The sequence below is a fragment of the Grampus griseus genome (genome assembly GCF_964374135.1).
Source record: "Grampus griseus genome assembly, chromosome: 3".
NCBI classification, from domain to species: Eukaryota; Metazoa; Chordata; class Mammalia; order Artiodactyla; family Delphinidae; genus Grampus; species Grampus griseus.
Window position 1 is genome coordinate 149,818,840 of NC_139019.1, and position 72,089 is coordinate 149,890,928.

Below are 72,089 nucleotides of genomic sequence, written 5' to 3' on the forward strand. Positions count from 1 at the left end.
AAATTTCTTCTATATAAAAGAATCATAGCGAAGGAATGATAGCATTAGAAGTTCACGAATTTGCAGTCCCTAATGAAATAGCATATCCATGTCAGTGTTTCTCAACTTACTTTTCATTATCACCTCTCTAAGGAGTCTTCTTAGACTTTTTTTCTCCCTAATCACACCCTACTCCCATGAAATTTTAATACCACAAATATACTGTATACCTACCTATGTAGTATATGTTCTCCTATGCTTTATGCATAGGAAAAAACAAGATTTTTTCTAACCCCAAACCTCATATTTTGCATCATCACCCCACTAAGAATGCGTGGTCTAGACAATAATCATCGATGGTATGATGGTGAACTTTACTGCAGTGAGATCCACCGACACCATCTGAACTTGCTAATCATTCTTAAAAGCGTTGAACAGTAGACATGACACAAAGCAATAGGAAATAAACAGCACTACCAATGAGTAACACTTGCAAACAAAAAGAAAAGAATAAATTTGATTCTAACCAAGCCTTTAACTCTAACTGGTTTAGAGGAAATACAAAGATAGACAAGCATGTTAAATACAGCAGGCGGAAACAGTTAAACCTAGAATATGCAAAGTTTTACAGGAGAAATGACCCAGTTTCTTCAATAAATGGAAAATATGAAAAAGAAAAGAGGGAAAAGGAACTCTTGTAGATAAAGAAATTTAGGAGACATGTCAACCAAATGCAGTATGTGGGTCTTATTGAACACAATTTAGACATTAGATGATATTAAGGAATTGTTACTAATTTTGTTGAGTGTCATAATGCATTGTGGTTATGATTTTTAAAGGTCTTCATCTCTTAGAAAGTAATACTATTGTATTTATGGGTGGAATCATATGATGTCTTGAATTTGACTTAAACTATTTCAGCCCTCCCATCCCCCTGCCAAAAAAAAAGAAAGCTTGGGATATAAATTGAGGAAACATGGAACTTCCCTGGTGGTCCAGTGGTTAAGAGTCTACCTGCCAATGCAGGGGACACAGGTTCAAGCCCTGGTCCGGGAAGATCCCACATGCCTCAGAGCAACTAAGCCCGTGTGCCACAACTACTGAGCCTGTGCTCTAGAGCCCACACACCACAACTACTGAAGCCCGCACGCCACAACTACTGAAGCCCGCATGCCACAACTACTGAAGTCTATGCACCTAGAGCCCGTGCTCCGCAACAAGAGAAGCCACCGCAGTGAGAAGCCCGCGCACCGCAACAAGGAGTGGCCTCTGCTCATGGCAACTAGAGAAAGCCCACATGCAGCAACGAAGACCCAACGCACCCAAAACTAACTAAATAAATAATAAAAATAAATTATAAAAAAATATTAAAAAAAAAAGAAATTGAGGAAACAAGAAAAGCAGATGTTAAAAATTGTCAATTTGTGTGATGATACAGGGAGGTGCCCTTATATTATTCTCATCTCTACTTCTTAGTATGTTAGAAAGCTTTCATAATAAAAAGGTCTTTTTTTAAGTTGTTATTTGCTTAACTGAGACATTCAAAACTAAATATAAAATAAAGAGGACAGCTAACTGATACTTCATGGGAATTAGAGGCCAGTGCTTTCAAATATTCTCATTTTTCAAAAAGCTTGAAATTGGGTTTTTATGGAAACTCTCCCAATTTTTAAGTGTTAGCAGCAAATTCTGCATTTTTAAAGATCCCTGAACAGCCTCATTGTGGATCCAGTGTAACTTGTGAGCCCTTCATCTGGGACTTAGGGAAAAAAACCAAACCTCATTGCTCTGATTAAAAGTAGTCCTTTCCACACTGGGAATAACTTGTCTGCTTTTAGTTTTAAACCTCATGGTTATTTTTGAAATGTCACTTTATTTTCCAAAGGCCAACTGAAACAATTGATCTTAAAAATGCATTTCCAGGTCTCATTTTCCCACTGTGCCTGAAAGCACTACCGCTGCTCAGTCCTCCCTGTCCCAATTTCCCTGTGACACTGCCGCTGTCCCCTGGGCCTCCTTGGCTCTCCTCCACCCCCATCACCACCCCGTCACTTTTTTTTTAATTGAAGTATAGTTAATTTACAATGTTATGTTAGTTTCATGTGTACAGCAAAGTAATTCAGTTATACATATATGTTTTTCATATTCTTTTCCATTATAGGTTATTACAAGGTATTGAATATAGTTCCCTGTGCTATACAGTAGGACCTTGTTGTTTATTTATTTTATATATAGTAGTGTGTATCTGTTAATCCCAAACTCCTGCTTTGTCCCTCCCTCCCCGCCACCACTTTCCTCTTTAAAACTCTAAGTTTGTTTTCTATGTCTCTGAGTCTATTTCTGTTTTGTAAATAAGTTCATTTGTATCATTTTGATTAGATTCTACGTATAAGTGATATCATATATTTGTCTTTCTCTGTTGGACTTACTTCACTCAGTATGGTAATCTCTGGATCCATCCATGTTGCTGCAAATGGCAGTATTTCATTCTTTTTTATGGCTGAGTAATATTCCATTGAATATATACCACATCTTCTTTCTCCATTCATCTGTTGATGGGCACTTAGCTTGCTTGGCTATGAACACTGGGGTGCATATATCTTTTCAAATTAGAGTTTTCTCTAAATATATGCCCAGGAGTGGGATTGCTGGATTATATGGTAGCTCTATTTTTAGTTTTTTAAGGAACCTCCATAGTGTTCTCCATAATGCTGCTCCAATTTACATTCCCACCAATGGTGCAAGAGGGTTCCCTTTTCTCCACACCGTCTCCAGGATTTATTATTTGTAGACTTTTTGTTGATGGTCATTCTGACCAGTGTGAGGTAGTACCTCATTGTAGTTTTGATTGGCATTTCTCTAATAATTAGTGATGTTGAACATCTTTTCATGTGCCTGTTGGCCATCTGTGTGTCTTCTTTGGAGAAATGTCTATTTAGGTCTTTGACTCATCTTTTGATTGGGTTGTTTTGTTTTGTGAGATTGAGCTATATGAGCTATTTGTATATTTTGGAAATTACAAATGCAAAACGATGGATTCTTGTTGGTTGCATCATTTGCAAATATTTTCTCCCAGTCCATACGTTGTCTTTCCATTTTGTTTATGGTTTCCTTTGCTGTGCAAGAGTTTACATGTTTGATTAGGTCTCATTTGTTTACTTTTGCTTTTATTTCTTTTGCCTTTCCTCATCCCCCTTTTAATGCTCTTTCCTCCCTCCTCTTTGTCCCCCCAGTCCACACAAGATGGGGCTCCAATTTCGTCTTGCACACTCCCATGGGCAGGCCCTGTGATTTGCGTTACCCTCATCATTCCCATGACTCCTAAGTCCCCCTCTCCAGCCCACCCTCCTGATAATCTTCCAAGACGCCTCAGTGACATCTCAACCACACAGTGTTCCGACCAGGCGCACCGTCTTTCTTTCCCTGCTACTCCCCTCTCCTGCAGTCGCTGTGAACAGCGCTGCCATGCTCAGAAACCATAACCTGGGATATCAAATACCTGTATGATTTCAAATGTGGGTCTATGTTTTTTTCATTTAGTCATTTAACAAACACTTATTGAATGCCTACCATGTGCCAGGCACTGTCTGGGCACTGAAGACATGAGAACAAGACTTTGCTCTGATGCAGCTGACAATATAAAGACAACTCCATGATATATTAGCAGGGCAAGGTGATAGAGAGTGACTTTGAGCAGGTGACTTTGGAGCAGACCCCTGGACGAAGTGGGGAGTCAGCCGTGTGGATATTTGGGGAAGAGGATTCCAGGCAGAGGAAACAGCACGTACAAAGGCCCCGAGGCAGCAGTGAACCGAAAGCAGGCCAGGAAGGCTGGAACTGAGTGAGTGAGAGGGGATGGTGAGAGAAGGGATTAGAGAAGTGTCAAGGAGCTGGACGCTGCAGGATCTTAGCAGTCATGGGAAAGGCTCTGGGTTTAGTTCTAGTGCAGTTGGAGGCCATTGGAGCGCCTTGGGCAAAGGGATGACATTATCTCAATGGACATTTATGTCATATCTCTCTGGTTTCTGGTTGGAGAATAAACTGTAGAAGGACAAGAAACAAGGAGATCAGTGAACTAGCATTTCCATGAGACCCTATTCTCAGAGATTCCTTGCTCTCACCTGGACTGTTTATTGCACTCTAAAAATGTCTGTGGTTATTATCACTGGGAAGTGAATGCCAGTGTATTCCGAAGGCCCTGGATGACCCGTTTAGAACTGGGTACCTGCACCAAACTTCAGAGCTCCTGATTGTGTGTTGTCCATGATGGCCCCCAGGGGTACCACTTTAGTTGTCACAAGCTAAGAAGGTGAGAAGCTGAGTTCTGCCTGGATCGGGGCCCTTGCCTGGATCTCTCTTCCCTGAGTCATTCTGGCATCTAGATCCTTCTCTTACTTTGGGTCTTAGCCTAAGTATGAGCGTTCAGAGGCTTCTCCTCTGACACCCTATATATGTCGAGCCCGCCTGTTATTCTCTGCCACCATGGCCTGTCCATTTTCATGGCACTTATCACATGTCACATTCATGCATGTGCTTGCATTCTATTGATAGATCATGACCTGTCTTGCCCTACTAGACTGGAGAACCAGGTCTACCATATTGCAAGCATGAGAAGAAAAGAGATTCTCAGAGAGGCCGCCTGGAAGTCCTGACAAACAGAGCTGGGGCATCCAGCCTGGAACTGTCAACCTCCAGATTTCCTGTCAGATGAGGACATTAAAAAAACCCCAATGTTTAGCCACTTTTGTTAGGTATTTTGTTCACACAGCCAAAAGCATCTCAGTGGATACACCTCATTTTACAGAGGAGGAAACTGAGTCTCTGCTGAATGATGTCGCCAAAGAACCATCTCTGCCTTCCCCCTTGCTATTCTTTCCACTGACGTGCCTACTTCTCCCTGACACTATATCCTCCAGGCAAGGACAGACTTGTCCTTGAAGGCCCCCTCCCAAGCCCTCTCTTCTAAGAACCTTTGCTCCCCCCAACCATTGGTATCTCCCCCACCTGGAGGATTGTTTGTGATGGCCCAGCAGCACCAGCAGTGCAGACATTCCTTCTAGAGAGAGAGGACTTCAACATTTGCATTTTTAAAAGCCATAATTATTTTTCCATGCTGCAATTAGTGATAATTATTTTATTTTCTGCTGAGTCTATGCCAAAAAAGCAGCTCATTCCCCCAGAGTCCTCAAAGGTAGCCCTGTGCCCTGGGGACTCTCCAGGCCTGCAGGGGAGGAAGGGCCTTTTCTGTGCTCACTTAGAGATCACATCCTGAGGGTGCTGAGGTAGCTCTGGACCCAGGTATAGCTAACTGGCTGTGACCCTGGGCAAGTCACCTCGCTCTAAGCTTTGGATGCTTCCTCAGCAAAGTGAGGCTGTTGGACTCAGCAGATCTTCCCGTCCCAGCCTCTGGGGACATCATTCTGAGTCTGTGAGGCATCAAGGAACTGTCCATTGAATTCTGAGCTCATTTCTCTAGTCAACTGTGCTCTCTCCCCAGGAACTGAGGGAGACATGGAGAGCCCAGGACTAGATGGAATTTCATGGATAGGTTATTGTGGGGAAAACTTCATCTGTGCAGCATTTTCCCCTCTTGTTTTTCATCAAGTCCTCTCAAGGACCCTGGGACATGGGGAAAGAATAGTCTTTTCAACAGATTTTGCTGGGACAACTAGATATCCACATGGAAAGGAATGAAGTTGGACCCCTACATCACCCCATATAGAAAAATTAACTCAAAATGGACCAAAGACCTACATATAAGTGATAGAACTATAGAACTCTTATATTTACATAGGGGTAAATATTTGTGATCTTGTACTAGCCAGAGATGTCTTAGGCATGACACCAAAGGCACAGACAATGACAATAACAAAAATAGATAAATTGGACTTTATCAAAATTATAAACTTTTGTGCTTCAAAGAACACTATCAAGAAAGTGAAAAGACAACCCACAGAGTAGGATAAACTATTTGCAGATCTTATATCTGATAAAGGACTTATATCTAGAATATATAAAGAACACTTACAACTCAGTAATAAAAATATGAATAACCCAATTAAAAAATGGGCAAAGAACTTAAGTAGACATTCGTTCAAAGAAGATATACAAGTGGCCAATAAGCACATGAAAGGATGCTCAACATCATTAGTTATCACAGAAATGTAAGTCAAAATCACAATGAGATACCACTTCACAACCACTAGGTTGGCTAGAATAAAAAAGATGGACAGTAAGTGTTGGCTCATGAGGAGGCGGAAGCTTGGAACTCTCATAGCACTGTTGATAAAAACGTAAAATGGTGCAGCTGCTTTGGCAAACAATCTGGCAGTTCCTCCAAAAGTTAAATATAGAGTCACCACATGACCCAGAAATTCCACTCCTAGGAATATACTCAGGAGAATTGAAAACATATGTCCACACAAAAACTTGAACATACATGTTCATAGGAATAACTCATGCATAGTAGCTAAGAAGTGGAAACAATCCAAAAGTCCATCAGCTGATTGATGGATAAACAAAATGTGGTATATCCATACAATGGGACATTATTTGGCAATAAGAAGAAATGAAGTTCTGATTTATGGTACAATATGGGTGAATTAAAAACTTTATGGTAAGTGAAAGAAGCCAGACACAAAAGACCGTTCACTATATGATTTCATTTGTATGAAATGTCCAGACTAGACTGATTGCTAGAGATTACTCACTTCCAGGTGGTGGGGGAAGGAGGAAATGGGGAATGACCGTTAATGGGAATGGGACACCTTTTGGGGATGATGAAATGTTCTGGAATTAGACAGTGGTGATGGTTGCACAACCTTGTGAATCTACTAAAAACCACTGAACTGTACACTCATAAAGGGTAAATTTTATGGGATGCAAATTATATCTTAATTTTAAAAAAAGAACCCTGGGAGATACAGGGTTCTCTCTCTGCCCTGGCCTGTCTATACTTCCTCTGCCCACACTCTAATGCCAGCTCCACCCTGAATTGAAGTTGTGGCCCTGGGACTAGCCCTCTCTTGCCCCACTGGGCACCCAGAGTGCTACTTTTAAAGTGCAAATAACGTCTTGTCCCTGCCCTAGGTAAAGCGCTCTCATTGCATTGGAATCAAATCTAGTCTTCCTGTGGCCTACAGGGCCCTGCGTGATTTTTCCCCTGCCTGCCTTGACCTCACCCTCACTCCTCTTCCCCCTCATCACCATGCTCTGGACACACTGGCCTTCTCTGTGCTCCTCAAGCCCCAGGCTTGTTCCTATTTTGAGGCCTTTAGCTGGCTATTCTCTCTGTCAAGATTCCTGTTCCCACAGATCTCTGCATGAATCTAGCACGGTACCTGGCATGTAGTAAGATCTCAATTGTATGTGTTGAATGAATAAACAAATTGTCGTGCATCTGCCGCTTACCAGGGGTGTGCCCTTGTTGTCAAGGTGCCTGACTGTCCCAAGCCTCTGTTTCTTAATCTGTAGAATGGGACCTCATAGGACCAGTTATGGGAACTCAGTGAGATGATGCACAGAAAACCCAAAGTGTAACTTCTTTACTTACGGGGTCAAATGCCCAAGTAGGAGGGACGTCTTTTGTGGTTTGAGGGGAATATGTGAATACTGGACCCCAGAGTAAATTTTGCATCTAGGTCCCCATCATCAAAGGCAACCCCATGAAGGGGCCAGGCCGCTTATGGACTTGGGGTTACATCACAACTCACAACCCATGGAGAGAGGGGTCCAAGGTGGGAAACACGTCTGATTCATCTCTGTGTCCCGGTGGTACCACTGAGAGACAGACCCAGATTCCGCCTCCTCAGGACCATGACCCCAATGGCCACCCAAAAATGGATCCTCCTGCAGAAGTGGTTACGACCTATGAAGTGGGTCCTTGAAACATACCCAACACCTTGCTGTGAGCTTTCTTGCCTGGAACAGGCAGATTGGGAAGCAGGGCTCCCACTTTTGGGAAAAGTAGAGGACCTTTTGGAAGGCATCCACCTTTGAAGGCCCATCGTGGGAAAGCGATGGGCGTGTTGTCTGCAGCTGAGCCCCAGGGAGCCCCAAGACCAGGCCACATCTGACTGGGGCCTAAAAACAGCCCTGCCACCCGGGAAGCTGGCCTGGGCTGGCATTCAGGCCAGCTGTTCTGAGACCCACTGGAAGCAGGCCACTGGGGTGCTTCTGTGGTCTGCATCCTGGTGCCGCCTGCCCCATAAAAATACAATGCTTTTCACCGCCCTGGACAAAGCACTGAATGTACTTTCCCTTTCGGAGCTTCAACTTCTTCCTCCAGGGCAATGGAATTGAACAGAGTGTTCTGTCTCCAGTCGGTTGAGGAGGAAAGATTTGATGTTCTGGGAGGACTCTGGAGGCTGTGTCCTGGAGAGTGGCAGGCAGGCCTAGATCAGACACCATTTTGGCTTTTATCAGGTGTGCCACAGCGGACAGGTCATTGACCTCTCTGAACCTCTTTCCTCATTTAAATTGGGGACATAAAGCTCCAGTCCACAGAACTGTCTAAAGGACTAAGATGCTGTATATACTGACTCCCACAGACAAAAGTTTAGAACAATTATAGGAAAATTGTCATCAATAGTGGAATAGGAAAAACCTTTTTTGGATACTATACAAAAAAAGCACAAAGCACAAGGGAAAGGAGTTGATTTGACTAAAATGTAAAACTTCTGAGCGAAAATGGCCAACAAGAAAGTGAAATTGATTAGTCAAAGGCAGGGAAAAAGTATTAGCAATACATAACCAACAAAAGATTGATATACAGAATAGTATAAAGAATTCCTATAAATCAAGAAGAAAAAAAGCAGACAACTGTATGAAAAATGGGCAAAATGACCAAGAAATTCACAGAAGAGGAAAATAAAAGGGCCAAAACACAAACGAAAAAATGCCTGACTTCATTAGTTATCGGGGAGATGTAAATACTAAGTTACAAAATACTAATTCACACCTGTTAGATTGGCAAAATTTAAAAAGTCTGACCACCTTAGCATGATAAAGTTGGAGTAAAACAGTGAGGTTATCAACCATGAGTAAGATTGTAAAGGCATATCTGACCCGTCAATTTATTTTGAAACACCTCTAGTCACAGGTAGTGACAAAAACAAGCTAAAAACTGAGTCTTCCTCTACTGTTTCCAAGCAAAACAGAGGCCAACCCCAGAGGTGTTCTTGCTGAATAAATGCAACAGAGGCAACATAGGAAGGAATCTGGAACCAGAATGAGCAACTAGCTAATGGCACCTTTGTCTACAAGAAGGATGTGATCTTTTCTTACGTTCTCAAGAGGAACTTACCCATAGTTGCCTGAGAGCACTTTCCCTCCATCATCTAAACTCCAGAGACACTAGATCTGATCAACATAAGCTGTATTTGTAATTTCCCAAATGAATACCAAAGTTAGACAAGAGTCAGGGTGGCAGGAAAGGTAACACTTAAGGAAAAATAACATGTATTTTCTGCAAACCTAGCAATAATTGTTCAATGGCCTTTCCCCATTAGACTGCAAGGTCCTTAAGAGCAGCAGTAATAATAATTAATAACTTCTCATGTTGCGTTAAAAAAAAAAAAAAAAGTCTGACCATACAAGTGTTCAGAAGATGTGAAACAACCAGAGCTCTTATACACGAGTGAGGGGTATAAATTAATACAACTAATTTGGAACAGTTTGGCATTATCTAGAAAATTTGAACATACATATATCATGTGAACCAATTCTGCTCTTAAGTATATACCCCAGAAAATCTTGGGCACCTACATACCAGGAAAAATGTGCATAAAATAATTGTGATAACCCCAAACTGGCAAACAACTGTACCTCAACTGCAGAAGGGAGGGGTTAGCAAACTTTTTCTGCAAAAGGCTAAATAGTAAATATTTAGGCTCTGTGGGCCATACATTCCCTGCCACAACTAATCAACTCTCCTTCGGAGAGTGAACACAGTCATAGACAATATGTAAATGAATGGGCTGGGCTGTGTTCTAATAAAACTTTATTTATAAACTATAGGCATTCAGTTGGATTTGGCCCCATGGGCAGTAGCTTGCAGACCCCTGGTTGAATGATCATATAAATTGTGGTATATTCATACAATGGAATAATACTTTCCAACAAAAAAGTTACAGAACAACATGGATGAACCTTAAAAAGGTATTTTTGAGCAAAAGAAGTCAGATATAAGAGGACACATATTTTTCATTCTATTTATAGAAAACTCAAAAGCAGGCATTAAGCTGGAGTGTTTAAGAATGCATAACTAAATAACAGAAGTATGAAGAACATTTATGTAGCTCTTACCATAAAAGGCAGGACAATGGTTACGTTTGGCAGGGATGGAAGGGTGTGTAATTGAAAAGGGTAGGGTCTACGGCCATATCACCCTGAAAGCACCCGATCTTGTCTGATCTCAGAAGCTTAAGCAAGGTTGGGCCTGGTTAGTACTTGGATGGGAAAGGGGTGGGCTTCTGGGGCACTGACCAGTTTTCGTTTCTTGGCCTGGGTGGTGGTTACATGATGTTCGTTTTAGAACAATTCACTAAACTGTACATTTGTATTGCATGTACCTTTCTGAACATGTATTATTTTTCAACACAAAAAAGTTTTAAAAATATGAGAACTTCTAACGTTGATTCTCACATTCCAGTGTACTTTCCTGCACTCTGTGAGAGCAAATTTCCCTGGTGAGGGTAGCTGCCTAGAGCCCAGCAGAGAATTTCCGGGACAAGAAAGCATAGGGGGGAACATAATCACTTAAGCCCTAAGGAATTACCCTGGGGACTTTGCCCTATGTAGGGAGGGGGGAAAGAAGGTTTCAGCCTTATTTAAGGGAGAAGCCCCAGAGTTGTGGCAAAAACCTAGTGTCTGAGCCAGAATTGGAAAGAGAAATGGCCCCTGCCAACCTGCTCCTATGTCAGCCTCTTTGGGTTCTTTTAACTGAGTGGGGGGTGGCAGGGTTTTGAAGGGCTGTTTCTCTGGCTGCATAGACCCACTGTTCCTAGTCCTCGGGTGACTCATGGCAAATGCTAAACATGTGTGCACACGTGTGTTTTTCTGCATGCACTCACATTTGTGTACACACCAAGCATTTGAAACAGACCTTTCAGATAGCTACCAGATCATATAGTGTTGAAATTATCTTGAGAAACATGTTGGCACCCAAGAACTGAAAACATGTCCCAACTTTTACCCAATATTTCTACACCCAGGATTGTTTCCTAGTGATATCGGAAATATGAAATAAATATTTGCAGAAAATTGTTCATCCCTATGTCATCAACACCAGTGAAAACTTGGAAACTACTTAGCATTCAAATATAGAAATGATTAAGTCAACCAATTCCAGACACATGATGAAAAATATTATGGTCATTAAAATTCTATTTAGGGAGAGATGGTAATAACCGGGAGGGGAATAGGATACAAAATTGAAATTACAGGATGATTATGAGTTCGACAACAACAAAACCTTATACTCAGAAAAATACCATAGAAGGGAATCCAATAAAATAGTAAAGAGCCATCTTCAGGGGGCAGGAATGAAATAGGATGATTTTTTCTTTATAATTTTCTAGAAGAAATTTTCCTAAATTATCAAAACAATTTGATTATTTTTTAAAAAATTGTAGAAAAGTAGGTGAATACAACTATGTATAAGGAAGATAAAAATCATGAAGTTTGGTGTCATGGGACAGGAGAGTGAAAAGGGAAACTGAGGCACCGAGTGGGCAAGGAGAGGAAGTTACCGCTTGTTGAGTCCTTTTTTATGGTTTACATATCTCAACATCAGGCAGCTAGTGGGGGCCCAAACCAGGGTTTCTGTGCTCCAGATCTGTGCTCTTACCCATTGATCACCTGCCCCCCAAAAATCATCATCACTGTCATCATCATCATCGTCATCGTTATCACCATCATCATCATTGCTGTCCATTTCTTCAATTCAAAGACACTTCTTTTTTCAAATTTCAACATTTCTGAAATTTCATACCATTGATATGACAGCTTTTTTCTCTCCAAAAGCCTATTAAATCAATGATTCATCTATAATCACTGCTTCCATAGAACCAAGAAAATACTGTAATTGCTGATTGTTATTTGAGCAGTTATTTTGTGCCAGGGACTATACATAAGTTCATCAGCTCCCTACAGCAGCTCTCTAAAGGAAACATTTCATGTACTACTTTAGCAATGAAGAATGAGGCTCAGAGAAAGGCATAATATGTCCAAGGCCACCCAGGAAGTAAATGGCTGAGCCAGGACTTGACCTGCTAAGTGTCACTCACTCTGGTTTGTCTCCTCCAAAACTTTCCTCCTTTGCCACTCCACTGTCTCCACCTCACACCCTCCTGTTCCCTGGACCTGGTTCCCTGAGCCACAGAGGGGGAACACACTTCTCCACCCAACACGCTGCTAAGGGTAGAGCAGTTCTCTGTACTCATTGAATAAATCATTCTAAATTGACTCATCACATCTCCTTCTGGGGGACCACCCATCCTCCATGGGCAATCACTTTGTTTCCAGTAGAGTTGACTCTACCCCTTCCATAGACATGTGACTTAAGCCAGGCCAATCAGAATGTCATATTCCCTTAATCATGGTGATTAGGTCAGAGATGGGCACCTGATCCACTTAGAGCCAATGAGATGCCCTTAGCCCATTTCTGTGAACTTAAGAAATATGCTGTGGCTCTTCCTGCCTAGAGAGGAATTAGAGAGAAGGTGGAAGAGCTGGAACTGCTGTAGCCTTCTTATGATATGAGGCCTGGTAAAAAAGCAAAGCCAAGAGAAGGGGAGAGAAAGAAACTGGGTACCAGATCAAGTCATGCCCACCAGTAATCATACCCCATCTGTGCTGGTTTAGGTAAGATGTTCTCTGCTAAAAACTCTTTAGCAGGTCCCAATCTGCAATTCCAGCTTCCAGGCTCTGCACTTCTCCCTGTCATCCAATGTTCCATCTGCTTTACACCACTCACCCTTCAGCAACAAACCAGCAATTTTCCTTCTTCTTTTTTTTTTTTTTTGCGGTACGCGGGCCTCTCACTGCTGTGGCCTCTCCCGTTGCGGAGCACAGGCTCCGACGCGCAGGCTCAGCGGCCATGGCTCACGGGCCCAGCCGCTCCACGGCATGTGGGATCCTCCCGGACTGGGGCACGAACCCGTGTCCCCTGCATCGGCAGGCGGACTCTCAACCACTGTGCCACCAGGGAAGCCCAATTTTCCTTCTTCTTAAAAGCTTTTGTATATGCTGTACCTTCTGCTTCAAATGGCATTCTTTACACTCAGACATGCACACAGAATAAAACTTCCTAACAGTCTTAGATGTCCAAAGACAGTGAGTTTCCATCACAGGGTATCACAGGCAGAAAGAAGGGCATTCAGAGGGGATGTTACAGAGAGGATTCAAGACAACAGATAGGGTTTGCTTCAGTTCAGGATTTCTCCAGTCTGGGGGTTGATGACTTACCTATGTCAAAGTCACCAGGGGGTGATTATCAAAATATAGATTCACAGATCAAAACTTTAGCCCAGACCTACAGAACCAGAATCTCTGGGGATGGGCCCCAGGAATCTTCCCCTTTCTCAAGATCTCTATTCTAGGGATAAGGAAGATACGGTATCTAACTGTCTGTCTATCTACCTATCTACATGGCTGAGTAATATTCTATTGTATATATATAAAAAGATGAAATAATGACATTTGCAGCAACATGGTTGGACCTAGAGATTATAATACTGAGTGAAGTTAGTCTAATAGAGAAAGACAAATATCATATGATATCAATCATATGTGTAATCTAAAAAAAATGATACAAATGAACTTATTTACAAAACAGAAATAGACCCACAGACATAGAAAACAAACTTATGCTTGCCAAAGTGGGGGAGGGATAAATTAGAAGTTTGGGATTAACAGATGCACACTACCATATATAAAATAGACAAGCAACAAGGACATACTGTATGGCACAGGGAACTATATTTAATATCTTGCAATAACCTATAATGGAAAAGAATCTTATATATATATGTGTGTATATATGTATAGCTGAATCACTTTGCTGAATCACCTGAAACTAACACAACATTGTAAATCAACTATACTTCAATGAAAGAAAGAAAGAGAGAAAAGAAAAGAAAGAAAGAAATTTAGCTATTACCAAAAAAAAAAATCTGCATTCTAATGTTTGCTAACGTTTGAGAACTTCTGGTCTAGAAGAATATCAAACCCCTTTCACCCCGCAATCTTACAAAGTCTGGATGGTTCTCAAAGTCTCAACATCCCTCCCCACACTTCCCTTCACAGGGGAATTCCTGACTCCTATCTTTTTTCCCTGGGAACTCTGATCCTTGGAAACCATTTCTATTGGACTGCTTTAGATGGGAGGGGAGGGTTCCCGTTAAAGGTTTCATCAGATGGAATTCCATTGCCTCACCTATTCCCCGAAGTACTGCACGTGTGTACATGCACACTCCTGTACCATAAATAGCTGTGCTCACTGCTTCTCCAAGAACAGAGTATGTAAACCTGCTTAACATAAATTAAGCTTCCGCATTTTTCCCTATCCTGTTCCCTCTGCTACAAATGCCATTTACTTCTGCATCCTTTTAACACACATTCATTGAATACCTACTGTGTGCCAGCTATCTAGAGGGTGCTGGGGATACTGAGATTAAAAACAGACCCAGTACTTGTCCTCAAGGAGCTCAGAGTAGCAGGAGAGATGGCATGTGCAAAACACTCAGATATGTTGTTATTCAATTCTTTTGTCCATTCACTCACTCATGTGTTTGCACAACACAGATATTTAAGCACACTCTATGTGCAGAGTTGCAGCAATGCAGCAGTAGCCAAAGAGACAAGCGCTTGCTCTGCTGGAGCCCTCATTCCAGTGAGGAAGACAGACACCACACAAGTGAACAAAGGAACCCGACAATGTCTGACAGCAATATGTGCGATGAGAACAACAAAACTGGATAGATCTGCTTGGAGTGGGGGAGAGAGGTGCCTGGCGTGATCAACATGGACTTCACTAAGGCGAAGACCTTTGAGTGGAGACCCTGATGCAAAACGATGAGGAGGCGCCACCAGGTAAAGATGGGGGAGAAGCACACCCAGACAGAGAGAGCCAGGAACAGGTAGGCTGGTCGGCTGAGGGTTGGATACAAGGGAAGAGGCGTAGGAGGTGAGGACAGGAATGTGGGAAAGGGCTAGATGGGGCAGGATGTGCCAGAAGACCACAGTGGGAAATGTGAATTGTATCTCAGCTGCAATAAGATGCCTTGGAAGGGTTTTAAGCAGAGGGGCATATAGGATTGAGAAGTCTAAGACTGGATTTAAGAAGCTAATACAGGATCCAGGAGAGAGGGTGACTTTGTCTAGGGGTGTGGAGTCAACATAGAAAGAAAAGGGGGCTTCCCTGGTGGCACAGTGGTTAAGAATCTGCCTGCTATTGCAGGGGACACAGGTTCGAGCCCTGGTCCGGGCAGATCCCACATGCCACGGAGCAACTAAGACCGTGCGCCACAACTATGCACCTCGAGGGCCCGCGCACCTCGAGCCCATGCTCCGCATCAAGAGAAGCCACCACAATGAGAAGCCCGTGCACCGCAACTAGAGAAAGGCTGCGTGCAGCAACGAAGACCCAACGCAGCCAAAAATAAATTAATTAATTAATTTAAAAGAAAAAAAGAAAGAAAACGATGCGTTCAAAATGGAACTTGTAGGGGAAGGAGAGTAGAACCAACAGGACTGGCAGGTGGATGGGATTGGGCAGGTAGAGAACCAAGTAGACAGCTAACAACTAGCTTGAGCTCAGAGGTGGATAGTGATGTCATTTACTTAGATGGGGAGGAGGTGATTGTCTGGGGGGCAAGGGGAGTGGGGATTGAGGGATTGATGTTCTGGATGTGTATTAGGTATCCGAGTGACCGTGTTAGTAGAGCAGTTGGATATACAAATTCCCAGCTCAGTGGAGAACACAAGGATGGAGATATAAATGTGAGTCATGGGCGCGTGGCCCTGATAGAGGCATAGCTGTGGGCTCAGGGTCTCACCAGAAGGGAAGGAGCAATTCTTCCCCAGAGTGAGTGAAGGAGGGAAAGCCCCTTGACACCTAGTGTGTCACTCAGGGCCTTTTGATTATAAGCCACAGAAATCAACCCTGGTTACTGAGCATCTCAGAGACTGAGATTCAAGAAGGAAATAATCCAGACAGGGCTGAATCTCAGCAGCAGAAATTCAAGGACCATCTTGGGATGTCTTGGTTCCAGCTGCCTTCTGTCCCTTTAAGACACCTTGGCAAATGGAGAGTCCCAGGAATAAGGTCTGAAGGACCCATATCTTGGCTGTGGGATGGAGGTGGGGTACACCTGGTTTCTCTAGTACCTCATGGGATATGGAATGCAGGAGGCGATTTCTCAGAGAAAACCTGCATGCTGTCTTCAGTGAAGGGAGGAAGGAAGCTGGGAAGGCAAGAGCAGTGGCCATCTTCTCCACCTGGCCTGCCTGGAAACTCCTGCACATCTTTCAAGAGATAGGTCAAAGGTCAAATTCTCTCCGAAGATTTCCTTGACCTTCACAAATGAGTTTATATGCTCCTCCTCTGTGCTCCCACTCTCTGAATGGTAAGCACCTGTGGGCCTATCCATCTACCCCCCCAACCCCCCAACCTATAGACTGTAAGCACACCAAGGTCAGAAACGCACTCCTATCCATCAGTGAAACCCCAGCAGCTCACACAGGGCCTGGCATATCATCAGAACTCAGTTTAAAAAATTGCTGCACTGAATGTGGCACCATCAGCTGAAGGCAATTGGGATCGCAGCCCCGAGATTTCTTTTAATGTATCATTCTGTATTCATTTTAAAGTCCAGGGCGAGCTGAGCGACAAATTGCAGAGATCTCTCCCAAATGTCTTTCAAGTCACACAGCCAAATCAGTTCGGCAAATTATATGTCATCAACGAGGAAATCAATAAGTACTGGAAGTGCATTAAACAGTTTAGCAGATTCATTATGTATTTAGCACATTCAGTCCAATTTGCAGGCAGTTCAGAGAGAAACAGGCTTTAGCATGTAAACAGTGGCTCTGATTGAGTCTCTGGAGAGGCCTGGCTGCACAGCCTTTGGAGGTCAGAGCAGATCAGGAATCTCAGAACCTTCCCACCCTGTCTAGCCCTGCCAGCCCAGGCCAGTCCCATGAGTCAGGGGTTTCCCCTCCAAAGGTGGTGACAGGGATCTCACAAGCCCTTTCTTCTTGGAAATTTTAAGGGAGATAAAAGAAGGGAGGGGAGGGCGGGGGAAAAAATACAGAGAAAAAATACAAAAAAGACTTCTTGGAATTTTTGCCTTTCTCTCAATTTCTCGGCAGCCTCATGCCTCTGAAAAGCGGTCATTTACTAATGAGTTCAACAAAGCTTGTCTGAACACTTGCTCTGTGCCAGGTCACAGGCCAAGCTCTGGGGCACAAGCTGAATCCGACCTGTACCTGCCTTCAGGCAGCTCACAGCACAAACAACAAGCCAAGTAGAGGCTCTGAGCCTTTCTGTCCGAGGAGGAAGAGGGGATATTTGAGCAGGGTGCTGAGGAATTATGAGGAGTGCGTGAGGGTGGCGTCTCACAGGGAGACAAACGTCCTCAAAGGGACAAAGACAAAACAATTTGTTCGGAGAATGACACATAGGTCAATGTCACCAGAGCATTAAGACCAGAGGCAGGACAGCACAGGCAATGCCTCTTGCACACAAGTCACAGGGCCTCCTCCAGTCCTCCTGGTTCAAATCCCTCTCACTGCAGATTCAGTCACTGGTGCTGAGGGAGGGAAAGTGATTGTTCAGCATCACCCAGCAAGTGGCAGGCACTAAATGTGGCTTCTGGCCACCGCCCCAAGTCCTTTGCAAATTCGCTCACTCACCTCCGGCCACAAATCTTCCCATTCTCCAGTTTCTGAATTGGGTTGAGAAGTGGCCCCAACTTGGGAAATCATGGAGCACACAGCCACTAAAATTCCCTTTTATTGATTTGGAACAATTAACACCAGTAAAAGAATAATTCACACTGGCCAGAATATAATATGCACACCCACACTAGATCGCAGCTCCCATGGCAGACATTGCTAATCAAGCCCTGCATTGTTTCCCACTGATTTCTTAACCCAGCCCTCCAGGCAGCCAATTGGGAAAGAGTTGTCACTTACATGAAAGCTTTTTCCTGCATACACATTTAACTCTACCAGCTGTTACCATGGGTCAAGCAGTAAGGAGTGAAATAATAAAGGGAAAAAGAACAAATATCTAGCACAAATTATAAGAAGCCAAAGAAGATGCAAAATAGTGCCCAAGCAGTGACTGCATAGCAGCCATGCAATACTTAACAGCAAACACAGGTTATATCAGATTTGGTAGCTACTGGGGCCTTCTGTCACTCCCTCGGCAATAGAAAACCAACTCAAGTGAACTTTAGCAGAAAACAGGAATCCACTGGCACATCAATACTGAAGTGGGCCTAGCTTTGAGGCAGGGCCTTACAGGATGTCATCTGATGCTTTCTTGGCCTCTCTTCTCTCAGCCCTGCTTTCCCTCACTCTGGCTTCCTTCCAAGGCAGAACTGCCCTTTGAGGGGACAAGTTGGCACAGCCTACATCGCCACAGTTCCCAGCCAGGAAGGGGAATGTCCTTCTTCCCCATGGTTTCCACTCAAGTTCTAACTCGGGCTCTCACTGACCCATCCTGGTACACCGCGCATGGGGAAGTCTCCCGCAGGAAAGGAAAGTGATGTTAGCAGAAGGGGTGGATAGATAAGTAAAAACTGATAGCATTTAGATAGCATGAAACAGCTATCAGCCATTACACTAATGATTGCCCACAAAAAGGGGAGGAAACAGCCTCAAAGAGTGAACCGGGCCCAGGGTGGAGGGAGGAGGGGAACCTGATGTGACCATTCTCTTCTCTAGGCTTCCCGTCTGTCCCTCTCCCTCCCCGCTCCTCAGTGAAACAGACAATTAAGAGAAGAACCCTCCATGCAGCCCAGGGTTAGCCGTGAGGATGGAAGATGTCCTGGTGGCCTCAGAGTGCCTTTGATAGAGAGCCCTGCAAGGGCCAGCAGCCTCCTGATAAAAGAGCTCCTACTGACTCCCTGCCTTCCCTGGACAGACCCCTGGCCCCGCTCCGAACGGCAGGGCTGACTGACATGATGCTGTCACTCCCAAACTGCAGTGTCAAAATTCCCTGGGGAGGCTGCTGAAATGCAGAGTCCTTGGCCCCCACATAGACAGTTTGGTTCCGCAGTTCTGGAACGCAGTCTAGGAGTCAACGGTTTCAACAGGCTCTCCAGGGGATGCCGATGCCAGAGGCAGGTCTCTGTGCTACACTTTGAGAAACTCTAGTAAAACCGGGTTTGGAGTCCAATGGACGTGGCATCCAGTAGGTGCTCAGACAGGGGTAGCTAGCTGAAGGCTCTGACAGCTGGCCCTGTCTTGCAAGACTCCCCAGGGTGCCGACGCAGATGAATTCTCATCTCTTAACAGACAGGCTGCCCCACAGCCCGATCTGGAGAACTGCCCCTTGGCCGCCAACCCCTTCTCCCAGTGGCCAGCACGACTGGGCCAGGAGTGGATATTATTCCAGGCGATCTGGGACCATCAGCTCCTCCCTTGGAAAGGCTGGAGTTCAAAGGCATGAGTCCTGCAAACAACCTGAAGGGGTGGGGCAAGCTGGGCTTTAAAAGAAGCCCGCGGCTGTCAGACCTTCTGAGTTTTTCTTTTTTTAAGAGAGGCCAGAAATGTTAAACCTTATAATATTTAAATGTCTGATCATGTTTCTAAGCATTCAGAATTGTCAAGGCCAGCCAAAATACATCTACACACCACACTGTGAGTTTCTAATTTTGCTGTAATCAGCCTCATTTCCCAGCCTCCTTTGCGTTTAAGTATGGCCATTGACTAAGTTCCGGCCAATTAAAATCTTGTGTAGCCAATCTAGCTGGAGGTTTTCTTAAAAGGGAGTCGTTCTTCCTTTCCTCATTGCTGGTGCCTGGAGTACAGAAGTGATGGCTGGAGCTTCAGCAATCATATGAGGCACGAAGGTGACTTTGAGGATGGAAGCATGATGAGGATGACAGGGCAGAAAAATAAGAGTCTGAGTCTTTTATGACACTGAGAAGCTGTCATACTAGCCCTGAGTTTCTGACTTCTATACTTCTTTTATATTTCTCATATATTTTATTTCAGTTATATGCAGCCAAACTTAGTCCCCTACCCCCTTCCCAGTTTAGATGAGGCCTGACCATTCTGCCTACCCTTTGGTTCCATAAGAAGACCCTGGATCTTTCTAGTAAAACTCAACGTTAGCTGGACTAGTTTGGATGGGTTTTATCCCTTGAAAAGCAAACATTCTCTCTTTGCTCTCTATCCATCCCCACGCCCATTGCTTACTCACCACAGACTACACTAGCTATCATTTTCAAATTAAACGATTGTTAAAGGATCATTTTTTTAAAAAGGCAAAATCATGACTGTCATACAAATACAAAATGAACCTGTGTCAAAGATATGATTTAGTTCATTAATCATGAAGGAACAAAGAAGCTATCACAAGAGGTTCCAGGAGAATCCAAGGAACAGACTTGAATCAGTAACCAGGGACACTACCATGAATCTGTTAGTGGATGCAAATCCCGCCTTCCACATGACAGAAATCAACTGAGTCGCCACAGCAAAATTCACTTGCATCAATGTGGACAAGAGTCATTTGCTTTACTGTCAGTTTTCTACAGCTTACAGAGATGTAAAATAGCTCGCTCAAAGACCGTGAAGGGCACAGCCCCCTAGAGAATCAGAAAACCCCAAAGGGTCTGCCAGACATTGTTTTTAAACCCAACTACAGTCATTCTCTGAGCATCCCCAGCTACTGAAAAATAGAGAATGTCTCGTGTCTTCCCAGGGGCACCCTCCCCTAACCACCCCCAGCTTTGCCCTTGACTTTTCTGCCTCAAAAATACCTACAGGGCTTCCCTGGTGGTGCAGTGGTTGGGAGTCCGCCTGCCGATGCAGGGGACGCGGGTTCATGCCCCGGTCCGGGAGGATCCCACGTGCCGCGGAGCAGCTGGGCCCGTGAACCATGACCGCTGAGCCTGCGTGTCCGGAGCCTGTGCTCTGCAATGGGAGGGGCCACAGCAGTAAAAGGCCCGCGTACCACAAAAAACAAACAAACAAAAAAATGTTCTTTATTGCTGAAAAATACGCTCATGCGAGCCTCCAGCAAGTCGTAATTTTTTGCAATGTAACGTCACAGATCACTGATCACAGGTCACCATAGCAAATATAATAACAATGAAAAAGTCTGAAATATTTCGAGAGTTACCAAACTGTGACACAGGGACAGGAAGTGAGCAGATGCTGTCAGAAAAATGGGACCAATAGACTTGCTCGCCACAGGTTGTAAGAAATGCAATGTCTGGGAAGCACAATAAAGCAGAGTGCGGTAAAACAACGTCTGCCTGTATAAGTCTGAAATTAAATTCCCACGGAGTCCCCTTGCACTCAGAGAAAAGCCTTAGTTCTAATTTGGGCCACCCACGAGGTCCGGGCCTGTGCCCTTCCCGACCCCCTCTGTGCCATGCTCCCCTCGCGCCCTCTACTCCAGTAAACCGAGGGCCTCTGCTCTGGCTCTGTGTCTGCTCGTTAGGGACGTCCTTCCCTGATGTCTCTGCTCAAGTGTCTCTTTCCCTGACCACCCTGATCTATGGTGGGGTTTTTTTGTTTGTGGTCTGTATTTCCCCAGGTAGAACATAAGCTCCCTGAGGGCAGGGAGCTTTATCTGTTTTGTTCATCAACTTATCCCCAAATGCCTAAAACAGTGCCTGGCACATAGTAGTTGCTCAATGAGTAGCAGTCATTGAATTGCTCCACCCCAGGCCCTGAGCCAGCCACCTTCTGCGGCCATCCCATTTCAAGTCTCAACACTCCTGTGTGTAGTTGCACAGGCAGAAAGGCAAGGCACCATGAGGTGGAGGATCTCGCCCAAGGACACAGAGTAAGTGCCAGTGCAGAAGCTACCCCCGAGTCTGGTTGGAGTCAACGGCAGAGATGCTGCCACGCAGCAGGCAGGGCTGATGCCAGACCCTAAAGGCCCTGGACACCCAGCTGATGAGGCTGGACATTGTCTAGGGCAGGGGTTCTCCCCCTTCAACAAGCATCAGGATCACCTGTGGCGGGAGGGAGGTTGATAAACACAGATTTCTGGGTACCACCCCCTGAGTCGGTAGGCCTGGGATGAAGCCAAGAATCTGCTTTTCTAACAAGTTCCTGGACGATGCTGCCGCTGGTCTGGGAACCTCACTTCGAGAACCACTGGTCAGGTAATGGGGACCACAGAAGGGCTTTCATCAGGAGAGGCAGAGTCCTCTTTGCTTTGGAAAGGGCTGTGTTCACGCTGGATTGGAGGTAAGGAACCCCCGCAGGGGCGAGACCAGGCTGCAGCCTAAAGCAGAGCAGAGGGTGGCCAGGCTGAAAAGCAGGTCGGGCGGCTCCGCGTCCCGCTGGGCCCTCTCCTGCCGCTGATGAATACATCTCCTTGGAAGAAGATGCAGGCCTCCTGGCTCCTCCCTCACCTGAAATTTGAATTCTCTTCCAAAGTGTGATTTCCACAGCCACCCCGACTAGAGGCGGGTGTGAGACAAGCCAAATAACTCCAAAACACATGATTTCAGCAAAAAGGAATCACGGTCTCCCTGGCAGCTCTGGGGAGCAGTGGTGATGAATCCAGAGGCAGCGGAGGGGGGGATGCGGGCAGGAGCCTTTGGACAAGCCCCAGGACTCAGTTCCCTCAATTGTCAGATCAGTTACCCAAGAACTACCCAGCAGCACCTGCTCTGCCCAGGCCCTGGATGCTGAGGGTTCAAGATAGGCCTTCCCTGCCAGCATCGAGGGGACCAGATTTATCCGCCCTCCTAAGATGTGAAGCGCACGCTGCAGTCTTCATTTTAATAGTTGTGCGCTTATTCAGAAGCAAATGAGAAACATGTATAACTCACATATCCAGTCTGTGCTGCTATGGAGAACTATTTCTTAGAGTAGAGCTACACGAGTTTTTTTTTAAAGTGAACTGAGCTCAAGAAAATATTAATTAAACACTGTGTATCCAGCAATTCTATAATGCTTACTCGTTATTCATGGATTAATTCATTAAAGCCTTATAATAATCCTATAAGGTAGGTGCCATGATTATACCCATTTTACAGGTGGAGAAAACAGAGGTGCACAGTGGTGGGGTAATTCAGCCATGGCCACACAGTAGGGAGTAGAGGGAGAATCTGAACCTAGACAGCTGAGACGTAGGTTCTGTGCTCTTAACAGCCTCTTCAGGACACAGGCAGGACATGGCGATGTCCTCCAAACACTAGCATTTGGGAAGCACCCAGCAGGTCATCCCTTCTGCCTCAGCCATTCTAAGGCCTCAAAATGCACCAAAGGAGTGATTCAGGAGGCATGATGTAAAGAGCTGCCCGGATCCTTCCAACCACTCACTGAGCCTCCCGAGAGAGCAGAGACGGACTAGTGCTTGCGTCTGCTTCTCCAAACATGAAGGGCCCATACTGTCTGTCTTGAATGCCCTTCCTTGATTGTGGGTAAGCAGGGAGGGATGCAGGGAGCCTGTCACTTGGGGGTGACAGAGGCCAGAGGGCAGAGCAGGGAGGAGACACGTCCTGGGGGGGACCCCAGAGGCCAGGATATGAGCCTTGAATTCCGCAGAGACCGATGTAATTTGGACTCTTCCAGATCTGAGGTCCCCAATCCTCATTCACACAATACCCACCATTTCATAATAAATATTTGAAAGTGAGTCAGAAATATGTGCAACTGGCATATCCAAGCTGTGCTGTTACGAAGAGTTCTCTCTTACGGGGAAGCTGAATTGGCTTAAGTTTTTTTTTAAAGTGTTCCCTTTACTATCCTGAAGTTTTAGATAATAAAATGTACCTATACACATGATTTTAATATATATGCACATATATAGGAACTCTCCCACCCATAGTGTAAAAGAAAATAATTCATAATACAATAATACGTATTTCAATATGTCGGTGCCCTGACCTGACTACGTTAGAAGATGGTTCCTATGTATATGGTCAACTGAAAATCCTACCAGAGTAAAAATGGAAAATCCCAGGCAACGCCCAAATAAATAAATTTAATGTGTAACTTTCAGAACATAGATTTCTCTCATCATTAGGCCAAAAGAAAATGTTAAATTCTTTTGAACAGCAAGAATTTTGAATATTTTAGAAATTTTTAGTGATGAAATTTAGTGAGGGTTCTACACGTCACATATCACCACTAATTTAATACAACTTGGTTCTAAGTCTCTTACAAGGAATATGCAAGGAGTGACTGCTTTACAGTCTGCTGGAAGCCCTTTTCAACTAAATATGGAGGTGGAAACTGGATGGGAGAAGATGAGTTAGAGGCATGTCAGAGAGAAATTGGCTATAGCTATACCACCCTGAACGCACCCAATCTCAGAAGCTAAGCAGGGTGGGACCTGCTTAGTACTTGGATGGGAGAAATTGGTCAATAATCTCAAGAGAGAATTTTTCTTCCATTTAAGTCTCTCCCTCTGCAAGAATCTTCTCCTGAATTACTGGGATTTCACTCAGCGTATTGTAAAAAGTTTTCCTTTAAAATATTGAAGTGTTATTATTTATATTTATACTGTTTGGCCTGGGGGAGACATTTTCAAGCCTGGAGAAATGCGGACAATTCTTCCTTGTACCTTGCCGTGTGGGACCCTCATGCCCAGAGCAGGACTCAAGCATCCTGGCCCCCTCCCCCAAATGCCAGCAGCGTTCCCAATCCTTGTGACAATAAGAATCACTGCTCTCCATTTGCAAAATGCCCCCCCTTGGAGATGTTATTATCCAGGAAAGAACCCAGGTCTACATGGTAAAGGAAAACTTCTGATCTGTGGCTTTATTGAGTCCCCACTGTGTGCCAGGTTCTCAGTGAATCCTGACAGCAGTCCAGAAGACCATTTTATTATCTCCGTTTTACACATAAAGAAATGAAAGTGCAGAGGGGGAAAGTGACTTGGCCAAGGTCGCCCAGCTGGTAAGCCCTTGGCTCTGTAACTCCACTGTCCTCATTTGTAAAATGGTTGGGAAGCAAGTACTCAGTACATATTTAAGGAATGAGTGAATAAAGAAATGAACAGATTGGGAGAATTGTCTGGAAGGCTTTCTTCATTCTAGCACGGAATCCAGTATGTTTCTGGAATGTGTAAAATAAGAAATGAACTTCTGGTCTGATAAATCATGGAATAAGAATTCCTACTTCATATAAAGTTTATAAAAATTAAACGAGATTCACGTTTTGAAAGCACTTGGCATATAATATTCCCGCCCCTTCCTACATTTTTTACTCCACCCTCACTCTCCAAGGTCAAGATAAAAATTCACCTTAAAGGAACCCTCCTGCCTTGTTGGTGGGAATGTAAACTGATACAGCCACTATGGAGAACAGTATGGAGGTTCCTTAAAAAACTAAAAATAAAACTACCATATGACCCAGCAATCCCACTACTGGGCATATACCCTCAGAAAACCATCATTCAAAAAGAGACACGTGCCACAATGTTCATTGCAGCACTATTTACAATAGCCAGGACATGGAAGCAACCTAAATGTCCATCGACAGATGAATGGATAAAGAAGATGTGGCACATATATACAATGGAATATACTCAGCCATAAAAGGAAACGAAATTGAGTTATTTGTAGTGAGGTGGATGGACCTAGAGTCTGCCACACAGAGTGAAGTAAGTCAGAAAGAGAAAAACAAATACCATATGCTAACACATGGAATCTAAAAAAAAAAAGAAAAAAAAATGGAACTGATGAACAGGGCAGGAATAAAGACATAGACAAAGAGAGTGGACTTGTCGACATATATACACTGCAGAGTGTAAAATAGTTAGCTAGTGGGAAGCAGCAGCGTAGCACAGGGAGATCAGCTCTGTGCTTTGCAATGACCTAGAGGGGTGGGATAGGGAGGGTGGGAGGGAGGCTCAGAGGGGAGGGGTTGTGGGGATGTATGTGTGCACGTGGCTGATTCACTCTGTTGTACGAAAGAGACCAACAGTATTGTGAAGAATTATACTCCAGTAAAATCCTTAAAAAAAAAGATAAAAATTCACCTTAATAAAGAAAATCCTTCACTCGACTACAGCATTTTACAGACGGCAAAGCACTTCTACATGCTCTCACTTGATCTTCAGGTAATTTGAAATGTTCAAAGAGTTGGTTTTGATCACCCACGAGATATCCAGAGACACCAGCTCAGGGAGGAAGGCAGATCCCAGTTCTTAGCCCCTCTCAGATTCTCACATTTTCTCCCTCCACTCTTCAAGGATTCTGCTTAATTAGCATTGCAAACAAGCCTTTGGCTAAGCCCGGCCCAGCACAATCTGGCCTTGGGTGAAAATTACACTGCAACCAGCTCTGCTGGACTATTTCCCTTCCAAGCTTACATTGGCTCTTAAAGGAGCTTCTCCTCTTTCCTTCTGAAAACACCTTGAAGATACTCTTTGAATGCCCGTCCCTAAAGGGTTTACTTAGCAGATCCTTTTCCAGCCTCCTCCCCTTGTGGCGGCAGGTGGGAGCTGACGTTCTATTTTAAGGAGAAGGCGAAAACAGAGGGCAGGAGCTGGAGATGGCAGGACCAGGGGCAAAGCTCTTCTTGTTTGGAGCTGAGCATAGAGTCTCCACCCGGCCCCCAGGTGTGACACCCCGCATCTGCAATGGGGAAGGGACAGGAAGTTAGAAGTGGCGAAAATAAGGACAAAACAGCATCGCCAGCAGACACTTGGTGATCCTTGGGAGGACATTTGCATGTGAGGGACGTGAGCGGACAGAAGCCAGGGATTGTCAGTCCTTCTCACAACGAACCACTGTGCCTAACCCTGGGACATGGCGGTGCAGGCAGGCAGGAAAGGGGACCGGCGCTTGCAGTCGTGCAGGGGCAGGGGGTGGTCTCCCGAAGCAGCAAAGGAGACATCTGTTTTCTTCCAGAGTTCCCAGCTTGGACTCTTCCCGATGCCTGCCCCAGGATCCCTGGCCCAACCAAGGGTATGCTTTTGTTGTTGTTGTTGATGCTACAGAAAAATTCAGGGCAAGAGAAAAGACAAATTGTGACTGAGCTGCAGGGAAGGAGTGGGTCCATTCTGCAAATGTAAGCTCTCCGCTCAGTCCAGCTAAAGCCCTGGATCGCAAGTGCCTCAGACAGGGTCCAGGACTTGTTTATGGAGGAAAGAAGGAAGAGAAGGCAGAAAGACATACCTTTTCTGGCTGGTCATCCTTTTCCCTCATGTTTGTAGAGGGCTATGAAATGCGTGAATTTCAAGTATATTATCTTACTGCCTTCCAAAAGCCACCAGAACTGAACTTTCAACTAGAGCCTTTGTGTTTTAGATTAAACAGGTTTAAAATATTTTGCAGGGGAGTGCAATGGATAAATCCTTAAGAAATGCTAAAATTTCCAGCCCTTTGAGGAATTGACTATCGAACTCTTTTCCTTAAAAGGGAAAGAAATTCCTAATGAATTAGTGGATCCAGGCCTTGATCATCAGTGTCTGCTCCCATTTTAAAAAGAGGCGTCGTCTTGCAAAAGAAAGAAAATAAAGATCAATCCTCATACGGATTCAGCCTCGACTGGACCCAGCCATTAACGAACAGGAAGTGCAGGAGACAGAAGACCACGTTAAACCACGCCAGGTGGCTGCAGTCAGCAAACGTGGGGAGGGGGAGGGGTAGAAGCAACAAGACAAATGAACACATTTCCTCAACAACAAACAATTGCTTTTAAAAACTGAGAGAGAGAGAGAGAGAGAGAGAGAGAGAGAGAGAGAGAGAGAGAGAGATGCAGGGGAACCTTAAAAGGGGTCTAGGAGAATACATCAATCAGTTGTTATGGTGCGATCCATGCCATACTTGGATCCCATTAGAGCATGCGTTTTTAAGAGAGGGAAGAGGGGGGCAGTCACCCCCTAAGGGAGCAAAACTTGCTTCTTGGGGGAGTGGAAAAATCTTAGCTATTACAATGGAATGTGGCCCTCCAAAGGGCTGCAGTACATAAAGAAATATACAGTTCATCGGTGGTATTAAAATTTCACGGAGCAGCGTGGGTAGGGTTGTGACTGGGGGGAGAAAATGTCTGAAATCGCTCCTTAAGGGGACCGTGATGAAGAAAAGATTTGAAAACACACAAATTGTAAAGTACGCAATGTGAGGGAGCAGGGGAAATGTTGACAATTTACTGCGTATCTGATGAAGTATTGTTAATTTTTTAGGTACGATAATGGTATAGTGGTTACATTTTTAGAGTCCTTATCTTTCGAGACAACTACTGACAGAGTGGCAGATAAAGTAGATAGCAGGAGAGAGACAAAGACAGAGATCGGGAGCAGAGATAAAGGGAAAGAGAGTTTCTCAGAGCAGCAGACTTCCTTATTGTTGTGTTTGGGGGTCCCTCTTTTCTTAGACTGTGGTTGCTAACTAGTGACCCATGGATCAAACTCAGCCCACTGTTATGTTTTGTTGGACCCTCGCAGTGTTTTAAAACTATTTGAGCCAACATTTTCAAATGAGAGACTTCACTTCCCATTTCCAGCTTCTTTTGAAGCTTGGACCTCTTGCACTTGGACCTGAGTCCTTAAACAGAGCCTCTGTTCTTCTGGTCACCACAGCCACCCTGGGTCATACTGAAAATACCCACGCTCACACTCTGTTCGCCTTCCCGCCTTTCCCGTCCCTGCCAGCCCTCAGTGTATGGAAATTATATCAATAACAATGGCCACTAACCCCTGTCCACCAGATGAGAGCCGGACAGAGTTTGGTCCCATGATCTCATTGTACCCTCCAATCAAAGCAGAAGGTAGGTGCTAGATCATCTCTATTTTACAGATGCCAACACTGAGGCCCAGAGAGGTGCAGTGACTTACTCAAGGCCACACAGCTATTTAAACCTGCTCCTTTGATTCCAAAGCCGGTGTTTTCATCTGTCACACCAGCTGCTGCCTCCTTCATGTGACGACAACACACAAGCTCAGTCTCCCAGACCCTTGGGCAGTCCTGCTCTGAGGGGGGAAGGCAGGAGCCACTTCAGCTCCCCCAGAGACCTGGCCTCAGCCTGGCTGGTTCCCTGGCAGGAGTGTACCTGCCATATTTGACACCCACAGTGGATCATTTTTTAGCATTCCTTCCTCTATATGAGGGGGATATTCAATTGTAATAATCTGAAATAAAATCATATTCTAAAGTGAAATGGACATATTTTGTGTATAAACTAAAATTTGCACTGTCAAACAAAAATATTACACCTCCCAGTTGGTACTTTGTTCCACTGTTTAAAATTTTAAACACAAATACAAGCTCTAAGTAGCCACGTGGAATAACAATTGAAGAAACGCAAGTGTTAGACCTTCGCGGTCTCCTAGGAGTTTCGACTCGCCCAGGAAACAACAAGAGTCGGAAGCCGATGCAAAACGCAAGAGGTTTATTGAAGGCCGGTGCACCGGGGTTCCTTGGTCCTCACGCAGGAGGTCGAAGAAGGAACCCCTTTTGGGCGCGAATATGTCAGTTTTATAGGTTCCCACTTCCCCGTATGTAAATTATAGACTTGGTTGTGTTTTCCTGCTGATTGGTCCCGGCTTAGGCTCGGACCAGAGAGGGAACTTGTCCCCAGCTTCCTGATTGGTCTTTGACAGATACTTTTTTACATTTTGTTTATCTCCCTCCTTCTCGGAAGGGGGCCGGACATCCTGGAAATTCACCCATTGTCTAAGAAGCCCCTATTGTCTGGAGAGTTCTTAATCATTAGCTGGAACAATGTCCCTCGAGTCCCACATTTCCCCCTTTTTCTTGTGACTATTGATTCCAATCATGGAATCTCAACCTTCTGTTCGTAAACTTTGGTACTGTTGTCTTAACATTAGAACTTGTACAGTACTGATACGTTCTCTAATAAATGCTATCAAGCGATTTAGAATACATGGTCCAAAAGTTAAAATCAACAATAAAACAATAAGAGGTCCCAACAGAGTAGAGATTAAGGTGGTAAACCAAGGGGACTTATCAAACCATGATTGAAACCATCCTTTTTTGTTCTCTCTCTCCCTTTGCCTTTTATCTAAGCGTTCCCTTAGTTTATCCATGGTTTTGGTAATGGTTCCTGAATGATCAATATAAAAGCAACATTCTTCTTTTAGAGCGGCGCATAATCCCCCTTCCTTAAGAAACAGCAAATCTAGGCCTCTTCTATTCTGCAACACCATTTCTGAAAGTGAGGTGAGTGATTCCTTTAATTGAGTTATGGAACTTTTTAATGCTCGAAGGTCAATGTCTACAGCCTGTCTTAAACTTGCATAATACTGGGGTTGTTGTATGAGGGCTGTGGTTCCTGTTCCTATCCCGGCAGATATTCCTAGTCCTAGAAGGACAGCCAATGTGAGGGTTACAGGTTCTCTTTTGTTTTTTGTTTTTCCTACATATTCATCTAAAAAGGATGAGTCTGAATGGTAGATAAGTCTAGGAACTAATTGCACTAACACACAAAAGTCAGCTGAAGTATTAAGAACCTCTAAAGAGACATAAGGGGTGAGCCCCGTGTTACATGCCCACCATCCATCTTGAGGAGGTACAAGATATCCCGAGCCTGAAGGGAGGCTAAAATCATGACAAAGGTGTCTATGGGACTGGGGAGGTGTTCCTATACAAGTACCATTTCCAGAAACCGAGGACAGGGTTAATTTACTGTTCCCTTCTTGCTTTCATCGACATTGGTCTGAGGAGGTAGAATTAGTATAGTTGGAGCTATATCCTATAGCATCGTAATAAGGGGAGGGGCAGCATAGCAAAGCCAACATGATTTTGTAGCCTCTGGGTTTGTAGCATTGAGAACCGTAAAGGCTGCCTGCACCAAAGAAAGCATCCTATCCTGAGGAGTCCCAGGCTTAACTGTGGGTTCTTTGGATCCAGAGGTTTCATTAATCTTATTCTTTGTTGACGTAGTTGAAGGGGCCGGGGGAAGCAAAGGGGGGCCAAGTACGGGATTTGGGCCTATTGATATAGGAGCAGAAGTCTCAATCTTTAGTTTAAGGGTCATTAATATTCCTAAATCATATCCCCTCATGTAAAATCTAACGCCCCAAGAATGACCATTTATCCATTTTTTATCTCTTTTTCCGGGATTACTAAAGGAAATTTTAAGGGGATGACACCATCCTGAACATTTACTCCGGTGTCCGGTATCCTCATTATGAGAATAATTAGCCGTTACAGTAATAAAATCCCAAGTTGAGGTGGGTTTCCAATTAGTATCCCCGGTAGTTTTACATCCCCAGCTTTTGCAATAAAAGTTTTCAGTTCCACCACATTTATAATTCAGAGATCGAGGGCGGTGGAACCCGGGGCATACGTAGAAAGTGAGGATACCAAGCATCATTCTTTTGCCTGCATTTTGCAACCCGGCCCAAACCAATCAGTTTCCGAAACTTTGGAAGGGGCAGTGTTCATTCATGAGAGTCTTCTGTATCCCAATAAGGTGCTCCTATAGCCAATTTACAAACATCAGGAAAAAGATCTGGCCACCAGGTCCAGGGGGGTGCAGTATGACTAATGGACCAGGTTACATCTCCAGTCTGAGAAATTACCTGCCAAGTTAAACGTTGGGGGAGGTGAGGGCTAAAATCACTTACAGTCAGTAAAGGCAGTAAAACCAAAATTATAAGTCTTAGGTTCGTAGAAGCTCGAGTTTGAGCAGGTTGTCGGTTCTTTGGGCCCGCCATCCTGATGATGCCGTCGCTGGTGCAGCCTTCACATGTGAAGCATGGATCCAGGCAGCGATGCCGTCCACTTTTATGGTCGTTGGGGTGGTGAGGAGGACGGTGTATGGTCCTTTCCATCGAGGTTCCAACGTCTGGGTTCGATGCCGACGGACGTATACGGAGTCTCCGACTTGGAAAGGATGAGTTTCTCCCAGTGTTCCCGGTTGGTAGGCCTCGGCGAGTTGGGACCATATTTCTTTCTGGACCAATTGGAGTCCCAGTAGCCTAGCATATAAGTCAGTGTTATTTTGACAATCAGGTTTTATTTCTTTTCCTAAAGTGAGGAGGGGAGGCGGGGCACCATATAATATTTCAAAAGGAGTAAAATGGTATCGGGAAGGTGTATTTCTAACCCGGAATAGGGCCAAAGGAAGGAGCACCGTCCAATCGGTACCGCCAGTCTCCAAGAACAATTTAGTTAGGGTCTCTTTTAGAGTCCTATTCATTCTTTCTACCTGACCTGAACTTTGGGGTCTATAGGCACAATGTAATTTCCAATCAGTCCCCAAATATCTGGCCACATCCTGACTTACCTGGGCGACGAAGGCTGGACCATTATCAGACCCTATTACCTTTGGTGCTCCAAATCGAGGAAAAATTTCTTCTAAAATCTTCTTGGCTACTACAGCAGCTGTTTCTTTCTTTGTTGGGAAAGCCTCTATCCATCCTGAAAAATTGTCTACAAAAACTAAAAGGTATTTATTACCGTACCTTCCAGGACGCACTTCGGTAAAGTCCACTTCCCAGTAAGTTCCTGGGCGGTCCCCCCTGAGTCTCTTTCCAGTTTCAAGTTTTCCTTTGTGAGCATTTACCTGTTGACATGGGACGCATTCCTGCACAATTTGTTCAGCTAATTTTGTCATTCCAGGGGTTTCGTATCCGGCTTTTTGTAACAAGGCTACCATCTTTTTAGTCCCCAAATGTATCCATCTGTGCATCTGTTGTAACATGGATTCTACTTGCTGAGGGGACAAAGTTCCTTTTGTTGTGGCCGGGATGATTTCTTCATCGCAGCCTGGTTTTTCAGGAACTTTATCTGACAGTCCTAAAATGACTTCTCCCGATGCTATTTCTCGGGCCACTTGTTCAGCCATATTATTTCCCCTAATTATTGGGGTATTTCCTTTTTGATGTCCAGGGCAGTGGATGATACTGACTTTAGTAGGAAGCAGGAGTGCAGTCAACAAAGCCACGATTTCGTCTTTGTTTTTAATTTCTTTGCCACCTGAAGTTAGTAGCCCTCTCTGTTGGTAAATGGCACCGTGGATATGAGCGGTAGCAAACGCATATCTACTGTCTCTGTAGATGTTTACCTTTTTATTCTCTGCCATCTCTAATGCCCTCGTCAGGGCAATTAATTCAGCTCGTTGGGCTGAGGTCCCTTGTGGTAGCGCCGCTGCCCATATGACTTGTTTTCCGTCTACCATGGCTGCCCCAGTTCGACGCTTACCTTCCTCCAGGAAACTGCTCCCATCCGTGAACCAGGTGAAATCAGCATCAGGGAGGGGCAGGTCCATCAGATCTGGCCTACTGCCGTGTGCTGCGGCCAGTACTTCCTGACAATCATGTATGATGGTGGAGCCTTCCAAGTCAGGATCAGGTAGCAAGGTGGCTGGATTGAGTCCTGTGGCTGGAGCAAACTTGATGCGATCTGAGTTTAGCAACAGGGTTTGGTAATGGGTCATCCTGGCATTAGTTAGCCACCTATCCGGTGGTTGACGGACTACATTTTCCAGGGCATGAGGAGCTGTTATCGTTAGATTTTGTCCTAAAGTTAGTTTGTCAGCATCTTTGACTAGAACGGCTACTGCAGCGATTATCTTTAAACAGGTGGACCATCCTGATGCCACAGGGTCCAATTTTTTTGACAAATAAGCAACTGGGCGATTCCAGGGCCCCAATTTCTGAGTCAATACTCCTTTTGCAATGCCCTTATTTTCGGCCACATATAAATGAAAAGGTTTGGTTACATCTGGCAGTCCTAGGGCTGGAGCTGAAAGTAAAGCTCGTTTGATTTGGTCAAAAGCCCGTTGTTCCTTATCGCCCCAAACGAAAGGAGTGCTGTTTTTGGTTAGGGGGTACAATGGGGCTGCCAGCTCAGCAAACCCTGGAATCCATAGTCTACAGAATCCGGCCGTCCCCAAAAATTCTCTAACCTGCCTGGCGTTTTTGGGAGCCGGAATTTGGGCCACCGTATCCTTTCTGCTCTCCGTGAGCCATCTTTAAGGTCCAAAACAGTATACCACGTATGTTGAGGTGGAAGAGTGCTCAGGAGGTTGTAAGGGTTTGGAACTGTGGGGTGGAGGACTGCCACCCGTTTGTTTACCTCTCGTAGATCCTGCACCGGCCGATAATCATTTGTTCCTGGTTTCTTTACCGGCAGGAGAGGGGTGTTCCATGCTGATTGACATCTTATTAAGATGTCCAAGTCTAGTAGCCTCTGTATATGGGGACGGATACTGTCTTTGGCTTCTCTACTCATGGGGTATTGACGGACCGTTATTGGGGTGGCAGTTGCCTTGAGTTCCACTAGCACCGGGGGCCGATTTTTGGCCATCCCCATACCGGCAGTTTCTGCCCAGGCTTGAGGGAACCGAGTTACCCAATCTGTAACATTAACTCGTGAGGATGAAGGCTGCTCGTATAATTTATATTCATCTTCTAATTTCATAGTCAATATTTGAAGTAACCTTCCCTTATTATCAGTTATGGTGGGACCTTCTGGCTGAAAGTGGATTTGAGCCCCTACTTTGGAGAGTAAATCTCTTCCCAGCAAAGGATAGGGGCATTCCGGAATAATCAAAAATGAATGGGTTATTCGTCCAATCCCAAGATCTACTGTCCTTCGTGTGGTCCATGAATATTGTTTATTCCCAGTGGCTCCTTGTACCCATGACCTTTTAGCTGAGATAGGACCTTTTGAGTGGAGAAGGACGGAGTGCTGGGCTCCGGTATCTACCAAAAATTGAACAGGTTCCCCCTCCACTTTAAGAGTTACCCGGGGCTCGGGGAGAGGGTTCGAGCCCTGACTTTCCTAGTCTTCTTCCAATGTTAAGATTTTGTTTCTGGTTGGCCTTCCTCCATTCTTTTTCTTAGGGCATTCTCTCGCCTAATGTCCTTTTTCTTCACAGTAGGCACATTGGTCTTTGTCTAATGGCCGCCTTCTGTCTGCCGTTCGCCCTTCCTGCCTATTTCTATCCCCTATATTTCTTCCTCCAACCACAGTGGCCAGTATTTTACTTAAATTCCTCTCCTGTCTCTTATCCTGTCTTATTTCACGGGCTTCCTGCTCTTTCTGCTTTCTTTCTTCCTTCTCTTCCTCTGTTTCTCTTTTGTTATATACCTTATCTGCCTCTTTTACTAACTCCTGAAGCGAAAATCCCTGCAAGCCATCTAGCCTCTGTAATTTCTTCTTAATATCAGGGGCCGCTTGATCTATGAAAGTCATTGCTATAGTAGCCCTATGTCCCTCCGAAGTTGGATCATAAGGGGTAAAGCGTCTAAAGGCTTCCATTAAACGTTCCAGGAACACAGTTGGCGATTCCTGGGGCCCCTGAGTTACTTCCCTTACCTTAGCCAAATTAGTGGGCCGTCTGGCCGCTCCATGGAGACCCGCCACCAGAGCCTGGCGATACATTTTCAGGCGCTCCCTACCTTCCGGGGCATTGAAATCCCAGTTTGGCCTGACGAGTGGGAAACCAGCATCAATCTCGTTAGGCAGCTGGGTAGGTTGCCCATTGGCGCCTAATACATTTTTTTTCTGGCTTCTAAAAGAACCCGTTGCCTCTCCTCAGTCGTTAGGAGAGTCTGAAGCAGCTGCTGACAATCATCCCATGTGGGCTGGTGGGAGAAAACAAGAGATTCTATTAAAGCGGTAAGGGCCTGTGGGTTTTCGGAAAAAGTTGGGTTATGCATTTTCCAATTATAAAGATCTGTAGAGGAAAAGGGCCAATATTGGAGAGGTCTATTCCCTTGGCCATCGGGGGGGCCATATTCTCTAAGAGGTAGGGCAGTGGAGTCCGGGAAGATAGCCCTCCGGCTCCTAGTGCCCGCTGAGGGACCCCTTTCTTCTTCCATCATGGATGGTCCCCTTGGTGCCGAAGGCAGTGGAGCTGGGGGTCCTCTAGGTGGTAGGGGATTTGGGGCCGGAGGATAAGGGGGTGGGGAATCCAAAAGAAGCAAATCGGACTGCGGGTCAGGATAAATCGCCTTCGGTGGATCCGGGGCGTCGGGTAGCTTCTCCGTGTTGGGGTTTTTCTTTAAGGCTAATATCTCCGACGCTGCTGATGTATGCGCGGACGTACCTGTTGAGGAAACAAAGGGCCGGACCCACGGAGGTGGGGAGAGAATTAAATCTTCCCAGACCAAGACATATGGTACTTGGTCTGGATGTCCGTGGGGATCTATATTAAATATCTTAGACTTCAGCAGCTTAATCTTGTCTAATAAAAAGGATCCTTCGGGGGGCCATCCTATCTGAAATGTTGGCCATTCAGAGGCACACAAAGTCTGCCACTTTCCTTCCTTTACCTCTACCGAAAAATTATGGGCTCTGGCCCGAACTTCGGTCCAATGGCTTAGGGTAAGGGAAAGAGGAGTCGTCATAGTTTGTCCCATTGTCGTCCGTCAGAGAAGAAGAATAGACCACAATACAGAAACAGTTAAAACTCCACGAAACACATATACGCATGGGCCACCGCGAGCTCGCTTCAAAACCGAAACTTCTTCAGATGGCAGTTATCACCAAGGGAACTGCCGAAACCGAGTGAAGGGGAGACAGAGTTTGCCTCTCCTTCCAGATGAGCCACCAGGGCGTCCCCTAGGGCTCATGGACGCCGGCTATTAGCACGTCTGCCTAGCCAGAGGTCCGATACAGATTCCATAATAAGCCGATTCTTACGGCTTTCCTCCGATAATGGCCCACAAAGAACAAGGGACAAACAGACAATCAAGCTCGAGCTTACCTGGTACCTCCAACTCCCGATGTTCTTGTGGTCCGAGGCGAGTGGAATCCCGGACGAGCCCCCAAATGTTAGACCTTCGCGGTCTCCTAGGAGTTTCGACTCGCCCAGGAAACAACAAGAGTCGGAAGCCGATGCAAAACGCAAGAGGTTTATTGAAGGCCGGTGCACCGGGGTTCCTTGGTCCTCACGCAGGAGGTCGAAGAAGGAACCCCTTTTGGGCGCGAATATGTCAGTTTTATAGGTTCCCACTTCCCCGTATGTAAATTATAGACTTGGTTGTGTTTTCCTGCTGATTGGTCCCGGCTTAGGCTCGGACCAGAGAGGGAACTTGTCCCCAGCTTCCTGATTGGTCTTTGACAGATACCTTTTTTACATTTTGTTTATCTCCCTCCTTCTCGGAAGGGGGCCGGACATCCTGGAAATTCACCCATTGTCTAAGAAGCCCCTATTGTCTGGAGAGTTCTTAATCATTAGCTGGAACAATGTCCCTCGAGTCCCACACAAGTTCAGTTTCCTTTTCTTTGCGGTTACTATGCTTTCATTTATTTCAAGTCTATTGTCCAAACTTGGGAATATACAGCATCATTAACCCCTCCCAAAGAGAAAACAATTTCAAATCGTTATGAACTTACTCTTAAAACGAGAGCTTGTAGCTAACCCTGAGTGTATCACGGTCAACTGTACAATTGGGTGTTCTCAGAATTAATTTCCAGGTAGAATGATATATTTTTAAAGAATATGTAATATGTAATAAAAATGTGCTAATAGGAAGCCGACATATATTATGAAAACTCTCAACCAGGACCAAAGCAAGTGTTTAGAATTTGCATCAACAAATATATTTTCAGGGAGGAAGATTTTATCACTAACATTATTTAGAATTGCAGGCACATGGTGGTAATAAGCAAACTGACGTTTTGTTCATTTTGTCATTATTGTTCAATTCTGAGACAATGTACCCCTTATTGCTTCCCTGGTCACCCTGTGTGCTCGGTTCCTCCAGGACACCCTTCGCTGAGCCCAGCAGGGACCCTATGTGGGCTCCCCATTGAAGCAACAGAATGGAGGAAAGTCCAAAATTTGTTGTCAAATTTGGTACCCTAAGCGAAAATTCTTTATAAACCATGAGGCAGTGTATAAAACCCATCAGTATTCTCAGTGCACAAGCTTTTCAATAGATTCAGCCCAGTTGGAAGGTGCATAGCTGCTCTTTATTGAGTGATCACTACTCACCTGTGAACTGATTCTTTTCAACGCCAACAATCAGGTCTGATACAGACTCTCTGGACATCCACTGGGTGTTCTACAATTTAATTCAGTTCTGACACTGTCTGGAGATAGTGCAGACCCCTCAAGTTGAGACCTCAGTCCCACAAACTGCCCCACTGAAGACAGCAGTCACAGGTCCCAGGTTGCCACGTGTACTTCTGACCAACTAGCTCTAGATTCAGGGGATTCCCACAACCTCCTCCTCAGGCTTAATACTTTGCCAGAATGATTCACAGAATTCAGGAAAGTGCTTTACTTACTAGTTCTAGTTCACTATAAAAAAGATGTAACTCAGGAAGCGTCAGTTGGAAGAGGTACATAAGGCAAGGTATGGGGGAGGGAAGGGGCGCTTCCGTGCCCTCTCTGGACGCACCACCCTCCCAGCACCTCGCTGTGTTCACCAACCCAGAAGCCCTCTGAGCTCCACTGTTTAGGGATTTTTATGGAGGTCTCATTCCGTAGGCATAAATCATTGGCCATTCGTGATTAACTCAACCTCCAGCCCCTCAGCCTTCCGCAGAGCTTAAGGGAGAGGCTGAAAGTTCAAACCCTCCAGTCATGCCCTGTCTTTTAGCAGCCATTCCCCCTCCTGAAGCTATTTAGGGGCCCCCAGACACCAGTCATCTCATTAGCATATAAAAGACATTCTTCTTTTTATCGAAGTAGAGTCGATTCACAACATTGTGTTAGTTTCAGAAGTACAGTATAGTGATTACGGGTTTTTTTCAGCACATTATATTCCGTTATAGGTTATTACAAGATATTGGGTATAATTCCCTGTGCTATTGAGTAAATCCTTGTTGCTTATCTATTTTGTGTATAGTAGTGTGTATCTGTTAATCCCCGTACTCCTAATTCATCCCTCCCCCACCTCCCTGTCCACTTTGGTAACCATAAGTTTGTTTTCTCTGTGAGGCTGTTCCTGTCTTTGTATATAGATTGATTGTGTATTATTAAAAGCGTTCTTGCCACTCCCGCATCGAGTGTTCCAGGGGTTTTAGGAGCTCTGTGCCAGGAACCAGGAACAAAGAGCAAATATATAGTTGTCACCATCTGTCACTTGGCACATACTCTCCCATTTAATGGCTTCCTCACCATAAGTCTGGAAGGTCAGTGCTGTCATCTCCATTTAAATGATTAAGAAACCGAGGCTCAGAGAGGTTAGTGGACTTGCTCAAGGCGTCACAGCCAAGCCAGGATTCAAATCCAGGCCCTGGACATTCCCAGGTCTTCCAGATCCAAAGAAGGGATGACCTTACCCTGCTTGGCATAGGGTACAAAGGAGACAGGTCCCCTCTGGGCATCTCCCTGAAGCCAGGGATGTGAGAATCCAGCCCCACTGACAGAGCTGGGGTTGTTGACCACGGGAGAGAAGTTACCAGGAAGCTGACTTGAGCGGCAAGGAGGGAAGGTGGCTGTGCTTGCCTGTTCCTGCTTATTTAAAGGACGTTTTAACACCTGAGTGAAACAGGGATCAAAGTGACCTTGTGCTCTGGGCCAGGCAGTGAGACACCTTCTAGATCAAGTTAAGCATGTGCCTTGGGCGTCCAGCTGGCAAACTACCAGGGAGATAGTACAAGTGCTCAGTCCTAGAGGAGACGGAGCGACAGGACAGATCTGCATCCCTATTTTAGGATTTGGAAACTAAAGCTGAGACAGGCAAAATGACTTGGCCAAGGTCACGCAGCCTTCAAGTGCCAGAGTCAGGCACTGAAGCCCCAGTCCACGTGATTGCGTGTTCAATGACGTGTCCACAGTGCGGGGACACCCCAGGACGAGTGAAAGGCTCCAGGGTCCAGATTTCTTCCTCGGAAGCCACAAACACAGCAAGAAGTTCCCACAGCAGTGACGACTCTGCAGCCACTGCCTGCGACTTTTTCTATTCTGGGCGCAGGCTATGCAATTAGCATAAATCTGAATACATGTCTTGTTTTTTAACAGGAAATAGAAATACACGAGGAAAGAGATTAAAAAGCTCACGTTAACTAGTGAAATTATGTGTCATCCTTCTTTAGAGTCTACCCCACTTTCTTCCTTCTGCCTAAGGAGCCCATCCCCACCATCTCCAGGTAACAAACTCCTCTTTATCTTCAAGGCCCAGCCGAAAGGTCCCGTATGAAGCAGAGCTTTTCTGGAGCCTCTAGGGCAGAGTTGATGGCTTCTCCCCTCACACCTCCCTGAACCAAGTATAGCCTCTTCACACCCCATTACCCATCACACCCCATTATGCACCACCTGGGGTTGTCCTGCCTCTAATCTATATGCCTCAGGGGATAGTCTTGGCTGAAAGGCTCTAGAAAGTTCTCTTAGTCCTGCAGGTGCCTTGACACTGTCTGCAATGTTCAGCTTCAAACGGAGGAACCCCACACCCCCAAGTCTGTCGGGCTAACTTCAGACTTGTTTGCACAACTTCCTTCTGATTTTGTGGTGTGCTCTGAGAGCCTGCCCAGCCCAGGGCTGTTCTCCCCAAAGACACGATTCTGTATCAGCACTAGCCCAGTGGTTAGCCCAAGCTGCAAAGGGTCTTCCACGGAGTCCAAAATTATCCCAAATACGCCCCAAATATAAGTTAGGTGAAAACCCCCTGAAGATCTCTGGGGCTCCTGCCTGCTGGGCTAGGCCTGCTCTTGGATATTTAAATTAAAATATTGGTAGCTCACATCCCCATGTTAGATAGCTACATTTCTCCTAGGCAGCCTCTGCTCTTATCTACTACTTCCTCTGAGTTCTCACCCTCCACGCTCTCTTTGCCTCCCTGCCCCACCCCACACTGGACGCAGGCCTGATTACTTCGCTCCCCCAAATTACCAGGAACAAAAGGTTCTGTGTGTACCAGATTTTCACTCAAAGTTTAGGAGGATGGAGGGTGTATATTGCACATCACGCAGCATAGGCAACGGCTTTAACTTGAATATTATCCTAAAATCCCACCGGGAGGAATCTCTCGCTGGCCACATGGACCCTCTGATGCTAGATGCTTGCTTGTTGACATTTTCCAGGTCTTTCCCTTCCAGGACAGCCTGGCAGCCCCTCTCAGTTCCCTGTCTTTCCATTTTAAATCTCCTCTTGAATAGGAGACTTTAGTTCTCTGGTTCCTACTCTGTTAGAAGCTTGGGGCACACCCACAGCCCATCCAAGGGCCTTCCATGCCTACTAGCCATCCTTGAGCTGCACAGAGAGCCTGCAAGGCATTGATTTAATCGTTTCCCTTTCTGTGACCAACTTCTAGGTCAAGGATCCCATCACCTGTCCCTAGGAGCAAAGGAAGTCCCAGGGCTTGTGTGTTGCTGTTTTTCTTTCTGATTCATCTCACCAGTCCCGTTTCTCCCCAGAGCCAGGGAAGGATGGTGGAAGAGAGAAAAAATGAATAGATGGCAGGCCCACAAACCAAGAGAAAGGGAGGGAACAAGGGGGCATTTTGGAGCTGGAGTCGGCCATGAATTTACTGATTATCACACATCCCTGGAGGGGTCCAGTCATGTGGAAAAGTGCCAATCTATCTCTTTGGTGTGGATCAGATCATCTGAACGGTCATCGTGGTCGACTGTATTCGCTCCCGTCCTGCACCCTGTGAGCAGACTATACACCCTTAACCCATGGGCTTGGACTTGGCCATGTGGCTTGCTTTGACCAATGAAACCTGAGTGGACTTGACAGTGTGGCCATTCTAAGCAGAGAATTTAAGATGCATTGCCTATGTGTGTTCTTACTCTCACGCTTACAGCGTTGACCGTGAGAAGAGCTCACTTCAGGAAGACCAAGAATTGGAGACACACAGAGCACATTCGAATCTAAGCCCAGGCGAGCCACAGCTGACCCACAGATCAGGGAGTGAAAAATAACCACTTACTGTTGCAAGCTGCTGAGTGTTGGGGGAGGTTGTTTGTTATCCAGCACACACTGACTAATATGGGCATCTCGTCCAACCTCTGCCCAAGGCCTAAAGCCACTCCTCACCAGTACAAGCCTCAGCTTTCACACCTCCAGTGATGGGAGCTCACTACCTTACAAGGCTGCTTAATCCCGTCTCTGGATAGTTAGATCCCAACCTACCCCCCACCCCACTTGAGCTCGTGCATTCGTCCTAGTTCCCTCTGTTCTTCCTTCCTGGCCTCGCGAAGCAAGACCACCCCAGCACAGCCTGGCAGAGACTGAAGCAGTATGGTGTTGCAGCCCTACCCCTTACCTCCTCAGACCTCCAACACGCACCCCTGTGCCTTCACCTCTCTACCTACTAGCATTGCCTATCCTCCACAAATGCAGAGTCTGGAATTGACCATTGCAGCCCATCAGCATGCCCAGCGGCCAGACCCTCGTCTCTATTGGTCTAGACAAAATGCCTGTTTAGAAGCAGACTCTGGAGCTGGACAGACCCAGGGGCAAGTCCCAGACCTGCTGTGTCACCTTGGACATGCCACTTCATTCCTGGAACCTCAATTTTCTCATCTGTAACATGAGGACAATAATTGTCTCTACCTTATAAAAGTAGTAATATGCACCGAACACTTAACGCAGCACCCTACACATAGAAAGCACTCAACCTTAGCTGAACAATTACAAGAGTAATTGTTTACTCTGAAGGCCTATTGTATTTACTGTTACCTACCTTTCCTGAATAATGTTTTCTTTCAAAATGGGTGTTTTAAATTATATTAAAATACCTATACAACACCAGAAAGAACAAAGAGAGAAAATCTGATCACCCAGAGACAACATTGTTAAAATATTAGCTAACACTCTTTTGCAGAGATGTTTAATATTTCATGAGCCAGACACTACCCCTCACCTTCCTCACCCAGTCCTGGGGGAGGTCGCAGAAGCAAAAGAATGAAGCAGCCTTTGGGGTCCTGCAGACTACTCTCGGATCCCAGGTTTGTCACTTGCTGGTGTGTGACCCTGGGTCAGTAACTTCACCTCCCGGAGCCTAATTGCATCTTTGGAATGTGAAAGGATTTTTTTTTAAAACAGCTTTATTGAGATATAATTCACATATCATATAATTCACCCTTAAGGTATACAATTCAATGACCTTCAGGGTATTCACAGAATTTTGCAGGGTATTCACAGAATTTTTTCCATCACCACAATCAATTTTTAAAAATCTTCATTACACCAAAAAGAAACCCTGCCCTCCTCTGGAATTTCATAGAAATGGAATCATATAATATGCTGTCTTTTATGACTGGCTCATTTCCTTAGCTTGTTGTTTTCAGGATGCATTTATGTCATGTGAAGGAATTTTTAAATTATTAACCTGGACTTTTTCACATGCCATCTTCACACCCAGGAATCAGGGCTGGCGATATTAACCCTGTCAGCCCCCGTGAATAGGAAAGGTCAGGTATCTTCCATCCTTTCACATTCAATCCTCACAACAAACCCAAACAGGGCTTGGGACATTTTACTGATGGGAACACGGAGGATCCTTAAATGAGGATGCAAGGAATTCCTAGAAAGGATGCTCCCTGCTTCCCTACTTTGCATTGCTCTGCCCACAAACTGGACCTCAAGAGGCAGCAACCACCAGAGTCCCCAGAAGATGTTCCAGCAGACCCATCTACATGGTCTCCTGGTCCCCAGACTCTGGGCTCTGGACCTCTGGGTCAGGGTTCCAAACCACACTGAGATCATTTTGTATTTTAACATCTTTCATTGGCCTTTTTTTTTAATATAAAAAATATCTTACTTCACCTAAGCATTTCAAAGCATACATCTGCACACAAATAAAGCCTTTTAGTTAGACTCAGATTCTAATTTGTTTGACTATTATTCCATTTTTTAAAAAAGCATCTTTATTGGAGTATAATTGCTTTACAATGGTGTGTTAGTTTCTGCTTTATAACAAAGTGAATCAGCTATACATATACATATGTCCCCATATCTCCTCCCTCTTGCATCTCCCTCCCACCCTCCCTATCCCACCCCTCTAGGTGGTCACAAAGCACCAAGCTGATCTCCCTGTGCTATGCAGCTGCTTCCCGCTAGCTATCTGTTTTACATTTGGTAGTGTATATATGTCCACGCCACTCTCTCACTTCGTCCCAGCTTACCCTTCCCACTCCCCGTGTTCTCAAGTCCATTTTCTACATCTGCATCTTTATTCCTATCCTGCCCCTAGCTTCTTCAGAACCATTTTTTTTTTTTTAGATTCCATATATATGTGTTAGCATACGGTATTTGTTTTTCTCTTTCTGACATACTTCACTCTGTAGGACAGACTCTAGGTCCATCCACCTCAGTACAAATAACTCAATTTTGTTTCTTTTTATGGCAGAGTAATATTCCATTGTATATATGTGCCACATCTTCTTTATCCATTCATCTGTCGATGAACACTTAGGTTGCTTCCATGTCCTGGCTATTGTAAATAGAACTGCAATGAATATTGTGGTACATGACTCTTTTTGAATTATGCTTTTCTCAGGGTATATGCCCAGTAGTGGGATTGCTGGTTCGTATGGTAGTTTTGTTTTTTTTTTTTCGGTACACAGGCCTCTCACTGTTGTGCCCTCTCCCATTGCAGAGCACAGGCTCTGGACGCGCAGGCCCAGCGGCCATGGCTCACGGGCCCAGCCACTCTGCGGCATGCAGGATCTTCCCGGACCAGGGCACGAGCCCATGTCCCCTGCATCGGCAGGCAGACTCTCAACAACTGTGCCACCAGGGAAGCCCGGTAGTTTTATTTTTAGTTTTTTAAGGAACCTCCATACTGTTCTCCATAGTGGCTGTATCAATTTACATTCCCACCAGCAATGCAAGAGGGTTCCCTTTTCTCCACACCCTCTCCAGCATTTATTGTTTGTAGATTTTTTGCTGATGGCCATTCTGACCAGTGTGAGGTAATACCTCATTGTAGTTTTGATTTGCATTTCTCTAATGATTAATGATGTTGAGCATCCTTTCATGTGCTTGTTGGCAATCTGTATGTCTTCTTCGGAGAAATGTCTATTTAGGTCTTCTGCCCATTTTTGGATTGGGTTGTTTGGTTTTTTGATATTGAGCTGCCTGAGCTGCTGGTAAATTTTGGAGATGAATCCTTTGTCAGTTGCTTCATTTGCAAATATTTTCTCCCATTCTGAGGGTTGTCTTTTCATCTTGCTTATCGTTTCCTTTGTTGTGCAAAAGCTTTTAAGTTTCATTAGGTCACATTTGTTTATTTTTGTTTTTATTTCCATTTCTCTAGGAGGTGGGTTAAAAAGGATCTTGCTGTGATTTGTGTCATAGAGTGTTCTGCCTATGTTTTCCTCTAAGAGTTTGATAGTGTCTGGCCTTACATTTAGGTCTTTAATCCATTTTGAGTTTATTTTTGTATATGGTATTAGGGAGTGTTCTAATTTCAGTCTTTTACATGTAGCTGTCCAGTTTTCCCAGCACCACTTATTGAAGAGGCTGTCTTTTCTCCACTGTGTATTCTTGCCTCCTTTATCAAAAATAAGGTGACCATATGTGCGTGGGTTTATTTCTGGGCTTTCTATCCTGTTCCATTGATCTATATTTTGGTTTTTGTGCCAGTACCATACTATCTTGATTACTGTAGCTTTGTAGTATAGTCTGAGGTCTGGGAGCCTGATTCCTCCAGCTCCATTTTTCTGTCTCAAAATTGCTTTGGCTATTCAGGGTCTTTTGTGTTTCCATACAAATTTTGAAATTTTTTATTCTAGTTCTGTGAAAAATGCCATTGGTAGTTTGGTAGGGATTGCATTGAATCTGTAGATTGCTTTGGGTCATATAGTCATTTTCACAATGTTGATTCTTCCAGTCAAGAGCATGGTATATCTCTCCATCTGTTTGTATCATCTTCAATTTCTTTAATCAGTGTCTTATAGTTTTCTGCATAGAGGTCTTTTGTCTCCCTAGGTAAGTTTATTCCTAGGTATTTTATTCTTTTTGTTGCAGTGGTAAATGAGAGTGTTTCCTTAATTTCCCTTTCAGATTTTTAATCATTAGTATATAGGAATGCAAGAGATTTCTGTGCATTAATTTTGTATCCTGCTACTTTACCAAATTCATTGATTAGCTCTAGTAGTTTTCTGGTAGAGTTTTTAGGATTCTCTATGTATAGTATAATGTCATGTGCAAACAGTGACAGGTTTACTTCTTCTTTTCCGATTTGGATTCCTTTTATTTCTTTTTCTTCTCTGATTGCTGTGGCTAAAACTTCCAAAACTATGTCGAATGATAGTGGTGAGAGTGGACAACCTTCTCTTGTTCCTGATCGTAGAGGAAATGGTTTCCATTTTTCACCATTGAGAATGATGTTGTCTATGGGTTTCTCATATATGGCCTTTATTATGTTGAGGTAAGTTCCCTCTGCCTACTTTCTGTAGGGTTTTCATCATAAAATAGTGTTCAATTTTGTCAAAAGCTTTTTCTGCATCTATTGAGATGATCATATGGTTTTTCTCCTTTAATTTGTTAATATGGTTTATCACATTGATTGATTTGCATTTATTGAAGAATCCTTGCATTCTTGGGATAAACCCCAGTTGATCGTGGTGTATGATCCTTTTAATATTAGCATTTTTTTGCTAGTATTTTGTTGAGGATTTTTGCATCTATGTTCATCAGTGATATTGGCCTGTAGTTTTCTTTCTTTGTGACATCTTTGTCTGCTTTTGGCGTCAGGGTGAGGGTGGCCTCATAGAATGAGTTTGGGAGTCTTCCTCCCTCTGATATATTTTGGAAGAGTTTGAGAAGGATAGGTGTTAACTATGCTCTAAATGTTTGATAGAATTCACCTGTGAGCCATCTGGTCCTGGGCTTTCGTTTGTTGGAAGATTTTTAATCAGAGTCTCAATTTCGGGGCTTGTGATTGCTCTGTTTATATTTTCTATTTCTTCCTGGTTCAGTGTCGGAAGGTTGTGCTTTTCTAAGAATTTTTCCATTTCTTCCAGGTAGTCCATTTTATTGGCATATAGTTGCTTGTAGCAATCTCTCATGAGCCTTTGTATTTCTACAGTGTCAGTTTTTACTTCTCCTTTTTCATTTCTAATTCTACTGATTTGAGTTTTCTCCCTTTTTTTCTTTATGAGTCTGGCTAATGGTTTATCAATTTTGTTTATCTTCTCAAAGAACCAGGTTTCAGTTTTATTGATCTTTGCTCTTGTTTCCTTCATTTCTTTTTCATTTATTTCTGATCTGATCTTTTTGATTTCTTTCCTTCTGCTAACTTTAGGGGTTTTTGGTTCTTCTTTCTCTAATTGCTTTAAGCATAAGGTTAGGTTGTTTATTTGAGATGTTTCTTGTTTCTTGAGGTAGGATTTTATTGCTATAAACTTCCCTCTTAGAACTGCTTTTGCTGCATCCCATAGGTTTTGGGTTGTCATGTTTTCATTTTCACTTGTTTCTAGGTATTTTTTGATTTCCTCTTTGATTTTTTTCAGTGATCTTCTTGTTATTTAGTATTGTATTGTATTGTATTCACACCTCCATGTGTTTGTATTTTTTACAGATTTTTTCCTGTAATTGATATCTAGTCTCATAGCATTGTGGTCGATAAAGATATTTGATATGATTTCAATTTTCTCAAATTTATCAAGGCTTGATTTGTAACACTAGAATGATCTATCTTGGAGAATGTTCCATAAGCACTTGAGAAGAAAGTGTATTCTGTTGTTTTTGGATGGAATGCCCTATAAATATCAAGTAAGTCCGTCTTGTTTAATGTGTCATTTAAAGCTTGTGTTTCCTTATTTATTTTCATTTTGGATGATCCATCCATTGTTGAAAGTGGGGTGTTAAAGTCCCCTACTATGAATGTGTTACTGCTAATTTCCCCTTTTATGGCTGTTAGCATTTGCCTTTTGTATTGAGGTGCTCCCATGTTGGGTGCATAAATATTGACAATTGTTATATCTTCTTCTTGGATTGATCCCTTGATCATTATGTAGTGTTCTTCTTTGTCTCTTGTAACAGTCTTTATTTTAAAGTCTATTTTGTCTTATATGAGAATTGCTACTCCAGCTTTCTTCTGATTTCCATTTGCATGGAATATCTTTTTCCATCCCCTCACTTTCAGTCTGTATATGCCCCTAGGTCTGAAGTGGAACTCTTATAGACAGCATATATATGGGTCTTGTTTTTGTATCCATTCAGCCAGTCTGTGTCTTCTGGTTGGAGCATTTAATCCATTTACATTTAGGTAATTATCGATATGTATGTTCCTATTACCATTTTCTTGATTGTTTGGGTTTGTTATTGTAGGTCTTTTCCTTCTCTTGTGTTTCCTGCCTAGAGAAGTTCCTTTAGCATTTGTTGTAAATCTGGTTCAGTGGTGCTGAATTCTCTTAGATTTTGCTTGTCTGTAAACATTTTAATTTCTCCATTGAATCTGAATGATATCCTTGCTGGGTAGAGTAATCTTGCTTGTAGGTTTTTCCCTTTCATCACTTTAAATATGTCCTGCCACTCCCTTCTGGCTTACAGAGTTTCTGCTGAAAGACCAGCTGTTAACCTTATGGGGATTCCCTTGTATGTTATCTGTTGTTTTTCTCTTGCTGCTTTTAATATTCTTTTCTTTGTATATAATTTTTGATTGTTTGATTAATACGTGTCTTGATGTGTTTCTCCTTGGCTTTATCCTGTATGAGACTCTGTGCTTCCTGGACTTGATTGACTATTTCCTTTCCCATATTAGGTAAGTTTTCAACTATAATCTCTTCAAATATTTTCTGAGTCTGTTACTTTTTCTCTTCTTCTTCTGGGACCCTTATAATTCAAATGTTGGTGTGTTTCATGTTGTCCCAGAGGTCTCTGATACTGTCCTCAATTCTTTTCATTCTTTTTTCTTTATTCTGCTGTGTGGTAGTTATTTCCACTATTTTATCTTCCAGGTCACTTATCCGTTCTTCTGCCTCAGTTATTCTGCTATTGACTCCTTCTGCAGAATTTTTAATTTCATTTATTGTGTTGTGCATCATTGTTTGTTTTCTCTTTACCTCTTCTAGTTCCTTGTTAAACGTTTCTTGTATTTTCTCCATTCTATTTCCAAGATTTTGGATCATCTTTACTATCATTACTCTGAATTCTTTTTCAGGTAGACTGCCTATTTCCTCTTCATTTGTTTGGTCTGGTGGGTGTTTACCTTGCTCCTTCATCTGCTGTGTGTTTCTCTGTCTTCTCATTTTGCTTAACTTACTGTGTTTGGGATCTCCTTTGTGCAGGCTACAGGTTCATAGTTCCCGTTGTTTTTGGTGTCTGCCCACAGTGGCTAAGGTTGGTTCCATGGATTGTGCAGGCTTCCTGGTGGAGGGGACTGGTGCCTCTGTTCTGGTGGATGAGGCTGGATCTTGTCTTTTTTACTAGCCTTTAAAATAGCTCAGGACCATAAAACTCTTAGCATAAAACAGGTCAAATTTTTATGGCGTTGGGTTTAGAATGATTTCTTGGGTTATGACACCAAAGGCACAGACAACAAAGGTAAAAATAGATATATTGGACTATATCAAAATTCAAAACATCTGCACATTAAAGGACACAATCCACAGAGTGAAAAGCCAACCCAACAGGAGAAAACAATTGCAAATCTTGTATCAGATAAGGGTTTAATATAAGAATATATGGAGAACTAATAAATCTCAACCTCAAAAAAACCAACAGCCCAATTAAAAAATGGGCAAAGGACTTGAACAGACATTCCCTCAAAAAATATAACATAGAATGAAATCTTGCCATTTGCTACAGCATGGATGCACCTTGAGAATATTATGCTACATGAAATAAGTCAGGCAGAGAAAGATGAATACTGTATGTTCTCTGTTATATGTGGACTCTAAAAACTCAAACAAACAAACAAACAAAAGAAAACAAAACTCATAGATACAGAAAACAGAATGATGGTTGCCAGGGGAGGGGGATGAAAGGGTGGAGGAAATGAAGAGGGTCAAGAGGTATAAACGTCCTCCAGTTATAAAATAAATAAGTCATTTCAATGTGATGTAAAAAAAGGGAAAAAAAGAATTCACAGTAAATAAAAGATAAAAGAATATATTAAAAAATGAAGATACACAAATGGCCAAAAAGCACATGAAAATATGCTCACCATCACTAATCATTAGGGAAATGCAAATCAAATCCACAATGAGACACCACTTCACATCCATTAGGATGACTACTATAAAAATAAATAACAAGTATTAGCAAAGATGTGGAGAAATTGAAACTGTTGGTGGGAGTGTCAGATGGTACAGATGCTGTGGAAAACAGTGTGGTGGTTCCTTAAAACATTAAAATAGAATTACCATATGATCTAGCAATTTCACTTCTGAGTATATCCCCAAAGGAACTGAAAGCAGGAACAAAGAGATATTTGTACAGCCAAAAATCACAGCAGCAATATTTCCAGTAGCCAAAAGGTAGAAGAAACTCAAATGCCCACTGATGGATAGACGGATAAGCAAAATGTGGTGTATACATACAATGGAATTCAGTCTTAGAAGAAATTCTGACATATGCTACAACATGGAAGGAACTTGAAAACATTACACTAATTGAAATAAACCAGTTACAAAAAGACAAATACTGCGTGAATCCACTTATATGAGGTGGAGTAGTCAAATTCCTAAAGACAGAAAGTAGAATGGTGGTTTCCAGGGGCTGGAGAAGGGAGAAATGGGGAGTTATTGTTGAGCGGGTACAGAATTTCAGTTTTTCAAGGTAAAAAAGTTCTGTGGATGGATGGTGGTGATGGTAGCACAACAATGTGAATGCACTTAATACCACTGAACTGTACACTTTAAAAGATGTTAAATTTTATGTTATGTGTATTTTAACCACAATTAGAAGTATAAATATGTGAGTGAATGAATGAATGAATGAAAGCAGCCCAGAGTTTTCTATATTTTCTTAAAGGCCACAGTGCTGCAAACTCCAAGAAGACCCAAATGTGTTCCCAAGGGGTGGGTGGAGGGTTGGTCCCTCCCGCCCCCCGGTGGAGCTGTAAGTTGTTTTTTAGGCAGGTGTGGGGTCTGCTGTACCTAACACCCTTTTGCTCCAGGCCTTGGAAGGCAGCACAGGGTGAGGGACAAACAAGAAGAGTGTCCCCACACTCCCAGCAACACACAAAGCACTTACACTCACTCATCAGATTAATTTTGCAGAATGCTGCTCAGGGAACAATTTTATAGATAAAGAAGAGGCTCAGAGAGGTTGAGTCACTTGCCCAAGTTCACACAACTAGTAAGCCATAGAGCAAGGCCTCAAACCCACGTATGTTTTCCAAAGCCTGTACTCTTTCCTCAACCTCTCAGCAGCCTGGCCCAGAGCCTGAGTGATGCTACCAGCCACCTCAGAAATGCTCTCAGTATCATTTCTCCTCCCAGGTCTTCATCCTCCTCTTATAGAAAATGAAAGGTCCAGGGCTAAGATGTCTGTGAATGTCACGCATTCAGTCCTTCAGCAGGTATCAGTGAGAACATTCTGGGCTCCAGGCACTGCCCTGGCCTGTGGATGCGGCAGGGACAAGATGGACAAGGCCTCTGGCTTCACAGAGCTCACAGACAATAAACACGTAAGCAAATAGGAGACTCCCAGAGTAAAAGTGCCCCAAAAGACAAGCCCAAGGGTTTCTGGGAAAGGCTGCTTTTAAGGGCAGCCAGAGAAATCAGGTCTCCCAGAAAAAGTGACGTTCCAGCTGAGAATTAGAAAGGAGCCAGACATTAAAGGAACAGCAGAGAACTTTCCAGGCAGAAATAACAGCAAAAGTGATGGGAATAAACTTGGTTTCTCAGAAAAACAGCCAGGAGGTCAGCGTGGCTGGAGGGTGGTGAGCGAGGGGTTGGGAAGGCAGGAGGAAGGTGCTGAGGGCAGGAAGCCAGGGAGCAGGGTTTGGATTTTGTTCCAACTGAGGAGTAATATCTTGGAGGAAGTTACAAGAAGAAGGACGCCTCGTGGCCCCAAATGTGCTGTGTAAACTGTAGTGTGCTGTACACCTGTGAGATGTGACACCCTTGCCCTGGAGTCACCTTTTGTGTCAAGTGAAGAATTCATCTCCCAGGAGCTCTGTTTTCTCCCTTTAGGCCTGTCTTAATACTCTGGGCAAACAGACACACCTAGGAGCTAAGTAAGCAATAAGTTGTCCTTCTCATTTCCTTCCCTGTTTACCTTTCCGGGCTCTGATAGGCTCTGGCCCTGCATTCTGACCTTTCCCGGACACTCCCTATCTGAGCCTTCAACGGGCAGGCAAGGGTGACCTTCACCACTTGGGCAGTGGAGCCAGGGGTGAGCACCACCCTGGGCGGGCCCTGAAGGAGAAAAGGCTTAGAAGGAAGAGAGCCATGAGAAAGCTCCAGAAAAGGGGAAAATTAATGCTGGGTGGAACCTTGGAAAGCAGGTGGGGAAACTGAGGTCTGGAGAGAAAAAGCGACTGATCTAAGGTCACATAGCAAGTCGACCCCAGTGTGAGGCTTTTTCACCGCGCCCAGTAATCTGAGTGGTCCGGGTGCATCATCATAATAATAATATTAATAACAATAACAACAACAACAATATAGCTAATGATCATCAGGCTTTCACTCTGGGCCAGACACTGTCCTAAGGCGTTTGCATGTTTAACTTTTTTGCTTTTCACAGCAACCATATGAGGTAAGAGCTATTAGAGCCCCAATTTCTAGAGGAGGACACAGGCAAAGAGATTTAGCTACTGGTTAGGGTTCACACTCACATCTGTTGCCTCCAGAATCCCACTCTTTTTTTTTTTTTTTTAAATTAAAGTATAGCTGTTTTACAATGTTGTGTTAGTTTCAGGTGTACAGCAAAGTGATTTGGTTACATATATCTATTCATATATCTATTCTTTTTCAGATTCTTTTCCATTATAGGTTATTTTAAGGTATCAAATGTAGTTTCCTGTGCTATACAGTAGGTCCTTGCCATTTATCTATTGTATATATCTGTTGTGTCTGTTAATCCCAAACTCCTAATGTATCCCTCCCCCCACTTTCCCCTTTGGTAACTGTAAGTTTGTTTTCTATGTTTATGAGTCTATTTCTGTTTTGTAAGTTCATTTGTATCATTTTTTTAGATTCCACATATAAGTGATATCATATGATATCTGTCTTTCTCTGTCTGACTCATTTTACTTAGTATGATAATCTTTAGGTCCACCCATGTTACTGCAGTTGGCAAAATTTCGTTCTTTTTTATGGCTGAGTAGTATTCCATTGTGTGTGTATGTGTGTGTGTGTGTGTGTGTGTGTGTGTGTGTGTGTGTGTATCTCACATCATCTTTATCCATTCATCTGTTGTTAGATACTTAGGTTTCTCCCATATCTTGGCTATTGTAAATAGTGATACTATGAACATTGGGGTTTATGTGTCTTTTTGAATAAGAGTTTTTGTCTTTTCCAAATATATGCCTAGGAGTGGGATTGCTGGATCATATGGTAACTCTATTTTTAGTTTTTTAAGGGACCTCCATAGTGTTCTCCATAGTAACTGCACCAATTTACATTCCCACCAACAGTGTAGGAGCAGGGCCCTGCTCTTAACAACTGCACCACCAAACGGAGGCTCAGAGTGGGGAAATCCCTTGCCCAGGGTCACTCTAGCTCACTCACACTCACACTGTAGTCACTGCCAGACACTGTCCTCTAAAGACTATGTCATGCGCATCTTTATATGGATGGTACCAAGCACAGAAAAGGCTTGGCACAGAAAACACTGGTTGAATCGAAACTAATTGTGGTAACAAGTGTTGCTTAAATGTTGCAGATTCATTTTGTACATGCAGGGGGAAGAGAAGGAGATTGCAGGAAGGAAGCAGATCGAACACCCCAGCTGGTGACTGTTGTAGTAGAAAGCACATGGGCTTTCTGTGAAGTCAGAGACTGCTCACTGCAAGTCTGTGGCATCTTCAGCAAGTCATTTTGACACACTGAGCCTCAGTTTCCTTACCTAGAAAAGTTAGCATAAAATCCTGAGCCTCACAGGACATGGATTCTCAACTGACGGACATAAAGCAGGAGTTGGCCAATTTTTTCTGCAAAGGGCCAGGTAATAAATGTTCTCAGCTTTGTGGGCCGTACAGTCTCTGTCACATCTTCTCAACTGCTTTGGTAGTAGCCATAGGCAACGCGTATTTACAAAAACAGGCAGCAGGCTGATTGGCCCACGGGCCATGGTTTGCTGATACAAAGTGCCTAGCCAAGGCTGAGCACATACAGAGCTGTGTGTGACTTTCATGGGCCCAAGGAACTTTTTTTTTTTTTTTTTTTTTTTTGCGGTACGCAGGCCTCTCACTGCTGTGGCCTCTCCTGTTGCGGAACACAGGCTCCGGACACGCAGGCTCAGTGGCCATGGCTCACGGGCCCAGCCGCTCCACAGCATGTGGGATCTTCCTGGACTGGGGCACGAACCCGTGTCCCCTGCATCGGCAGGCAGACTGTCAACCACTGCGCCACCAGGGAAGCCCGGGCCCAAGGAACTTTTGCCTTTGTGGGTCTCTTCCACTATAATAGAAATTTCTGTTTTTTAATGCAAATTTTTTTCTTATGATTTTAACATAAACTATTTTTAGAGACACTAAAAGTACTGTGGGCCATAGACTCTGTGCCTATGTGCCTGATGGATGGGTCGGCACTTGGCAGACAGCAGACACTCAATAAATGAGATTCCCCTTCCCGCCCCCTTTCCTTTGCTGAGTGGGACTGTGTCTTTGTTGTCTTGAGGTTCAGTAAGGAGGTATCAGAGAGTGGGTGGCTTAAAACACCCAAATTTATTTTCTCATGGTTCTGGAGGCTTGATCCAAGATCAAGGAACTAGCATGGTCAGGTTCTGGTGAGACCTTTCTTCCTGGCTTGCAAGCAGCCACCACCTCACTGTGTGCTCACACGACATTTTTTGTGCGATAGAGAAAGGGTGTGGGGGAGAGAGAGAGGAGAAGCTCTCAGATGTCTCTTCTTATGAGGAAACTAATTTTATCAGATCAGGGCCCCTCCTTTATGACCTCATTTAACCTTCATTACTTCCTTAGAGTTCCCATCTCCAAATACAGCCACGCTGGGGGCTAAGGCTTCAACATATGAATTTGGGGTGGTGGGGAAGCACAAACATTTAGTCCATCACAGCCTGGAATTAGACAAGGGGGCAGGACAGCTGCTACTTGGAGGTAACTATGAGCTCAGGCTTTGCAGTGAGGCCAAGTGGGCGTTAGATCCTGGTGGACCCTCCCTGGCATTTATCAGAGAAATCATTTCACTTTTCCTGCCCCCAGGTTCTTCATCTATGAAATGGGGATAATTAAAATTTCTATGTCTTCGGCTGCCATGGGATGTATGGCGAGCATTCAGCAGAGGCTCCCACATGGTAAGCACACAATCAATGTTAGTAATAGTGCGCCAAGTGCGGACCCGTCCATCAGGCACGTGGGCACAGCACGTAGGGCCCACAATACTTCTGGTGCCCCATGAAAATCATTTAATTTATTTTAAAATCATGATAAAAAATTTTCGTATTAAAAAAAAGACATTTCTAGGATCCACAAAATTCTGTGATGGTAGAACAGACCCACAAGGCACAAGTTCCTAGGGACCATGAAAGTCATACACAGTGCTGTGTGTGCCTGGCCCTGGCTAGGCGCTTTTCATCAGAAGTCAGCAAACCGTGGTCCACAGGCCAAATCAGCATACTGCCTGGTTTTGTAAATACATATTGTCTATTGCTACTTGTGCACTACAAAAGCAGTTGAGAAGCTGTGACAGAGACTCTAGGGCTCACAAAGCTGAGAACATTTATTACCTGCCAATTTTTTTGGCAGAAAAAATTGGCCAACGCCCATTTTACATCCATCAGTTGAGTTAATCCATGCCCTGTGTTGGTGACGATGCTGTTGATGGTGATGGTAATGGTGATGGTGAAGATGAAGGGATAAGAATGATGATAATGATAACTGTGATGATGTTGATGATGATAATTGTGAGGATCATCTCATCAAAAAAACAAAAACAAAGAGTGATTGGTTGGTCCCAGTGGCTGGGGTTTTTCAGCATAAGTCTTTTCCATCTCCAATGCAAGGAAGACCCACGAAAAAGAGTGGATGCTGGCATCTCTGGGTGGGTAGTCTGACACACTGAATCCCTTTTTCTGGGCTTCTTGCACACAGCCTTTCTGTTCAAACCCTTCCTCCAGTTGAACTAATACTCGTGGCCCCATTTATATGCTGACACCAATTCTCTGAGGCCAGCTGGCTATCCTGGAGCTAGCATCATACCCCATAAAAGTCTAAGAGCTCCTCCACGAGACTGTCTCCACTTGAGATGCCAGCCACCAGTCTCAGGAGCCACCCACACTTCTGACCGGCTGACTATAAATTTCCAGGTTCCCATGGCTCCCACAGACTTGATAATTCTTTAGAATGATTCACAGAACTCACTGAAAGTGCTATACTTATGATTACAGTTTTATTTTAAAAGATACAGATCGGCGCCAGCCAGAAGAGACACATAGGATGAGGTCTGAAGAGAGAGATACAGAGCTTCTTTGCGCTCTGTTTGTGGAATTAAGACACATCACCCTCCTGGCACATCAATGTGTTCACCAACCAGGAAGCTCCACCATGCCATGGTATCAAAGTTTTTAGGTAGGCATGATGGAGTAAATCACTGGTCACATAACTGAACTCAATCTCCAATCCCTCCCCTCCCTGGAAGTCAAGCTGGCTCGAAGTTCCAACCTTCTAATCACAGGGTTGGTCTTTCCAGTGACCAGCCCCATCCTGAAGCCATCTAGGGCTCCACCGTGGGTCTCCTCACTAGCACAACTAAGACACTCCTATCACTCAGGAAATTCTAAAGGTTTTTAGAGCTCCATGCCAGGATGAAAACCAGATATATTCTTTATTATACAACATCTCCCTTGGGAAGCCCCCTTTCTCTCCCTCCCCAAAGCTTTGATTGAATTCTCAGTCTCTGCACTTATTGTTCTCAACCTGGGAGACATCTTGCCCCTGGAAATGACCTCTGCAGGGGCTGAGCTCATCTTTCAACCATATATGGACTCATTCTGCTCACCTTTAGGTACCCACAGACCTTCCCTAAATCTCCTTCTGACCTGGATCCTGAACTTCAGGCCTGAACCCGACTTCCTCAGATGAGACTGGGAACCCTCACCTGCTTATATCATCTCCTAGATCTGCCCAGATTCCCCATCTCACCCAACCACTGCCCAAGAACTCTTGCTGTACTTTCATAGCTCATCCCTACCTCAGACCCTGAGTTTGCCTCAAGAGGAGCCTAGAATTCTGGCTTGAAATGAGTCCTAAAAAGACTTACCTCCATTTGCCAGCAGCACATTCCCAGCTTTGCCATTCCTCAGTTGGGTGACCTTGACCAAGTCACTTCAAGTCCAGAAGGTTACCTTTCCTCATCTGGAAAAGAGAAAAATAATTCTCCGTTGGTCAGGATTTGGCTAGGATTTGCTGCAGTAACAAATGCATCCTCACATAACAGAGGTTCTCCCTCACTCATGCCCTCAGTCACAGCACTGTTCTGTCCTATAACTACATCATCTAGAGCACGTGGTCTCCAGGGTCACCAGGGCAGAGGGAATAGAAGGGGTGGACGAGGTACACTGGCTCTCAGTTGTCTTGGCCCAGAAGTGACCGGCCTCACTTCCATTCACAAGCTACTGGCCCACAGTCTTTACATGGCTCCCACATACCTGCAGGGATTGCTGGGGGCTGTCTATGAGCTGTTTGGCAAGAGCCCAAATCTCTCCACAGGCTCTTTGACTCACTGAGAGGTGGGGAAAATCAAGAAAGCTCATGTATGTGAAAACTCCAGCCGCGGAGCAGGTGATGGCTAATCAGTTTCCGGATTCCACCACGGGCCTCTGTGTGGCTTGGTGAGCCCTTTGGTTTTGATAAGCGAGGTGGGTCCCATTTGTGCTGTCTCACAGTGCAGCCTCCTTGCTTACTGGCTGCCAGGATAGGACAGGTCCTGGTGGTCTGGCCCCTGGGGCTGTTCATTGTAGGCGGAGATAAGCCCTGCAGTTACTTCTCCCAACTGCCCACGCCCAACCCCATCCCGGGATCAGAGATCCTAATTTCCCAGCCCTCAAGTCAAAGCCAGAGACAGAGCTTAGCTCAAATGTCACTGACTTTTACCTTGGCAGTCAATGGTCCAGAACAATCTTCCTGTGCTGTCTCTTTCTATTTTCTGGCAAAGTTTAGTCCGTGTATCTGTAACCAAGTTGGTTAGCAGAATGGAGTGGGAGACGTGGATTCAAGATACCGATGACAGCAAAAATTGCAGCAGACATACTGTCTCAGTGAAATCTCTCAACATCGCTGTGAAGGAGATCCTATTGTTATCCCCATTTTACAAGTGGAAAAATGGAGACCTGTCCCTGTGTCCCTGTGTCACAATACACCCAGGTCTATTGGATTCCATGGCCTAAGATATGGACCGCCCAGCTCCACGCCTGGGATCAAACAGATTTTGCTCATGACCAGCGGTAGGCATATCTCCCAAACACAAACCATCCCCAACTCCTAGGGTGTGTGAGGATTAAATTAATTCATCTTTCAGCACGTGTTTACTAAGTGTATGCCATGTCGGAGGACCTGCCTAGGTTCTGGGGTTAAGGAGATGAATCAGACATGGTGTCTTTAAGGAACTCGTGGGCCAGGGTATCATTACTTCCCAAACAGTATGAAAGAGGCCATGGAAGAATAAGAGGGAGGAACATGGAAGCTGGAGACAGGGCAAGAAAAGCTCAAGAAAGGGCTGAGCCCTGATGAATAGATAGGAGTCAGGAAGCTAAAAAAGGAGGGTATTGCAGGCAGAAAATGATATGTGCAAAGACATAGAGGCATGAAAGGTCATCGTCCGGGAACTGCAAAGGGCTCTGTATTGTTGGAACATAAAATCAAGGATGGGGACAGGGTGAGGATATTGTTAGGAGATGTGGGTGGAAAGGTAGCTGGGGCCAGATCATTCCTTCATTCCTTCATTTGTTCCTCCATTTAAGGGCTATCCACTGAGCACCAAAAGACTCCAGGCAGTGTGCGAGACGCTACAGGTGCAACAGCGACCAAGAGGCAGAGCTTAAAGTGGGCAGGAGGGAGACAAGCAAGAAACCAGTGGATGAATAAATGAGAAAATTTCAGAGACATGCGAGTAAGGGCAAGGGCCTTGAATGCCAGGCCAAGGGATCGGGGTGGTAGGAGCCCTGAAAGGGTTGTGGGCAGAGGAGAGATGAGGTTAGATCTGTATTTTAGAAGCCCACTCCATGTAGGAGGGGTGGCTGGTGCACGGGCTAGGCAGGTACCCTCAGCACAGGGCTGGGCACACAGCGGGTGCTCAGATAATGGCAGGGATCCGGCTCTCAGCTGTGGTATGCTTCCTGACCTGGGGCCTGTACTCTCCCCCTGCCCGGCCTCTGTGTCCCCAGGGACATCTGCTAGAGGCCTCCTAACCATTCAGCTTGCTCTGCGCCCAGCAAGGACTGGAGGGAAGGGACATCTTGGTAAGCATCGAAGCTCCAGCTTTGACGTGTGGAGGAGGAGACAGGCCGAGTCCCTTGTGCTCTGCTGCCGACCACCCAGCCGGCTTTCTCCAGGGCCTCTTCCATCCCCTGAATGGATGGTGGATAGAGATCTGGAAGTCAAGAGTCTTGAGCATGACCCCTGTGTCCACCCCTTGACTTGCCGTATGCCCGAGACAGCCTGCTCGCCCACTCCGTGCCTCTGTTTCCTTCTTGGCAAAACAGGGACAATCATCCAGGCTCCCACCTCCCAGGACTCTGATGGGAGCAAGAGAGACGAGCCATTTGCTCCTCAAGCAGCAGGTTCTTACTGAGCGTTTCCTGGGGGCTCTCCACGTCGGCCGGGAGGGGAAGGATTGTGCGGCCGACAGAAGAAGAGAAAGAAGTTCCTCGTCTTTATTGAGCACTGCCCAGGACCCAGGCTCTGCTCTAATAAGATTACACGGATTTGCTTCATTTAATTTTCAGAGCAACCCAGTGAGATGGGTCCGCTCAGACTAGGAAAATAAGGCAGAAGGAAGCTGCAAAACTTGCCCATGGGACGGACCCCAAAGAGTAGCAAACTAGGATGTGAACTTGGTCTGAGTCCAGAGCCCGTCCTCCCAACCCACTAGTCCGCACTGCCTCGCTGCCCACTTGGGGCTCACAGCTCAGGTGAGGCTTGAAACTACTCAGAAATCGAAGGTAGAGTCACACACTGGAAAGTTCTGTGGTATAACGTTACGGGACAGGAGGCAGAGACGGGAGGAGCCGGTGCAAGCGAAACCTGAAGGAGGTGGGTGCCTGGGGAAGGGTTTCTGAGCAGGGCAGCAGGGGCGAGGACTTGACGGCAGTGGGGGGTGTCCTCAGAGCTCAGCAGGGGTGCAGGCCTGGCAGGCCTCGTGGGGAATTTGCACTTTCCTCCAGGAGCGATGAGATTCACGGGAGGGATGTAAGCTGATTGTGTTATGTTTTGTTTTGTTTTATTTTGTTTGCGGTACGTGGGGCTCTCACTGCTGTGGCCTCTCCCATTGCGGAGCACAGGCTCCGGATGCGCAGGCTCAGCAGCCATGGCTCACGGGCCCAGTCGCTCCGCGGCACGTGGGATCTTCCCGGACCGGGGCACGAACCCGTGTCCCCTGCATCGGCAGGCGGACTCTCAACCACTGCGCCACCAGGGAGGCCCACTGATTGTGTTTTGAAAAGAGTCCCCTGGACTTGAGGGACCACAATAGGACATGGTAAGACCAGTCATAGGACACTGCAGTGACCCCAGTGATGGGAGGTTGGCCTTGGGGGAGGAGAGAAGGCAACTTTGGGAGGTAGAATTCACAGGAGTGGATAGTTGAGAGAGGATGACGCTGGGAAACACGAATCGTGGAGAAGCTACAGGTCCCAGAGAGCATCTCGACAGGCTTGTTCTCTAGGGAAACGAAGGTTTAGTAAGAGTCATTATGACACACCCAACTAGAGAGGGCTCAGACAGACTTAGTCAGACCTGGAAACCCTGGCTTCACTGCCGACCAGCCAGCCATGTGACTTATGGCAAAGCACTTCACCTTCCTGACCCTCATCTTCCATCTCTCAAAAACAGAGATGTAAACACCCACCTCACAGAATTGTGGGGATAATGAAGGTCAGAGCTCCTGCCACTTGGGTTTAAAATCACTGCACATCCTTAGCTACAGTTTACTGAGCACGGACTACGTGTCAGACTCTACATTGTGTGTTAAATACATGATCTCGGTAATCCTCCCGACATCTCAGTGAGGTAGTCAGAGTTATTCCCTTCATTGCTCAGTAAGGAAACAGAGGCTCAGAGAGGTGAAGTGGTTTGCCCAAGGTCACGCAGTGGCTAAAAGAAGAGGTAGACTTTAAGCAGAGAGAGTTCTTGTTTCAAAGCCTGTGCGTTTCATCACCACACTAGCCAGCAAGGGATGCGTTTGGGGGCAAGAAACAGAAAGTGCTTCTACAGTGGGGGTTTATTACTTTCACATTTCAAGAAATCTGATCATAAATGATTCCAAGGTAGAGGTAATAGCTCAACCGTGTCATCAAGGACCCAAATGCTTCCTAATTTCCCAATCTATCTCTATCGTTCTATTAGCAGTATCTTCCCTCATGCTAACAGTACAACTGCCACAGTTCCAAGCATCACAAATGTATCCTAAGAAGGAAGGAAGGGAGATGGCATAAAGAGCTTATCCTCTCTTATTATGCAGGAAAAAAGAATTCCCCAGAAACTTCCAGTAGACTTTCCTGTATGTCTCATTGGCCAGAAATAGATCACATAAACAATCCTAAAACAATCAGTGGCAGAAGAGAGTAGAGATGACGTGATGTGGCAGCTTTCAAGGATATCTGCATATTTTTGTCACTCTTCTCATCAAGAGGTGGGGTCCCCTTAAATTTGAGCCAACCCTAGGAACTTCTTGACCAATAAAATGTGGCATAAATGACACCATGTGACTTCGGAGGCTAGGTCATAAAAGGAGATTCATTTTCTACCCAGTTCACTGGAGCACGTGTGCTGGAATCCTTAGCTGTCATATCAGTCTTATCTTGAGGCTGCCATATTGCGAGGAGGCCCAATTAGCCATGACAGAGATTCCACATGGAGAGGGCCTATGTGAAGAGAGAGAGATGCCTGGCCAGCCCCAAGTGCTCCAGCCACATGTGACTGCAACTTCCAGAACAAGCCGGCCAAGGCTTTCCTAAATTCCTGAACCCACAGAAACCATGTGAGATATAAGATGATTTGTTGTTTCAAACTGGTAATGTTTGGGGTAACTTGTTACACAGGAGTAGATTACCAGATCACATGATCAGCTTAGACAAACCATGCTTCATCCTGTGGAGTTAGACATGCTCGTGAAAGAGATACAGAAGGAATTCAGAGCCAAGCAGTCTCTTCTGAAGTTGGGGAGGTGGGAGATGGGTGAGGAGGGACTTTGCAGTAGCAGCATCAGTGCAAAGCATGGCAGCTCTCCTGCCCACCTCTCTTCCTGTTCTCTCTCTCACTGCTTTCCCACTACGTGGCCTTCTTTCTTCCGGGAACTCCTCATGCTCATTCCTGCCCCAGGACATCTGCACTTGCCGTTCATGTTTGGGGAACACGAAATCCACATTTAAGGAATATAGAAATAAGCGAGAGATAAGCAGACACTCGAGTTGCCCTGCCAGTGGGCAATGGTCTTCCTGTCCACCCTCGAGTGCTTCAGTTCAGGACCATGGCCAGGGCTCCTGCACAGGTGGCAGACCTACCTGGGGCCCACAACAACTGCCATGAGTATGCTGGGCACAGCGTGAGGGGTTTTACAAACCTCCACTTGCTTCATCCTCACAACAATCCTGTGAGGTGGGTGTCAACATCCCATTGTACAGATGAGAAGATGGAGGCCCAGGGAGATCGATGAACGGTTTGCCCACTACTGCACTGCTTCCAAAGAGAGGTGGGCCAACACCAGGGCCCACACTGTTCCTTCTGCAGGGCTTATCAGAAATAGGGGGGATCCTAGAACTACAGGCCCCAGAGTCACAAAGAGAGACCCCTACCAGCCTCGGCTTGAATATTCACAATGACAAGGAATTCAGCCCATGACATTGTCAAAAGTTCTCACCTGTCAGGTTTGGGGAAGAGCGGAAGAACACGGGTCCAGGAAGGAGATCCTAGCAAAAGTCTGAAAGGCCTTGGAGTGGCTCTAATGGGAGATGGAACAGATTTGATCTGAGCTTCGGGGACCTCTCCAGGGATGAGAGGAAAGGCTGCATCGAAGCCAGGGGACCTGGAGGCCAGGGAGAGCAAGGTGGACGTGCTGTCATCACAGACACTGGCTGTGGATTGCCACTGGGAGATGACGGGCCATTTGCTCATCAAGGACAGCACAGACAGCAACTGGACTGGGGTGGTGCTGGTGTATTCTTGCTGTACCGGGCCCCCTAAGACTGCCTTTTGCATATATCCCAGAGGGAGTGCTGTTGTGTGGCTGGTGCCCTCCTGCTGCAGATAAGATTAGTGGGTAAGGTCACAGGGAGGCCTGTTGCCTGTTAGTCTGGGGCCCTGGCAGCCACATCACTCTTTAGCTGGTTATTAGAGGCCTCCATAAACTGTGCCCTTCAGCAGAACAACCTGTGCCCAGCAGTTTCCCACCAGGCGCCCAAACAGCGCCCTCCTCCCACCCCGCCAATCAAAGTCCCTTGCAGGAATCTTGGCTCTGCTAGGTTCCTAGCCAAGGGCTTGAACAACTTTCTCCCCACATGGATTGGAGGATAGCAGATCATTCGAGCCTGCTGTCACTGAATCAGAGGGGTTTCATTATTGCCCCTCAGGTAGCCTAATGCTTCAACAATGTCTGGCTCTGCCCTCCCTGAACCTGGGTTCAAATCCTGCTATGAGCTTTAGTGGGTCCCCCTATCAATCAGAGAAAGCGTTGTTGTGAGGATGTGAAGGTAAGAACTCAAGAGATGATCCTCTTCCCATGTCATCCTTCTGTTGACTCTTACTGTCCAAAAGAAAGATAATAAGTTTTTTGAAAGAGGCAAAACCCCATCCTGGCTGTAAGTCCTTCTAATCTAAATTTCACAGGCGGAGCAATGATTGTGTGTCCATCCATAGAATGATGGGAATGCCACCAGGCAATCTGGATTCTTCTTTTATCATTCAGCAAACGTTGCTGAGTGTCCATTCTATGTGCTGAGAGCTGGACACACAAGATGAAGATTTATGACCCGTGCCAACAGAGGGGCATCCATGTGAATAAACTACGCCAATCGACCCGATAATTGCTGTCAACAACGTGTGGGCATTTTCAGTGGGAACACTGGAGAGGGAGTCCTGCCTGATACTGCCTTTGAACAAAAGTTGAAAACTCATGTTTCCTTAATTCCAAGGAGTTTAGAGTTTAGAACAGAAGAAAACACATTAATAAAAATATCAATACTGGGCTTCCCTGGTGGCGCAGTGGTTAAGAATCCACCTGCCAATGCAGGGGACACGGGTTCGAGCCCTGGTCCGGGAAGATCCCACATGCCGCAGAGCGACTACTCCAGTGCGCCACAGCTATGGAGCCTGTGCTCTAGAGCCCGTGAGCCACAACTACTGAAGCCCACGTGCCACAACTACTGAAGCCCATGTGCCTAGAGCCTGTGCTCCACAACGAGAAGCCACTGCAATGAGAAGCCGGCGCACTGCAACAAAGAGTAGCCCCCGCTCGCCGCAAGAGAAAGCCCACGTGCAGCAACGAAGACCCAATGCAGCTAAAAATATAATTAATTAATTAATTAGTTATTTAAAAATCAATACAACCAGATGATGGCATTCACAGATGTGTAGGCCATTTTCAGCAGGAGAACTGGAGAAGGGGCAGCTAATTCTGCCCGGGGGAGATAAACCAGGCTTCCAGGACAGATAGTAAATGAAATTTGGGAGACCACAGGGACTCTACGTCTTCTGAACATCCACAGCCTCCCTCCCCACCACCCGGGGTGTCCTGCCCCTGGGAACTCCCCGCCTCGCTCAGCTCTGCTCACACGTGGCACCGTCCCCACGTCTGCTCCTGGGGGACCATCAGTGCTGGGCCCTCCCACCATTCCCCAAGGTGTCCACTGGCATGAAGCCGGCCTCAGGCTTCAAGGAAGGTGGGGCCAGTCCGGTGCTTGGCCCTTGGGGGTTTTTGAAAAATGAGTTTTTTCGGCTTTCTCTCTGTCTGCTTCTGGAAGCTGCTAACTCATGTTCTCCACCCCCTTCAGATTTCACAAACACACCAAACATTGACTTACCCTCCCCCTAAAAGTGAGTTCATAGCCTGTATGGTTAACTCATGACACACTTTTTAGAGAAGAGAAAAAAAGCCTCAAAGCATTCAGATAAAAAAATGGCAGAGATGGAGCGAACTCCAAGTTCAGGGCTTCATCCAGCACAGCACGGCTGCCATGCGTCCTACCACAGGTCAATCAGAATCAGGTGACTGTGAACTGGTCTCCAGTGAAAGGCTAAAAGTAGTCACCATTTATTCAACAAACAGGTATGGAACTCTTCATACACACTGGCAATTCGTCGAGGAACGAGCCAGACAAACACGGACCTGGATTCCACTGAAAAAAAGAGCAAACAGTGAAATAAATGAGCAAAAACATGGGTAAATAGGTCCATTTCAGAGAGTGACATACACCGTGAAGAAAATAAAACAGGCTAATGGGATAGAGAGTGATGGGAAAGGAGAGCTAATATTCATTGAGACAGAGTGGTCAGGGGGAGCCTGAATGATGAGAGGTGTCCAGTCATATAAAGTGATCAGACCAAGAAAGCAGCAAGTACAAAGGCCCTGAGGTAGAATGAGCACAGTGTGTTCATGAAACAGCCAGTGTGGCTGGAGCAGAGTGAGGAAGAGGCCGAGTGCTATGAGGTGAAGAGTCAGAGAGGAAGGTGAGGCCCAGTCGTGTAGGGCCTTCTCATTTGGGAAAGAGGCCAGGACTGACCACACCAGAGAAAAGTCAGCTGAGCGCTTGTCACAGAACTTAGGTGGACTGTCCACTTGCTGGGCAGGAGAACAGGATGCAAGGCCTGAGGTCCCAGCTATCCACTTAGTGACGTCATGGGGTCTGCTTACTGGAGGCTGCCTGACCTTCTGACGCCTCCTTTTCTACTATTATGCCTGGTACTATTTACCGGATTAAAGCCTCTCTCTTTTATTTTTCCACTATGCACGTGAACACCAGATTGACCTTAGAGGCCTTTGAGCTGTCCAGGAACTCAACTCTTTGAGTTGTCCAAGAACTCTGAAGTCTCTCTTAGTCCAAATGTGGAGTGCAGTCCTGCTTCTAAACATCATGGAGAGAAGAGGGAGTATTATTAAATCATCCACCAATGCTGCTTCTTCTGTTTTTCCACAAGGTGTCGCTGTTGAACACTGGTCTTTCACAGTCCTGTGGCCACATCTACCATAGCAGCTCACCCTGACTGCTCTGACCCTCCCTGTTGATGCCGCAGATGTGCCTCTGCTTGGCACCAAATTTCAGCTCCTCTGGGGAACATCCTACTCTCAGCTCTTCTTTCTGAAGCACTGTTCCAAGCTTCAGAAAGTAGTTGGGTCCAGAGGGGGTTTCAGCCATATGAGCTCTGCTCCTCCCATAAACCCAGACTTTCCTAGTTCCTTACTGATGAATTCTTCTCTGGGGATGACTAGCAGATTCAGATCAGGAACATCCCAATGAAATTGCCTAATTTTAAATATCAGAGACCAGGGCTTGGGGGTTCCAGTACCTTCCTTTTCAAAAGACCTTGATATAATTTGTTTTAGAAAAGAAATTCGTTTAAGCTCATCGTTGCAAATCTTCCCATTTTTATTCAGTAGAAGCCAGAATGTCTTATTTTTATGTGAAATTTCCAGACCTTAAAAATACCACAAAGGCCTGTCAACTACAAAAAAAAAGCACTATTAATAAATCATTTATTTATTTCTGTCATACAAACACATTATACTTATATACGTGTGTGCGTGTGTGTGTGTGTGTGTACTTTTCCAAATTTAGAAATCCGTTTTTTTCTTTTATCAATGAGAAAGTAAAAAATGGCTCTGCTGTCAGCCAGACCCTGATGTTCCCATCTGAATATAGATGATACTCAGTGCTCGCAGAATACAAATTTAGTCCCAATGGTGTGGGGCTGAGACTGGGCCACGCTGCGTCTGTGTTTTGAACACGGCAGAGAACAAGCCATTCAGAGCCACAAAAATAACTGATTTGACGAATGTGAATGATTCCTGCCTTTTTACTGCCTCCTCCAAGATGAAGTGCTTTGAGATACCCAATGACCAAACTGCCCTTTCTCCCTGACCACATCCGATCCAGCACATGCTTCCTTAATCCCACTTTAGAATCCTCCAAGGCCAAAGTCTCTAAGAAACCTTGGCAATCCAGCCCCCGCCTTGTGGTTCCTCTGGGTGATACTCCTTGCTGCTGCAAGACAAACAAAGCCACCTGTTGATTACAGGGGTACTCCTGGTGGTCTTTGGACGGGGGCCTTTGACAACAGCCTATCCTCAGCACCTTTCCACACCGGTCATGTGGGCCAGCGACACCGTCTTTAACAGCTGCATCACAGTGCGCTGTTTGGATGGCAACATCTATGTTACTTCCGTGTTTTCAATCCTCCCCATCACATGCTCCTTTATCGTGGTACCTCACCACGCAGTGTAGCTATTTCGGTGCATGGTATTTACTTGTATTATTTATTTTCTTTATGGTAACTCTTTGCTTATTTTCTGTCTTCCCCACAGGACCGTAAGGTCTGTGAGGGAGGGCAGAGACCCCACCCTGCCCCCAACCAAAAGTCTGAGAAGTGCTCAGTGAATGGTGAACAGAATCCGACGAGTACTAGAAGACTGTTCATCACCAAAGGAAAGACAGCAAGAGGAAGAGTGCAAGTTGCAATCTGGAACGCTGGCCCCAGAAGGAAGTTGCAGCCCGTGCAGGAAGGGAATGAGCAGGCCTTGGCTGGCTGCTTGCGAGCTGAGACTTCTCAGGGTCTATGAATAGCCTTCATACAGGGGAGTTCAGCAGTGTCTGAGGTCCTGGGACCAGAATCAGTGCTCTACTAAGGACAGCCTTGTGGTCGGGGCCGGGGTGACCCCCACCGTTCACCCTGGAACTGAGCTTTTCCTCTGCATCCTTGTCAGCAACTCTGAAATAGATTGAGACAGACAGCGTTCTGTCTTTTAGCTCAGAGAATTGCAAAATGCCAATGGTCCCCACTGTCCTTGCTTGCCCAGCTATGTTATTAAACATTCTGGAAATCCAGAGAAACTCCTTGACTCTGCTAGGAAATAGAACTTAAGAGGAATGTCACTGACAGCTTAGTAGGTGTTGACCCCTATGTCGAGTTGAATCTGAGGACCCCCTGGGGAAGAAGTGTCCTCTGTGCTGAGTTTGGAAGGGAAGACCCTACACTTTGGAGCTGGGATGGGTAGAATCAGACAGGGGAGCTCATACTTATGTTATGGGCAAGACATGAGCCGGAATGTGATTGAGGAAAAAGAGATTGTGAACCCCAAACTAGAGGTTAGGAGACCAGTTGTGGGGCCTTGAGCCAGCTCCTGTTCCCCTCCACTTGCCATTCTAGAAAACAGGAGAGCGGGAATACATGGTCACCAAGGGCTCTCTCTGCTCTACGAATGGTCTGTGTTATGTGCTTTGGGACAAACCACATGTCCTTTCTGATCCTCAGTTTTTCTGCCTGTAGGGAGAAGAGGGAAAGAGAGACAGAAGGGAAGAAGTGCTGATTAGAGTCGTGTAGACTCTGGGCCAGACATCATGCTGGGCACTGGGGACGCGGAGATCCAAGACGCCCTCTGGGTCCTCAGGAAGCCCGTCATCCAGACAGTGGACAAGTAAACAGCTCATCATAATTCTTGAGGGGCAGTCAGAGGCGCTGATGGAAGGAGGCTTCTTCAAGGTGCGACAGCCGAACCTCAGAGAATGAGTAGGAGTTTCTCCCCTTTCTCAGGGGAGAAAGGGAGAAGGACATGCAGGGGAGGAAGTGATGGCAGGGAGGCATGTTTTGTTTGGTGAGTACCTAGCAGGCAAGGACTTGTGTATGTATGTTAGATATTTGCAGCAAAAGTCACATAGTCCAGTGCCTGCGGGGGCCGGGGAGGTGATGTACGTGAGTGAGATGGGCAGGTGTCTGAGACCAAAGGACGTGTGGGGACTTCAGTGAAGTAAAGAACTCATGCTCTGCAGAAAGAGAGAGACGTTACTTAGTTCCATCCAATGGCCCTTTGTAAGAATTAGCCCAATATCTGACATTTTAGGAGAAGACAAAAATCTGGATTTTTATGTGAAATCTTCTAATTTGTCAATATCAACTGCAATGTGCCAGACAGATGAAACAGGCTGGACACGACTCTTAGCTCCCCAGTTTGTAAACTCTGGGAAAGGTAGTCTCTGGAGTCCCTCCCAGCATTTCTTTTCTAAAAAGGCATGTAGCATAGTGATTGAGAGCATGGGCTGGGGAGCCAGTAAGATCTTAGTTCAAATCTTGGCACTGGCTCTTCCCAGCTAATTCACATAGTTTATGAATGTCACCACCTGGAGTTGTGCAGTGCACAGCCTGAGCAGCTGTTTATGGTTGCCTTGTTTGTAACTATAAGCAAGGCCTTTCTCCTCTCCAAGCCCCAATTTCCTCACTTGTAAATGAGGGATGATTATTTATGACAGTAAAATGAACTTATATAGGTTAAGTTAGCTCAATTTTGGGCAGATAATAAATACTCAAAATAGGACCTTTTTTACCCTAGTGTCTTTCTGAGGACTCCAGCTAAAACTACAGGCTCTCTGGGAAGAAGCATTCCTTTGTGCCGGAGAATTCTGGCTGAGGGCTGGTAGGGAAGTCCCCCTCTTTTTGGAGCTGGGCTGGAGTAGAATCAGGGGAGCTTATGCTTTTCCTGGCAAGACATGGCACAGGATTAGAATGTGGGAAAAGAGATTCTGAAAAACCCGGGCACCAGATTCAGGTTTTGAGATAATTTTTTAAGGAATTTATTGGGAAAATCAGTTTGGAATAGATTTGGAAGTCTTATTTTTTTTTTAAGCTTCCTGCACAATAAGGAAAAAGGAAGCACCCCTCCACTCCCCACCACCACCCTCACCCCCATCGAATGCCTGGCAAACACGAGGCCAGGGTCTTGGACAAAAAATGCAAATGGATTCATTGAAGGTTTGTTTACCAGAACCATTCTCAGAACCCTCCCTGCGCCCTCCCGAACTCTCTCGCTGGCCAATTACCCCTCCTATCTCTTCCCTCCTGTCACCTGTTTATGGGTTTTTCAGTGTTTTTTTTTTTTTTTAAGCGTAGCACCATTTATTTATTTATTTACTTATTATTTATTTATTTAGGCTGCGTTGGGTCTTCGTTGCGGTGCGCAGGCTTCTCATTGCGGTGACTTCTCTTGTTGTGGAGCACAGGCTCTAGGCGTGCGGGCTTCAGTAGCTGCAGCACGCAGGCTCAGTAGTTGTGGCTTGTGGGCTCTAGAGCGCAGGCTCAGTAGTTGTGGCGCACGGGCTTAGCGGCTCCATGGCATGTGGGATCTTCCTGGACCAGGGTTCGAACCCATGTCCCCTGCATTGGCAGGCGGATTCTTAACCACTGCGCCACCAGGGAAGTCCCTTGTTTATGGGTTTACCTCTCTGGGTTTCAAACATATTGACACCAGGGAACTGGTCCTCATGTCTTTCTTTGCCTCTCCAACGTGCAGGACACGGTACACATTAGATGCTCATTAGAGTTATAGAGGGAGTGAAGGAAGGACTGAATAAATGTCTCAGCTCTTAAGGTGGCTGGAATGACAATGTTATCAGCTGAATTGTGTTCCCTCCAAAAAGTTGCTGTTAACCTCCAGTGCCTGTGAATGGGAACTTGTTTGGAAACAGGATTTTTGCAGATGATCAAGATGACGTCACTAGGATGGCACCTAAGCCAAGGTGACTGTTGTCCCTATAAAAGGGGGGAATTGGGACACAGAAATGCATACAGAGGGAAGCAGACACAGGGAGATCACCATCTACAAGCTGAGGAATGTCTGAGGCCACCAGAGGCAAGGAGAATGGCATGAACAGATTCTCCTTCGCGGTGCTCAAGAGGAACCAGCCCTGCCGACGTCTTGATCTCCAACTTCTGGCTCCAAAACTGTGAGAAATAAATGTTTGTTATAGCAGCTGTCTTTGGTATTTTGTTACGGAAGCCCAGACCCAGCTGGTAAGTGATGGAGCTGGGACTCACACCGGGAATCTGGCCACCCATCCGGTCCAGAGATACAAGACAACTTCACAGCTGAGGGCTTGGGTCCAGGGCTCTCACTGGGACTAGGGAGCTGAAATGCTGATTTAAACACACACAGGGGACTGCAGGCCATCAGCTGATGCAGACAACCTGATTGCTCTTTTCATTTGCTGCCAGCTTGATACCTTGCCATCGGCTCACCCCTGAGTAAAGTCCTTGAGTAAGATCTTATCACATTTGGGTCCATTCCAACCCTAGTGCATTTCACAGTGCAGAGGCATTCATTGGAAGGCAGCTCCCCTGGGGTCCCTGATGTGGGAGTTGGGGGACAGTACAGTGTTGTGTCTGGGCTGGACTGCCTGGATCCAAGTCCCAGCTCTGCCTCTCGGTAGCTGGGTGACCCTGGGCAAGTACCTGACCTCTCTGAGCCTAGTTTCCCTATGAGAAATGCTGACAATAATAGCACCTACCTCAGAGGACTGTAGTGGGGATTAAATACGTAAAAACAAATGAAGTCCTTACAAAGAGGCTGGCAAGTGGGCAGTGCTGTGTGTTCGCCATTACTCTCCTGGAGACTGACGTGTGGTTCCCAGCTGTGACGGCCAACTTCTCCCTGGCCCTCCAGACCCTCTCTCTACCCCAGAGGCCCACTGTTTCAAAGAGCTCCCTTGCCCCCTGGCATCTCATTGTGCTCAGCCAATGGGCAGTGCCGTCTGGAGGGAGGGGAGAGTGAGGTTGGGTCTGTATCCTTCACTTTTCCACTGTG